Source organism: Musca vetustissima, unplaced genomic scaffold (genome assembly GCF_032173495.1).
Source record: "Musca vetustissima isolate MV318-11 ecotype Yass unplaced genomic scaffold, APGP_CSIRO_Mvet_v1 utg48603, whole genome shotgun sequence".
Taxonomy (NCBI): Eukaryota; Metazoa; Arthropoda; class Insecta; order Diptera; family Muscidae; genus Musca; species Musca vetustissima.
This window is the reverse complement of record NW_026886019.1, coordinates 9,631-72,921: the sequence shown is the minus strand read 5'-3', so window position 1 is coordinate 72,921 and position 63,291 is coordinate 9,631. Positions and strand designations below refer to the sequence as shown.

General features: G+C 33.7%; 3 protein-coding genes across 3 annotated transcripts; 1 reads left to right on the top strand and 2 right to left on the bottom strand.

Annotated features, from left to right (window-relative positions):
* Positions 1–3,013: 3,013 nt before the first annotated feature.
* On the bottom strand, positions 3,014–6,293 carry LOC133333466 (uncharacterized; the record flags this gene model as incomplete). The annotated part of the gene is made up of 5 exons (XM_061541784.1): positions 3,014–3,099; positions 3,187–3,316; positions 3,381–3,713; positions 3,773–3,964; positions 6,180–6,293. Coding segments are annotated over 5 exons (855 nt in total), but the record flags the coding sequence as incomplete, so codon positions are not given.
* A 294-nt stretch (positions 6,294–6,587) lies between these two features.
* Positions 6,588–36,827, top strand: LOC133333464 (peroxidase). The gene is made up of 9 exons (XM_061541782.1): positions 6,588–6,658; positions 6,802–6,884; positions 10,557–10,647; positions 30,685–31,073; positions 31,137–31,310; positions 35,234–36,164; positions 36,225–36,503; positions 36,564–36,660; positions 36,727–36,827. Exons 1-9 carry the CDS (start codon positions 6,588–6,590, stop codon positions 36,775–36,777), a joined length of 2,166 nt encoding a protein of 721 aa, XP_061397766.1. The 3' UTR covers positions 36,778–36,827.
* A 12,550-nt stretch (positions 36,828–49,377) lies between these two features.
* On the bottom strand, positions 49,378–58,666 carry LOC133333465 (eclosion hormone). Its single transcript, XM_061541783.1, has 3 exons — positions 58,638–58,666; positions 49,682–49,801; positions 49,378–49,606 (listed from the first exon to the last, which is right to left on the bottom strand). The coding sequence occupies exons 2-3, from the start codon at positions 49,791–49,793 to the stop codon at positions 49,422–49,424; spliced, it is 297 nt and encodes a 98-aa protein (XP_061397767.1). The 5' UTR covers positions 49,794–49,801; positions 58,638–58,666; the 3' UTR covers positions 49,378–49,421.
* Positions 58,667–63,291: the final 4,625 nt, after the last annotated feature.

The window sequence follows — 63,291 nt, the reverse complement described above, 5'->3', positions numbered from 1 at the left end:
TCAAAGCTGATTTTCTTAGTTTTGTTCATGGCGGTACCGAGGTGTTTAAAATCGTTCACTACATAGAACCTGTAGTTTTCAAGTTCCACAGTTGGTTCGAGTCAACTGGACGTCTTGCGCTTGATCTCGCCATTTCAAAAGGTGCCTGTTATCGATCGCAATGTTCGACCCATGTGTTGTTTGGTGTACAGAGTGTCATTTCTGTTCACATTTACATCTCGTATGACCTTTTCCAGCAGGATGTTGAACAGGTACCACGACAAACTGTCACCTTGTCTTAATCATCTTTCGTTATTAAAGGCTCCGAGAGGTCATTTCCGACTTTATCTGCTGACTTTATGCCAGTTAAAGTTACCCTTATTCCTCTATAGTTGGCACATTTCTTGTCTTGTCTCCTTTTTTGTGCACGGGACACAGGTTGTATTTTTTATAAAATCCACTCCTAGGCCTCTGATAGTTCTTAGCAATTGTTTTTATAATATCCACTCTTAGTCCTGAGGCGGTCTTTGACAATTTTTTCTGATTCTACTTATTTATTTTATAAACTCCTCACTTAGTCCTTAAATAATCCTTCATAAGGTATATCAAATATTCGGCTTATATTCTAAAATTTTCAAAGAAGAATTTGTTTAATCTTCAAGAAGGCAAAAAACCACCTCATAGGCCCTTCGGTAGCAAATAATAGCTGAAACCTTAAAAATATGGAAAATGGGTCTTCAACGTTATATAAAAGTTACACCGGCCGATCGTCAAAAAGCTCGTTTGTCTACAGAAGTTCTGCAAAAGATCTTTTGTGCATTTGTAATCAATAGCAGGTCTTCTGACTTCAGAAGACCTATCAAATGTCCTCTATCTATAGAAGACCTCTGGTAGGACTTCTATCCATCGAATACCAGTAGAGCGTCCCCTGTATATAGAATACTTGTAGAAAGTATTCTTAGATGACCTGTTCTAGGAATTTCGACCAGTGATAGGTTTTTAGACCACAGAAGACAAGTGTATAGGATCCTCTGTCTAACTATATTTTTTTATAAAATCCGCACACAGTCCTCTGATAGTGCTTAAAAATATATTTGTTTATAAAATCCACGCCTAGTTCTCTGTTGATACTTAACTTTTTGAAAGGTCTTTATAAAAAATATACCCTGTAGAGGGTATATTTTCTATAAAATCCGAACATAGCCCTGAAAATATATTATAAAATCCACTTTTAGTTCAATGTTGACCCTTAACTTTCTTTTGCGAAATCTTCGCTTAATCCTTTGATAGTTCTTAAGTTTTTTTTATAAAATCCACGTTTAGTTCTTAAATAATCCTGTCTTAATAAAACCCACGCTTAGTCACATGATAGTCCTAATTTGATACAAAATCCCCGATTATTTCTTTGATAAGTTTATAGAATCTGTGGAAGGTTTTCAATATAGGAGACCTTCTTATGTCTATATGGGGTCTGCAAAAAGGTCTGTTGTCCATAGAAGATAGAAGGCTTTCTAATCCTAGGGCACCTGTATAAATTTTTATGTATGTAATTGTCATATACAATGTATTCTGTATAAGGAAGTCTTCTATAATCAGAAGGTCTCCTGTCTGTAAAATACAATCTGATTTTCATCAATAAAAGACTTTTGCAAGATTCATCAAATGTTCGAAATCCAGAATTTTGGTTTTTATGATTATTAAAATAATACAAAACCAGTGAGCGGAGCAGTATAGTCGGACGGGGCCGACCATACGATACCCTACACAACTACCACGAACTCTAACTTTCTGAGGATGTTTATTCCGAGTCTGAGTAATATTTCGTGATATTTTCCCCCTCTTGTCCGATTAGAGGTTAACAACACCTCTTCCTTACTTTTTTCGAATATTCAGTACTGTCCTTCTAATTAATTGTCCAGATTACCTTCACGGTGGGTTGAGTTGTGATTTTCGGATTATACTCTACTCGAAAACACACAAAAAATTATGTTCTCCGTCCATTTCATCCCAAAATTTTAATCTGATCATCACCGAAAATTATAGGCGTTGTTCTTGACCATAACTGGAACTTCATGAACAATTTCAAAGCCATCAGCGCGATATTTCTCCCTCTAATGTGGTAATGGGTTACTAAATAATATCTGAATACGTAAGCACCTGTAAATATTTGACTGTAACTCCCACATCTGAGTAGATACATCACTATATTTGGTATCAATTTAAAGGCCAACCACTCCTCCTGGATATGCTATCAACTCCTGGGGTCTACATCCTCCAGGAGTAAATATATATGCCATAGAATACAAATTTTGTCATTTTTCACACAAAAGTCAGGGTCCATTTGACCCGCTAAATATTGACCGATCTTTATCAAAACATGCATGCTTATTCTCTGGCCCGATCCCCTTCTCCATGCAAAAATTCGCGGTGTTTGGGCCATAATTGCGGCCTCTGGAGGGACAAGAAAAACCGACAAAAGTTTAGTATTTGGTCCATTTCATCCCCTAAATATTAACCGATCTTTTCCAAAAACAATAGGGGTCTTCATTGGCCAGAACCCATCCTACATGCAAAATTTCGTGAAGATTGGTCCATAACTGTGGCCTGTATCGTGTTTACAAATTATAATGGACAGACGGACGGACGGACGGACGGACGGACGGACACACATGTCTAGATCGACTCAGCTAGTCGAGATATGACGATCGGTATACTTAAAGGTGGGTCTAGGACCAATATTTCGCGGCGTTACAAACATTTGGGGCTGCACAAAGCTATAATACCCTGACAACATAGTTGTGTAGGGTATAAAAATCTAAGCGCTCTCAAATTCCTTTTTACTAAATGAATTTGAAGTAAACCGCTCCTTTTTATTAAAACAACGACGAAAAACATATTCTGGGGTCAAAGATCGCCAACATGCAGAAATGTTTTCCTCTCCTTTTCTATACAAAAATAAAAAGAATAAAAGTACACGGTGTTGTTGTTAGTTTTATTATAAATCGTGTTTTAAGTTTGAAAGCAAATTTTAAATTTAATCATATTCCGCACCTATTGTGAGACTTATTTCACCTGGTTGCACAAATGTCTGATGATACCATTTGTTTGTATCCAAAACAACTAGAATGTAAAATAAGAAAAATAAAATTAAAAATTTAGAAAAAAATATTCAAATTGAATACAGAAGTAAAAAAATCGAAAACCTACTTATATCGCCTTTATTGACAATGGCATCAAAGGATTTGCATTTGAAGTAACATTCAGGTGGTGGTGCCAAAAGCCAACGTTTGCTGCCAGAGAGTTGGGCCTGCCACGAAGGTAAACGGACATTGTCGATCTGTAAGGAAGAATTCAAGAATTATAAATTATTATAACTTTTGGGGTTTTTATAGTTTTCCTACATGCATATGTGCTCCCAGCCCGGCTGGTCCAATAAAAAACCAATCCACATTATTATTTTCAGAGGTCTCTGGTAAAAAGTACGGTCTTCCATAGTGTCGCCGAAATTCTTCTGCCGTCTCGGGGTTACAATTACTCCAACCAAAATACCATGGTTTTTGTACATCACCTTGAACATCGTTGCTTTGGAAATATTCCACTCTACTCTCCGGCATATCTAGAGCTTCGAAAATATCACGAAATCCCGTTTTGTATGGCAAAAATTGGCAATCCAATATTTTTTCTTTGCGTTGAGCATTATTGTAGACATCGTGGAAATACCAGTAGTTGAATTTCTGGAACACATACAATGTAAATTTAATAAAAAAAGTGTAAACACCTTCTCCTTACATACCTCCAATGCTGTCCAATTTTTGGTGGCGTCCTCCACTATTACTGGTCTGGCAGAATATGCATATTTCTTTTCAAATTCCAGTGGTGTTATATTGGAGACCCTCTCCATTTTATCCACATTTTCACAGAAGGTACAACTTTCAGGGGGACGAAAGGCGTAACGCATTAGGGTTGGCATTTGAAAGGTACATCGCTGGAAATATTTTGAGGAACTCAAAAGTAAATAAAGTTCGATTTCTGAAATTTATCCATGTGGCATCTCTAATTTTGTTACAAATATTGGGTAATTAAGAGTTCTGATTGCGAAGTAAGTCGGAGTTGGAGTATATGAGTCGAATTTGACAATATGAGGTTCTTTGCCTGGAGAAGGCCTGAAGAATTTCGTCTGTCTATAGAAGACGTGTGATAGGTATTCTGCCCATAGAATATCTGTAGAAAGTTTACTGTCTTTGGAAGACTCGTAAAATTTATACTGTCTCTAGAGAATCTTTATATAGTCTATCTCTCTCTACAGATCTGTAGAAGGTCTTCTGTCTCTTGCGGACCTATAGGCATTATTCTGTCCAGAAAATACCTATAGGACATCGCCTGTCTTTAGAAGGCCTGTCAGAGGACCTTGGTCCATAAACGACCTTTGTTACTTCTTCGGTCTATAGAAGACCCGTACAACATATTCTGTCTTTTACATACCTGTAGGAGGTCCTTTGTCTAGGGAAGACCTGGAAAATTTCGTCTATCTGTAGATGACGTGTGACGAGTATTCCTCTGTCTATAGAATATCTTTTGTCTTTTGAAAACTCGTAGAATATATTCTGTCTATAGAAGATCAAAAAACAGCCTTCTGTCTTTAGCGGACCTATTGGAATTCGTCTATGTAGAAAAGGCCTGTGGTATGCCTTATATCTATAGATGACCTGTACGAGGTTTTATGTCTAGGAAAAGGCGCGGCTGTCTATGGGATCTTTTCAGAGGTTCATCTGCCTCTATGATACCTGGTTAAAGTATTCTGTCTATAGAAGTCCTTTAGAATTTGGAGGGCAGTGATATATCTTCTGTTCAGAGGTTCATCTGTCTCTATAATACTATAGAAGGCCTGTTCGAGGTCTTCTGTGTAGAGAAGTCATGGAGAAGTTCGTCTGTCTATTAAAGACCTTTGGTAGGTCTTCTGTTCATAGAAGATCTGTAAATCGTTCTGTAAAAGACATGTAGAAGGTATTTATTCTCATATGTAGTACAAAGACATGTACCTATAAAATACCTTGTATGCCTCTCGTCAGAAGATCTATAAAAGTAATATGTCGTCTGTCCTTAGAAAAAGCCTAGGTTTATTCATTTCTCTTCATTCTTTGGATGCATTCGACAAACGTTATTATAGCTTACTTGGCATATGGACTGATGTCTTATGAATTTCAGTTAACAGAAAAACTTCAGCCTGCCGATCACCACCAACGTCGTGTTTTTGCTGACTGTTTCTTTGAAATCCATGAAATTGATACGAAATTCCATCAAAAAATATATCTTGACTGACGAAGCCCATTTCCATCTCAAAGTCGAAAACTCTTCAGTCTCGACGAAAAAATCATCTTGATTGACGAAGGCCATATCACGTCGATGATGAAGCAAAAATGTAGAATCTGGGGCTCGTGCGGGATAATTTACTTGACATTATCGATAATCAGATTAAATCAACAATTACAGTGAATGGATTGGACGGAGCTAAGTGCCACACTGGCAAACAAACTATTGCTCTTTTACGGGGAAAGGTTCTGGACTATTTTTCTCTCCAATTAGTGATCACAATTGGCCGCCAAGATATTGCGACTTCTTCCTTTGGAGCCAAGTGAAGCTAAGGTCTACACCAGAAGCCCTGCCCCCTGCATCAAAATTACACCTCTTATTGGAACATACTGTAGAAAGCTAGAACAGTTCTCAGAATGCTTTCCCATAGACAGCCAGAAGATTTTTTTATATACTTCTAAAATTTCTTCTCAAGTACTGGCTGCAGGTCTTTTCATGGAAGGCCAGAGGGTGTTCTCCTTGACTAATAATCTTAATATTTTCTTTAAGAAGACCAAAAGGTCGTATTATATAAAACCAAAGGACGTCTTATAGGCGACCAAAAGGTCTTCTTTCATAAGATTGGGCATTTTTCTCAGAATGTCTTCTCAAAGAGTGGCTGCTGATCGTCTTCTAAAGGGAGAACACTTCTCAGTTTATAACAGAGTTGAGCATATGCTATTTCGAATCCCTTAGGATTTATTGGTTTCAGATGTTTTTTGTAAGTGGAAAAGTTTTAATATAATGTTTTTAGGTAGCATACAAAATTATCGAAATTTAGGGCGATTATAAGGTAGTCCATTTAAAGTCCTTATTTTCAATAATTCCACATTTAATCAAAATTTACTCACCTTCGATTGCAGCTCAGTAAAATAATAATTAACGGCATAAGTCAGCAAACTTGTCACAAACAAAAATTTCAGCCATTTTTCCTTTCGACTCGATGATTTTTTATTTTCCAGCAAAAATTTATTAATACTTTCGATTTTCAAAATATCAATATTTTCCGTATGACATTTGGCCACAATATCTTCCAATTTTTTCCGAGCACACTCCATAACAAAAAATCACAAATAAACTGCTACTTCACAACAGTTCTCAAAGAAATACAAAACAAGACTAACACCGTATAGCATATTGCACGGAGCTTAAAGGATTTTTATGTATAGACCACCATCGCCAACACCGCAACCACCACCATTGCCATTTTATTCACTTGAAATCCTTTCTATTGTTAATAATGCGTTTATCTGATCCTTATGTCGTTAGGCGGCAAATTGATTGCAAGCGAAAGTGAAATGTGCGTGGGTGTTGATAGACTGTGTCTGAAGTTGGTGTTTGGGGGCGGGAGGAGTCTGGTCACATGTGATAAAAGAAATAGAAGTATTTACTGCTGTTAAATGAAACAATAACCTAATAAAATGTATTGTAATCGATTTTCTAATTTTTTGTTTTATGTTCTTCTCTTTTTAGAAATCCTTATGGAAATGGCGACTCAACTTGTATAACATATGATGCTGTAAATGCTGCTTATTTGGATGCTCGCAAGAGAATACGTAAGTAAACATTATTTTTGTTTAAAGAAAATATTCAATTTTTATAACAAGAATTGTAAAACTCTTAAAGAAAATAAAACATTTTAATTGCATGTGGCTTGAAATATAAACAATAAATACCAAAGAAATTAAAACAAAATAAATAAAAAGCGTATAGGAACAAGTGAAAAATGTGATATAGCTCAAATTCGAACCCAATATTTTAGTTTTGTATCTTACTACTTTCCTTCAGGAGGTATCATAATATGGGGGAGATGCCTAATGCTGGCCGATATATTTCATCATCATCAGGTTTGAGTTTTTTATCACGATATCAAGAACCCCAAAATACCGAGAATTGGGGAGCACCCTTATATGGGAGCTGTGCCTAAAGGTGGACCGATAGAGACCATGACCTGCCTGCAGACCAAAGACAACTATGTGCAAAAAAAATATTCGTTTAGACGCTAGAGTGATTACAACAGACAGACGAACATGGCTAAGTCGTCATAGAATTTTACGCTGATCAAGATTATATACATTATTGGGTCGGAAATGATTATTTCCATGAGTTACAAACGGAAAAACAAAATTCATATACCCTCCATACTATGGTGTAGAACATGGTTCTCAGGAACGCATTATAGCAGGTCTGGATATTCTTCCACTGCGTATCTCTTACATTCGCAAACCACATTGGTGCCGCATAGACTACTATTGTTTTCTAAGAAGTCAACAGGCTTTCTTTGTCAGCGCCCCATGTGCTTCAGGCTAGAGACTTGAGGACATAGTTCCCACATATCACTTTATCACATAAAGCAGTGGGTTGCGCAGACGACTAGATGCGAACGTTAAACCCAGTATAGATTGTAGTTGGAATCAATTTTCCATCGACCATTATGTTCAGCGGAAGCTTCATTTCAGCCGTCAATGTGGTGAACAGTGTGGCTGTTGATTTTGTGGGGGATATATTCATATTCCTCAGATAAAAGACATTTTACAGAACCATCATCATCCACATAACGGTTGTTCCATAAGCCGAGCATAAAAAAAAGATTTCCTGGCTCGTCGGTCTTTTGTGCAGTTATTCCAATTTGAAAGACCATGTTCGGCAATGTTGTCTTCCACTTGATCTTTCCATATAATTCGTGGCCTTCTCCTTATGCATGAACCATCAGCTAGTTCGTTTTTATATACCATTTGAGCTGGCCATCTTCATCCAGCTTGAAATGTCTGACATGGTTCATTCGACGGCGATATTCCCCGTCAACGCAGATCGGTTCATAGATCTTTCGGAGAATTTTTCTCTCAAACAAGAGCTGCTTCAGATATATATAATAGCATGGGTAGTATCAGCGTCATGTAGAGTGTGAGTTTTGGTCTGGCGAGAGGTGGTATTATTTATGGCGGTACCAATATATAAAATCTTTAATATAAAAATATTTAAATACCTCGAAACTGTACTTCTCAAGTTCCACAGTTGGTCCCAGTCTACTGGACGTCAGTTTGACCTTCTCGGCGTTTACTGTCAGACCCACTTTGGTAGACTTCTTCTAAATTTGTTCAAAGGTCTATTACCGCTCACAATGTTCGACCCATTATATCGATCATCGGTGTATGCGAGTAATATGTGTTGTTTGGTGTACAGGGAGAGATGTCTGTTCACTTGTGCCTCTAGTATGACCTTTTCCAGCTGGATGTTAAACAGGTCACACGACAAACTGTCACCTTGTCTGAATCCTCGTTCGGTACCGAAGGGCTCCGAGAGGTCCTTTAAATACCTCTGAACAGATGTAGCTGTCAAATGCAGCTTTTTAGTCGACGAATAGGGGGAATATGTCGATGTGTTTTCGTGGGTCTTTTCCAGGATTCGCAGAGTGAAAATCTGATCAATGGTGGATTTGTTTGAAGTCACATTGGTATGGTATAATAATGTCATTGTCCATTGGTTTCAGTCATTCACACAGTACGCTGGATAGCACTTTATATACGAAGACAAGGAGAGGTATTTCTCTATAGTTGGCATATATCGTCTTGTCTCCTTTTTCTGTGCACGGGCCAGGATGCTGAGGTTCCAATTATTGGGCATGCACTCCTCTAGCCAAATTGTACTAATCAGCTGGTGCATTATCCTTACCAGCATCTGAACACCAGTCATGAATAGGTCGGCAATAAAATGTCACTTTTCCATTAAATTCATTAGGGAAGGAGAAACCATAACAGGACCCAAAAAGGGATTCTACATAATCTTTTTTTTTGTTTTTGGGTTAATAATTTCCTGCCGCAAAATGGCATACCCGTTTGGATCTTCCGATAGTTCAATTGCAAAAATCATAAAAATATCAGCATTCTTTTACACAGAAATACACTTCTTACCTTCAAATAAATGGGAAGGAGTAGCTACTATAACAGAACCCAAGGAGGAATTCTGCATAAATATATTACAGTTTATTAGTTTCCTATAGCAATCATGAGATTCCCATTATATCTTGCGGATTTGTTTCTTTCTTGTGAAAATCGTAAAAATGTCAGTGTCCCCTACAAAGAAATACACTCCCCTTACAATAAGTGGCAAGGAGTAGCTACTATAACAGAACCCAAAGGAAATTCTACATAAATGTGTAGAAGATTTACTATTGCAAACATAAACATAACAAAAACGTTTGTATCTTCAGATTTTCCTTTAATTGTGAAACTCAGAATCCGTACAAAGAAATACACTACCCTTACAACAAATAGAAAGGAGTAGCTGCTAATTCTAATTTGAAAAATTTTTGTGTAAATTTTAATAATTTGAATGCGTATTTGGAGCAAGTTATGTTCAGTTTTTAGTAGAGGAGACTGGGGCACAAACGGCAATCGCATTTTCGGCACTTAAAGTGAGTCACATAGACAGATAGTGCAATATTAATTCCTTAAAATGTTTTTGAGTTTGTCTTTAAAAATAATCCTTTAATAAGGTTCGAAATTACATATATAAGACCAAATATGCTTGTATTGACGAAAATGGGACAGAAAAACCTATTTCTGATGGAGTGTGCTACCTTGAGATGTCAACGTCCGCCGCTAGAAAATATAGCCCTAAAATCCAAACATTGTGTCGCGTATTAAAACCAAATAGAGCCTTTAGAGGGTCTGAATTTCAATCAGACTAATAGCGATGATAATTACCAGGCTATGACTATGGTGCCGAATGTGTCCCATTAAATGCCGGGTTGGAGCAGATCTTGACTTTTTTTACAAAACTGTAAAAATGTTTAAATAATACTAATTGTTTATATGTTTTAGGTACTAGTTTTTTAATTAAGTATCAGAGGACAAAAATCAGCCGTAAAGTTTTTATATATGTTGAATAATTACTGAGATATAGAGCTCTAAACAAAAAGGGCCGAATGAGCAACAGTCTCCCCTATGTAACATTTACTTGAGTAGTTGTCGAACTTTCTTATTTTGAAGTATAATAAATTTTACTATTATCAGCATATATAACTTATTGATATAGAAATAAAATGTAAATTTTTCCAGAATTTTAGTTTCCGAAATTTTGAGATTTCTTTCAAATTAATTTCTTCCCATTACATTAAGGTACATTGATCTTTTGAATTGACTTTCCCACATACTCAAAATTATATCAATTTATCATTAATCACAAACGATTAATTAATCTTTGTTTCAATTTCTTATCTCTTGCAGATGTTTCCCAGCCCAAAGGTGATTGGAAGGCTGAAGATATTGCCACCGTTGGTGAACTCTTATTGGATATTTCCATACAATTGGCCAGAACGTAAGTAGTGCAGAAAAATATATTTGCTATCATGTGGTGATTATGATGTTATATTAATCGTTTTTAAATTGGGTACATGGCAAACATATAAAAAACCAAATTTAATAGTTTACGTTCATTGAAAAGTTATTTAATCCGAAAAATGTTTCAACAAGAAATTTTTGCCAACCCACCACAAATGATTTTGTACTTAGTGCTAATAACGAAAATTGTTTTTGACTTTTTTGAAAGTTTCGGCAGAAATTCTTGTTTTAGGCCTCCACAGAAAACCAAAATGAATGCAATCAAGCTGTGTTCAAAGGTGTAATTTCGATACAATTATTTTTTGGAATAACTTTTTTTGTTTAGTTGTTTTTGGTGTTCAATATTAATTGATAATAGTGATTTTGTTGTTGTAGTTAACATATGTGTTATGTAAGCTGCAAGGCATACACTTGTTTGAATAAAATACCCCTAAACATATACGTATGATGCAATTTTAAATGATTGATGTATTCAAATTAGTTTAGCTGTAGAAAACCAGCTCCCACATCTAATACCCAAATGATTTTAGCAAGTATTGAAAAAAATAAGTCCAAAATTATTTAATTAACTTTTAATCAAAATTCCTCCACTGTGTATTTTGTTGTTTTTATTCCTTCAAAAATTAAACAGTGTTGCCTTAACATCATCTTGTTACCTATATTTTCATTTTTTGTCAATAAATGAGACATGAACTAAATATCAAGCCGTTGTGCTCATGTCTGCATTAATGAGACATTTATGAAAAAGACGAAGAGTATTAATGTCACGTTTAAATTGTTTGCTGAAGCGACAGTCTTCTTTTCAATTTTCGAACCAAAAATTACAATCCTCCATTTATTGTATCGATTTTCAAATCCAGTTAACTAAAGTCAAAAGCTATAGCACGTGACAATGGAATGGTAAAGTGAACTTCTTTGTAAAAATTGGAATACTATATGGTATATTATGAAAACCATACGAGGGGAGGATAGTAAAATATTGACTTGAGTCGGATAATTCAAAGACTCTAAAAAAATTTTACGTTATATTCTTTGAATAATCGCTATTCTTTTGATTTCATTAAGGATATTCCTTTAAAGGGACCCCCTTTCTCAAATTTAAATTTTTATGATTTTCAACCGGATGGCAAATGGGCGTGCATAGGTACTTGAAGACTCAAAGAACAACAACATTAATTGACATACTTAAAATTCCGTCTTTTGCCCAGCATGCCCAGCATGCTTTCAACGGCATTCGAAAAAGTACCTTTCTGACTCTATTATGAACATCGCACACACATTAACAAAATGGTTGGATTTTTGGAAAATACCCTATTTTCGACCATAAACCATGCTGGAAAATAGGGATGATCTCCATCGATTCGATTTATTCTAGATCATAAAAAAGCTCTCTACGCACTCTTCAACGTTTTAAAACGGTCAGCACGAAATGTACGCCTTTTAATGAGGTAATAATAGTTTGACCCTGGAAATATTTACATCACTATAATTGGAATCAATTTAAAGTTCAATCACTCCTCTCATGTATAATACCAATATGTTTGGTCTATGTTCATCTTCTACACCACAGAACGCAATTTTTTGGTGATTTTTTCGCATAAATGTCTTCGTCCATTTGAACCGCTATATATTGACCGATCTTCATGAAAACAGTCATGGTTATTATTTTTAGTCAGATTCCATTTCTTGTGCAAAATTTCGTGGTTTTTGGGTCACAATTATGGCCTAAAGAGCGACCAGAAAAACAAACAAAATTAAGTTTTTGGTAATTTTCAGCCCCTAAATATTAACCGATCATTACTGAAACATTGACTAGAACTGAATCTACATGCTACTTTGTGACGATTGATGCATCGTAGCGTGTTAACAAATTATACTAGACAGATATGACGGTATACTAAAATGGGTCTAGGACCAATATGTCGCGTTACAAACTACGGCACAATGGACGTCTTCGAACGATCTTTACGACCTTTGTCTCTGAGCAAGTGCCGGCCATAATTGAATTCATTAGATGGGATTTTCACAGTGCTACAAAATAGAGCTTCTTTGTCGTACAACGATTTATGTTCATCGATTCACTCTTGTTGCGATCGTAATGACAAATGTTTTGTTGGCAAATAGATTTTTTTCAATGCATTGTAAACAACACAAAACATGGCCCTATTTTAAATAGTACTGAGTACGTTAATGCTTGCAAAAAGTCTAACGTTCCGATGACAATAATTAGTTCTGGATACGCCAGAGGGGTCATAGAAGGACTCCAATGTGTTTATACACAGAAAAAATAATTCGTAATGGCGGAATTTCTGCATTTTATGAATGCAATACATAGAACTTTGGTTTCTTGTCAGCGAAAATGAAAAAACAACTTTGGAGTGTTCGTATCAACACTTGTTGTATATATGATAAATACAATATATCAAACTAACACTTGTTTGATATCGAAATAATTTGGAAATTCATATGCGAATTTTGTAACAGCAATGCAGAGGTCAGTAAGAGTGTCTAAAATAAAGAAACAATGGAATGTGGAACTAGTCACAATCGAGTGAGCGGTTGTTAACCACAGAAACAGTAGTCAAATAAACTGTTGCAAAGACAACAAACACAAAGTAAGGGGAGAGGTTGTGAACGATACCAAAACAAAACATAGCCGAACAATTAATGGTGGTTGTGTTTTTTTTAGAAGGAATACATTTGTCAAAGAGAGAGGGAAAGATGAGCACAAGAGAAAAATGCGCGCAAATAGTGATAAAATAGACCGAAGTAGGAACATAGTACTGATATTAATGAAAAGTTTACATTTTTGAAAAAACTAGCATCTCTCATGATTATAATAACTTTGCATTCAAAGCGATTTTGTATGTAGTAAATTTGATCAATATAGATGGAAATCGTTAATTTATATATTATGGGTATGAATATATGTGATACATTAATAATATTGGTTAAAAACGTGCTCAAAATGTCCAATGTATTGTATATTGATCTTATATATACGTGCACTAATAAATTTCGAATAAATTGTACATTATAAAAGATAAAACACATTAATAAAATTATATTCGCCGGATACAGATCCGGACCGCTAAATTTTTAAACTGAATTTTCACATAGGAGACACGATTGTTGTATCGGTTTAAACCTACCCATTAAACTTATATGAATATCATTTGATACCTATGAATATTGTTAATCACATGGACTCACACGTTAGCCACTTCTCATTATACCAAAAGTCTCCCCATCAGGAAATACTCTCAATTAGTTGTAAAATCGACTATGGAAATTATTAAGAAAAATTAAAAGTATTTTTCGCAATTTTTATTTATTATTAAATCCCCATAAATTTCTAAAATAATCCCCTCCGAAAATCGAATTTCCATTTAAAGTTCTTTTTCCTCAATTTACACTCCCACTTAAGTCAAACTAAAAAAAAAAACACAATTCAATAGGTTATTCCTACATAATTTATGACTTCCTGATGACAAATAACCAGTACTAACTAACTCGCCCACCCAGATCCAACATGCATCAAATAAAGCAATCCCACAAAAAAATAGTATTGGAAACCCAAAAAACATCAATGCCAAATTGATGGCGAACAACAAGTGTTGAAGTCAACAAATGAACTTACCAGCCAAAAGACCAAACTTTTCAGGCGGATGAACATAACTCTTCAAAAGGAACAAAAAACAATTTTTTTGTTGTGATTTACTAAAACCTCAAAAAAAAAAAAAAACATTCAAACAAAATGCATTTGATTTTGTGGAACCTTGTTTGTTGAGAGTCAACATCCTCCAATGACTTCCAAACTAACCAACATCGGCCAATGAAGAAGTAACAACAAATTAAATTTAGAGGAAAAAAATAAATGAAAATAACTAAAGACGAAAATATATAAATAAACAAATATTATGTAACAAATTTGTTGTTGCACTTCAGTCGCCACTTGCATTTAAACTTTTTAGCGTTGTTTTTTTCTTCTTCTTTTGCCGGGAATGTTGTCTCCGTTTTGTGAAGCGAAGCGGAATCTAACAAATGTCTGTGTGATTGAGATTAGAGTGCAGATGGAAGATGTGTTGTTGAAAAAGCACCGACGTTGTTGGATTTCGGGTTTTTGGCCGTTAGTTGTGGTTGCCGATTAAATGTATTTATTTTTGTTGAGAGGGGGGAGCGTTTTGTGAATCTTTGCTTATGTAGGTAAGTAAGTTGTTTACCAAAAAATTGGTTTTAGTTAAGTGTTTTAGCTATTTTTTGTTTATTTTATTGCAAATAACCTAGCAAACCAGAAGAGGATGAAACTGGTATTAACAAGACACATGCACGATGGGATCATTTTTGGAATGAAATGAGAACCTAAAAAATATATTTTAAAAATAGTACCTCTTCTATGCATAACAAAAACTATTAATAAGGTATCCTACCTTTAGAGGGCCTGTAGAGGATCTTCTGCCCATAAGAAATATAATTTGTTTTAATATTGGATATTCTGTATATAAAAGACCTAAGGACAATTGTCTATTTATAGATGACTGGCATAAGACCTCTAGAAGATCAGTAAAATATCTTAAATTGACAATAAAACACCTGTGTAAAATACCAGCTTTGATTAAACATCGAAATATTCACCTAAGACGTTTGTTTAAATAATTTGGATATTGGGCATTGACTCTATTCTGGTATTTTGAGTTCTCATTGCATTGGGTAACAGTTTCCTACCAAAATAAGGGAATACCTCCCAGTTATTGGTATTGGTACCTTGCTTAGAATACAAGTAAAAATTCTAAATATTGGAAAATCAATATTGAAACAAATGTAAACATTTCATTAATATCACAACTATTTTCGTACTTCTCTCTTCATTACCACAATTTGCGCTCATTTTTCCTCTCTATCTCTTTGATTAATATTTGTTATTTTTGCAAGCGTTTAGTTGACTACTGTTTCTATTGCTAACAACTGACGACTTTCCACTCACTACATTGCGACTAGTTTTGCATTTCATTGTTTCTTAATTGTAGACAGACTTACCGACACATTGTTGTTACAAAATTCGCATATGTATTTTCCAAATTATTTCGATATAAATGCTAAATAACCACAATAAATCAAACAAGTGTTGATACGAACAACAAGTTCAAGCGCAGAACATGAGAACATGTGAGCAAATAAGAAAAAAACGAGACATGACATAACGAAGAAGGAGAAAACAAAAAATCAAAATAGAAAAATGAAAACGACGAAGAATTTCTGTGCCATAAAAACCCGCCACCAAACAAACACACACTCCAAAGTTGTCCTTTTCTCTCTCTCTCCCTCTCTTAGACAAGAATTAAGTATTTACAGTTTTATGAATTGCATTCATAAAATGCAGAAATCCCGACAATTTCTGCACACTATTCATATATTGTACGTATTATTTTTTTCTGTGTCGAAGAAATTGTTCATGACCAAATCGCAAAGTGGCTGTTTTACAAATTATAACTTTGTGGTCTTAAACCGAGGCTGGACAGTTGGTTTGGGTCTTATCTTCCACGTGACTTCAAACGAAGCAGTCGTAAGGTACATCATCATAGAATCTGGGTGGCTAATTGCGATAACCGTTTCGAAAAAAAGGTTGTCGTCTAATAGAAGTCGTGTAAAAGGTCTTCTCACTTTAGGACACCTATGGACAACCTGAAGGTTTTTTTATTATTGATTATTATTTGTTGTCATTATTTGTATAAAAGTCCAACAGGAGGTCTTCTGAATATAGAAGGTCTGTAAACAATTGTTTGTCTATAGAACACCTTTATTTTTTGGAAGGTCATATAGAAGCTCTTCTGAATAAAAATTCCTTCAGATGATTATCTGTCTGTTGAAGGCCAGTATGAGGTTCTGGTGGTCTTCAGAAGATATTATTTTTATTAAAAAGCTTTGGAAGGTTGTTTGTCTTTTAAAGACCTGTAAAATGTCTTCCGTCTGTAAAAGGCTGTCAGTGGACGACCTATAGAAGTAGGATACCTTTTACAGAAGGCCTGTATAAAATTCTCCATCTACCGAATACCTGTAAAAGCTCTTCTCAGGATGTCTTCTGTTCATAGAAGAACTGTAAAATGTCTCCTTTCTATCAAAAACCTCTGGGAGACTTTCGGTTTATGACCTGTAGAATATCTATCTCTGTTGAAGACCTGCAGTACATCTGGAGGTCTTCAGAAGATATTCTTTTTTTTAAAAAGTTTTGGAAGGTTTTCTGTCTTTTAAAGACCTGTAAAATGTCTTCCGTCTGTAAAAGGCTGTCAGTGGACGACCTATAAAAGGTATCCTATCTACAGAAGGCCTGTATAAAAGTCTCCATCTACCGAATATTTGTAAAAGCTTTTCTGAGGACCTGAATGAGGTATTCTGTTCATAGAAAAAACTGTATAATGTATTCTTTCTATTAAAAACTTCTGGAAGATTTGTCGTTTATGACCTGTATAATATCTATCGACTTTAGAAGACCTGCAGCACATCTTCTGTCAATTTTTTCTGTAAAAGGTCAGTTGAATTTGTGTGTATAGAAAACATAAAGAAAGTAATTTAGGCCTATAGTAGGCCTTCTGAGTATATATAGGCAGAAGTTCTACTGACAATAGGAATCCTGAAGAATGTATTCTGTCTTTAAACGACCACTAGAAGACATTTTGTCTATTATATACTTGTGGAAGATTCTCTGTCGTATTAGGACGTGTAAATTATCATCTGCCTACAGCAAGCTTGTAGAGGATCTCTGCACTGTAGGTAATCAGTAGAAAGTCTTATAATTAAATTAGGCCTACACAAGATCACATGAAGGAGGTCTTCCGTCTACAGAAGATTTTTTGGTCTATAAATGGGAATTTTTTGCCTATAGAAGACCTTTAAAATTATCTTCTGCCTACAGAAGAATTGTATAAGGTGTGCACACTATAGAGTATCTTTGTAGGATGTCCTTCTGTCTATGGAAGACATCTAAAAAGTCTTCTATAAAATACATTTATAATCTAAACAAACCTGTAGAAGGCGGTCTGTCATAGAAAATCTTTTGCCTACAGAATATCTGTAGAAGGTTTTATAATAAAAACAGGACCCACAAACATTATCCTGTGTCTTATACACCTGTATACGGTTTTGTATCCATAGAAAACCTATGATAGGTCTTTTGTCTATGGGAGGCCTGTGGAAGGTATTTTCTGGATAGAAGGTCTGTGGAAGTTGTCTGTCTAAAGTAGGGCTTTAAAATTAGCGTTATCCACCTGTGTGACATATTCGATCTATACAGGTCCTGTAGATGTTATTTTCTCTATAGAAAATCTGAAGAAGGTCTTTTCCTTATGGATGAACAATAGTTCTCTCTGTAGAAGACCTGAAAAAGACCTAAGGCCTTGAAAGGTGGAAGATCATCCATAGAAGCCCTGAGGAAGATCTTCCATAGAAGACCTGTGGAAGCCCTATCGTCTTTTGTCCATAGAAGGCCTGTGGAACATCATTTGTCTATTGAGGGCCAGTATACGTCCTTGCCTCTATAGAACACCTTAAAAAAACGTCCACATTATAGTAAGGTATTGCGACTATAAAATCTCTTCAGAAAGACTTTATACAAAATGCTTTTATTATTTATGTCGTAAACATCCCACAGTGCACCATCCAATTCCAATAGCTAAACTCTTGATGTAAACAAACAAAAAATGTGCATCTTCATGAGGAGGATGAAGATGGTGGCGATGAGGAGGATGATGATGATGTTAATGATGGAGAATGGTTTTTGGGCAAACACGTAACAATTGACTAGTCTGGTTGGTTGGTAGGTTGGATGTTTGACTCTAACAGGAAGGTGGGCAGCCAGACAGACAGCCATGTAGGGTTAGTTGGCAATGGGTTAGCAGCTTCGATGGCATCCTTCTCAAAAACACTTTCACTAGGTAACCAGAGGAGCCAATGGATTAGCAATTCAATCAGAAATTATTATGGAGAAGAAAAAACAAAAACAACATAAATAAAATAAAATTACTTAAATCTAAAAATAATCCACTTAAACAAGAAAAAACATTACCCCACTCATTACATGTACGTTATTATTAAAGTGATTTCGATTTTGTTGGCTAACTTAGTATTTTTATTTATTTTATTTTCATTGCATGAATTATGGTAGCTTAAAACGACACTTCACACGATGCCACGAAAAAAATAAACGCTCAGTTTTTGTTGTAATTTATGTTTATATAATCGTCAAAATTTCCATTACGCTTAATGTAATTTTTTGTGTTTTTTGAAACCCCATAATGCTTTGGTGTTTATAACAAATCGTGTGAAACTTGCCAATGAAAGGTGGTAGAGGAGGGGAGTAAATTAAATTTTTTTTTATTTCTTTTTTCTGAAAACCAGCAGTAGCATTAACACCCCCACATGCCATGTAATGGTGTCTTGAAATTTGGCACAACTTTAGCACAACAACAAAAAAAAGAAAAAAAATTATTGATTAATTGAAGAAATATCTGCATCGACGATCACATATATTGCATATAAATAAATATCAATGTCAAGATTTTCATCGCTAATAAACATTTTGTGAAGTTTTTTTCTTTATTTTATTTGGGTATGTTCATGGCAAAGCTGCTGGGTTGCGTGTTTTGTTAAAATCAAGTAATTTGCATGCAAATTATTTTTTATTAGTTTTATATTTTTAAGTGGAAGGTATGACTTTGCAGAAACAAATATAATTCGAAGATATTAATAGGCGCGGCTGTTTTCTAGCAGTTTTCGAAGGGTCCACCATAGGCATGATTTTTTTAATGATACTTTTCTAAGGGTCCACTTTCTCTCTAACAAAGGCGTGGACTTTTAAATAATATTTTTTTCAAGACTTTAACAAAGGCGTTGATTTATTAAAAATGTTTTTCAAGACTCTGACCATAGCATGAATGTTATAATAGTCCCTAAAAATAGTCCCTGAAAAACTGATATTTAATCTACTTAAAAAATTATTTTAAAAAAAGCCCACGCCCATATTAGTCCCAGAAGAAATACTTAAAGAAAAATTCAGACCTATAATAGTCATGGATTTAGAATTCCATGCCCATTACAGTCCGTGAAAAAATATTCTTTACAAACCCACGCCGATAATAGTCCCTAAAAAAATTGCTTAAAAAATCCACACAATAATACTCCCAGGAAAAATATATTTTTTTAATTCCACGCCTATGGTGGTTCCTGAAAAAATATTATTTAAACCAGTAAGGAAAGTAGTAAAGTCGGACTGGGCCGACTATATGATACCCTTTGGGTATATTCAACATATGAAGGAAAATTGACATGAAATTGAACGAACTTAAATATGTGATCTTTATCTATATCTGAACCGACTAACATTAATCCCTGCACATGTCATTCTGCAACCTATTCTAAATTTTGTAAACCGATTTAAAGCAAACTTGACACACGCTTTTCGGTATGCTGCACTGTTTATAGTTTAATCTCTATCAGACACTCATTGATTATTTGGTGTACAATTAACATGAATAAGTCGAAATTATATATGGAAACTATGTATATCTATATCTGAACCGATTTCAAGGAAACTTGCCAGAGATTAATTTATATTAACTTCAGAACGAAGCTTAGCATCATTCTAGACTTAATTCAGTACCCTATACAAAAAATCGTGCAAATATAAAGATATATAAGGACTTTGGTGCACCAATTACCTTAAATCGGACGAAACTATATATGGGAGCGATATCTAAATCTAAACTGATTTTCACGAAACTTGGCACACATCATTCTAGATTTTATTCTGTAGGCTATACCTAATTTCGTGCAAATCGAAATATATATAGAAACTTTGGTGCACCATTTACATTAAATCGGACGAAACTATATCTGGGAGCTATATCTAAATCTGCACCGAAACTTAGCACACATCACTCTATATTTAAATTAGTAGGCTATACCAAATTTTGTGCAAATCGAATGATTTTCAGAGACTTTGATGCACTATTTACTTAAAATCGGGCGAAACTATATATGGGACCTATATCTAAATCTGAACCGATTTTCACTAAACACACATCACACATCATTCTAGACTTAATTCAGTAGGCTGTACCAAATTTCGTGCAAATCGACAGATATATAGGGTCTTTAGTGCACCATTTACCATAAATCGGACGAAAATATATATGGGAGCTATATCTCAATCTGAACCGATTTTTCCCAATTTCAATAGATTACGTCCTTGGGCCAAACAAATGAGCTGTGCCAAATTTCATCCAATTCGGATCATAAATGCGGCCAGCACTTTGTTTACAATTTAACACCAACAGACGGACAGACGGACATGCATAAATCGACTCAGAAAGTGAATCTATGCATATTCTCAAAAGGAACCATGGGCCTATCTCGATTATTTTTGCCTGACAAAGACATAATACCCTGTACCACAGTGTGGTGAAGGGTATAAAAAATTTAAATTTGAAAAAATATTGTTTAAAAAATCCACACAATAATAGTCCCAGGAAAAATAGTTTTTTTTTAATTAAATTTAAATTACAGGCCATTTAAATTGTTTATTTATTTATTTTGATTTGAAATTTTCCAACAAAAGGCGGCCCCCTTAGAACTTATTTGGGACAATTTCCTCGGTGTAACTCCTTGATATCTGTATTAAATAAATTATTTTTATTTTTGTATTTTAATACAATTTTTTGCAATAAAAAACTTACTTTGTTTCTTTTGGCATGCAGCAATTTGCAACAGACATGGATTAGCAAATGTTTCCGTAGTACCATCAACATATTGACCACATCTGGGATCTAAATTTCGTCCACATGGTCTAACACAACCACGTTGAGCATTGGCAAATGCCAATGACATAAAAATAGCAACGATCAGCAAAAACAATCTCATGTTTATATAATGAGGATCTAATAGAAACTAAATTTTTAAGATAACGGATGCATTGATTTTTATAGCTGAGATTTGGAGTGCTAATTTTTTTAAGTATTCAAAAATTCATGAGCATATTTATACCCTTTACCACACTGTGGTACAGTGTATTATGTCTTTGTGCATATGTTTGTAACAGGCAAAAGGAAACGAGATAGACACATGGTTCCTTTTGAGATTATGCATAGAATCACTTTCTGAGTCGATTTATGCATGTCCATCCGTCTGTCCGTCCGTCTGTCCATCTGTAGATGTTAAATTGTAAACAAAGTACAGGTCGCATTTATAATCCGATTTGGATGAAATTTGGCACAAGTCACTTATTTGGCCCAAGGACGAACCCTATTGAAATTGGGAAAAATCGGTTCAGATTTAGATATATCTCCCATATATATTTTTGTCCGATTTAAGGTAAATGGGGCACCAAAGTCCCTCTATATCTTTCGATTTGCATGAAATTTGGCACAGAGTACTGAATTAGGTCCAGAATGACGAGTGCCAAGTTTCGAGAAAATCGGTTCAGATTTAGATATAGCTCCCATATATAGTTTCGTCCGATTTAAGGTAAATGGGGCACCAAAGTCCCTCTATGTCTTTCGATTTGCATGAAATTTGGCACACAGTACTGAATTAGGTCCATAATGATGTGTGCCAAGTTTCGAGAAAATCGGTTCAGATTTAGATATAGCTCCCATATATAGTTTCGTCCGATTTAAGGTAAATGGGGCACCAAAGCCCCTCTATATCTTTCGATTTGCATGAAATTTGACACAGCTTACTGAATTGAGACTAGAATGATGTCTGCCAATTTTCATGAAAATCGGCCCAGATTTAGATATAGCTCCCACATATAGTTTCGTCAGATTTCATGTAAATGGTGCACCAAAGTCCCTATATATCTTTCCATTTGCACGAAATATGGCATGACGTATTGAATTGAGCGTAGAGCGATGCCTGCCAAGTTTCTTGAAAATCGGTTCTGATCTATATATATATATTTTCTTGTCCGATTTAATTTAAATAATGTGCCAAAGTTCTTATGTTGCATAGCGTACTGAATTTAGTCCAGAATTTTGTGTGCCAAATTTCGTAAAATTGGGTTGGGATTCAGATATAGCTCATATGAAGTAATTGACGCACCAAGAAACCAATATATGGCTGATAGGAACTAAACGTACCGAAATTAGTATAACTTAACCTGTGACAAGTTTCGTTGAAATCGTTTCATTTTTGGGTATAGCTTCTATATATACTTTCGTCTGATTTTAAGTAAATTGTACATCAAACTCCTCATGTTTGTCAGATTGACATCAAATTTTGCACAACGTACAACATTGAGCCTAGAAGAACGTAGTTACGTTTTCTAGAAGTACAGACATAGCCCAACGGATGACCTATTGATATTTGTTTGAAGACGATTTTCATACTTTTGTCCCAAACGAATGACATGTTTATGGATAGATCTAGTCCGATTCACATTCAGATAAATATCACATATTTTATTTCATCCAATTTCATGTTAATAATGCTATTTAATATACCCATAGTGGTGAAGGGTATCATATAGTCGGCCCCGTCCGACTTTACTACTTTCCTTACTGGTTTTATTTCTGTTCGATTTTTTTCTATTCTAAAGTAGTACTTGAACAGGTTGTGAAGTAATTAATAATTGGACAAGTTTGTTAGCTAGTTTAGATAAACATCGCTGAAGTACTTCTAATAAATTTACTAATTTCAATGGAAAACATTTAGAATTTATTTAAATAAATTGAAAAAAATGATGTCGTTAATTGAAATGGAAAGAGTTTTTGCTAATTATGGGATATTCTGTTTTTTCAGAATATCCCATAATTCAAGTGTCTATCAGAGTCGTGGATTTTTAAAGAATATTTTTTGAAACTACTGTCAGAGGCGTGGTTTTTTTTAAAGAATAATTTTTCAAACTACTATCAGAGGCGTGGATTTTTCTTTTAAAGAATATTTTTTCAAACGACTACCAGAGGCGTGGATTTTTTAGAAACCACACACCACACTGTGGTACAGGGTATTATGTCTTTGTGCATATGTTTTGTAACAGGCAAAAGGAAACGAGATAGACCCATGGTTCCTTTTGAGAATATGCATAGAATCACTTTCTGAGTCCATTTACGCATGTCCGTCCGTCCGTCTGTCCGTCCGTCCTTGTATTTTTGTGAACAAAGTACAGGTCGCATTTATGATCCGATTTGGATGAAATTTGGCATAGGTCACTATTTGGCCCAAGGACGAACCCTATTGAAATAGGGAAAAATCGGTTCAGATTTAGATATAGCTCCCATATATATTTTCGTCCGATTTAATGTAAATGGTGCACCGAAGTCCCTATATATCTTTCGATTTGGACGAAATTTGGCACAGCGTAATGAAATAGGCCTAGAATGATGTGTGCTGAGTTTCATGAAAATCGGTTCAGATTTAGATATAGCTCCCATATATATTTTCGTCCGATTTAATATAAATGATGCACCAAAGTCCCTATATATCTTTCGATTTGCACGAAATTTGGCACAGCGTAATGAAATAGGCCTAGAGTGATATCTGCCAAGTTTCGAGAAAATCGGTCCAGATTTAGATATAGCTCCCATATATAGTTTCGTCCGATTTTAAGTAAATGGTGCACCAAAGTCCCTGCAAATCGTTTGATTTGCACGAATATTGGTATAGAGTACTGAATTAAGTCTAGAAAGATGTGTGTTAAATTTCGTGAAAATCGTTTCAGATTTAGATATAGCTCTCATATATAGTTTCGTCCGATTTTAAGTGAATTGTTCACTACAGACCCTGAAAATCATTAGATTTGTAAGAATTTTGGCATAGCGTACTAAATTAAGTCTAGAAAGATGTGTGTTATATTTCGTGAAAATCGGTTCAGATTTAGATATAGCTCTCATACATATCTTCGTCCGATTTTATGTATATGTTGTACCAAAGTCCTTGTATATCCTTCGATTTGCACAAAATTTGGATTTATAAGTAAATGAAGAACTCAAAATGTGGCCGAATGCACAAAACATATTGAAATAAGTTTAACCTAACATGTGACAAGTTTCGATGAAATCGGTTTAGATTTCGATATTTTGCTTTAAATTTATTTACATAATATTGTTCCATTGTAAAAAGCAACTCTATATCTGACCAATATTTAGTATAGGTTGCAGAATGACATTCAAAAATGGTCCTTCATCTGACGAATATATCTAAAATGGTGAAGGGTATCATATAGTCGGCCCCGTCCGGCTTTACTACTTTCCTTACTGGTTTAATAATATTTTTCGGGGACTATTATAGGCGTGGTTTTTTTAAAGAATATTTTTTCAAAGACTATTATAGGCGTGGTTTTTTTAAAGAATATTTTTTCAAAGACTATTATAGGCGTGGTTTTTTTAAAGAATACTTTTCAGGTATTATTATAGGCTTGGATTTTTTAAAATTATATTTTCTTCGGGGATTATTATAGTGGAGTGGATTTTTTCAATAATATTTTTTGTCAGGGACTATTATAGGCATGGATTTTTTTCAGGGACTATTATAGGCATGGATTTTTTTCAGGGACTATTATAGGCATGGATTTTTTTCAGGGACTATTGTAGGCGTGGATTTTTTCAGGGACTATTATACGGCTGGATTTTTTAAATTATATTTTTCATTCAAGTGTATATTCATTGAATTCAAATAAAAATCGTTGCTTCACATATTTTTTTCAATTACTGTGAATTTTTATGACGAACTGATTATAGCAGATATTTCTTTTTATCACTGATAAGCAGCACAGTACATTTGTATCATCTTTCCCGATTTTACTTATTAACTAACATTACTCAATATCCACATTGTAGTAAATCAATACTTTCGATTTTTTTCTTTCAATATATTATTAAACAATTAAGCACTGCATTTAGTTTGTCCTTAATACATTTATTTATTAAATCATAATCCAAAAAATCGTGCTGATAATTTTCCAATCTAATATTCCACTGGACGATCGCATGGGCCCTTGTACAATTCAACGATGTCTGAAGAAAAAAGAATTGAAAAACATTTCAAAATTAATTAAATGAAATATAAATTTCAATATTTAAATAAAATTACCAACGCCTCTCTGGCAAGCTTGAATTTCCATTACACAGGGATTAGCGAAAGTTTGTTTGGTGCCATCGGGAAGTTTGCCACATCTGAAATCGAAATTTCTACCGCATGGTCTCATGCAGGGATCCTGGGCCGAAGCCAAAACAATAGTCATAACAACGGCAATGAGGATGGCGAGGAAACGCATTTTTAAGATTTTTGTTTTATTTTAGTTTCAAAACACAAATTGAAATGTTCTATATTTTAGAGAGTTGCCGGGTTTTATAGTGAAATTTTTGAAAATAAAACAACAATAAAAACAAAAGCGAAACTAAAAGATAAGACTGACCATACTTAAAACACAAATTGAATTTTGAGTATGTACTTGAAATGGAGAATGTGTTTCTACATAGCCACTAAACCATCTTCAAACAAAACTGATAACATTGAGAATGAGACAAGAAAAAATCCCACATTTCTTTACTTTCATAGTGACTAGCAGATTAAAGGGAAATTGACCTAGAGGTTTTGAAACAAAAAATAAAAAAAAAAATAATTTTTCAAGGTCGTATATTTTATTACACATTTGTTTACAAACATTCTGTGATTCCCCAGAAATCACACTAATTCTAATATTTTCCCAGATTTTGAAAGATAGTAGGGAGATTTTTTGTTAAAAAAATATTTTTATTTAGAATTTATTTCTTACAGGGGCCTCTATTTATTTGTGTTATGGCTAGAAAGAAAAAAATACAAATAAATATTTGTTTGTTTCAAGCATTTGTATACTCACGTCTACCAGTTCGACACGCTTCGAAAGCCATTCGGCACGAGTTGGCATAGGTTTTCCGTGTGCCATCAACATGTTGACCACATACATGTTTATATTCCACAGGACAATCAGGCACACAAACACTACCGTATGCCACAGCAATTAAAGCCAGGAATAAAACAACAACTTCCAAGAAACGCATTTTTGGCAACAACATATAGGGTTGTGTACTTTTGTTGCAAGACAAAGAATGACTATTTGTTTTTGCAAAAATAATATAGAACATTTGGAATTTTTTACGTAGTTATATACGAAATAATCTATGAATTTACGTGAGATTATTTTCAAATTTTTCGTAATAAAAATTTAGAATTTTTTGGGAAGCTTCTGATAAGAAATTCTAATAAAATGCCTTGAATTGTGTTCACACTGACCCATTGACCTTTCAATGAAATTTGATAATTGATGTAGGCTTCATCGAAAATCGCATGTGTGGGAAATTTTAATTACATAGAATAAGAATTAAATGATGTTTTGTTTAGAATATTATATCATGTAGTCCCATGCAGACATATGATTCCAATTTTTCCATAATTTAATTTTTGACAACATTCAGCTTTCAAAATTTAAATGAGAATAGCCTTCTTCGAAATCTACGCACAACATGGGTTCGGTGGAAAAGATTACCAAACTATTAATATTGTTTAATATTTTGAATCCCCTGCCTCTAAAATCTATAAATATAAGTTGTAATACCAATAACAATGAGAACAATGTGAATCGACAAATTAAGATATTTATTATATAGGCTGAATATTGTTATTAAAATATAAAAATAAATAAATAAAATAAAAAATATATGTTTGTCTGTACTAGGCACCTAGGCCCACCTTTTAGTATACCGATCATATCTCGACCAGCTGTCCGTCCGTCTATTACAATCGTTGTGGTACGGGTCCTGGCCAAAAAGGTCCCTATTGAAATTTCATTTCAAAAAAGGGGTCTGACCATAGAATATGAATGTCACGTCTGATTTGTGTGAACAATTACAAAGTCTGTATTCTACTCAGTATATATTCTCCTGAAGCTATGTCCTTCCGAAAAGTTGGTATTTGGTAGAGAAGTTGATAGTATCCAAGAGGAGTGGTTGGATAACATGGATAATAATTTAATTTTTCTATCTATACTGCTGTGGGAGGTGTGGGAGGTGTCTGGCTTGTGGCAGAACATTTGTTCCATAAACGCAGCATAAAACGGATTTCAGATGCATCGATCCCAGTTCTTCCAATTAGAAAGACCATGTTCCGAAATGCTGTCTTCCACATGTCCTTTCCATCGAATCAGTTGGCTCGTTTTATGTGCCTTTTGAGTTGGGCATCTTCATATACACCATCGACGCAGATCGGTTCATAGATCTCCCGGATAAATTTTCTCTCAAACACTCCAAGAACTGCCTCATCTGCTTGCGCAAGTAATCATGATTCAGATCCATATTACAGCACGGATAGTATCAGCGTCTTGTAGACTGTGAGTTTGGTCTGGAAAAAGATGGCCTTGTTTCTGAATTGCTTACTTAGACCATAGTAGCATCTATTCTCCTCCGTATTTCAAAACTGATGTCATTAGTTTTATTTATGGCGGTACCAAGGTACACAACATTTTTGACTAGCTCGAAGCTCTAATTCTCAAATTCCACAGTTGGTCCGAGTCTACTGGACGTCTTCTCGCCAATTTACTGCCAGACCTAATTTGGCAGACTCCTTCTCAATTTGTTCGACCCATATGATCGGCACCGTCCGACGCTACTGCTCCGCACACTGGTAAGGGAATGGACCAAAAACATTATTTTTGTTTATTCTGCGGGTCGCTCTAGAGCATACAATTACGACCCGAACATCACGAAATTCAAATTAAATGAAAACATTAGGCCATGGTCAGGGGGTGAAATGAAAGCCCTTGACAAAGTAAAATTCACCATAGGCCATAGATATGAGATACCTAAAGATATATGTATCCTTAGGTATTTTTTTCCACCAGCATACATTCTAACACTTTACCGTAAAAAGATTTAATTTCGTTGGATCCCGCACGAATTGAAAATCAACAAAAAAATTGTAGATTGGTGCAATGAAAGTTTGAAAAAAAAAATAATACCAAAGGTAACTTTTGGTCGCAAAAAGGTGGAATTGATTGTCGTACAGCCGTACAGAAAATCTAATAACCAACATCGGCCTCAACCCATGAGAACAACACAAAATATTTCAGGAGATAGCGCCACCTAGAGGCAAATGACAACACTAAATTAGCAAGGACCCAAACCACTGCAAACATTCAGGGAGACGTTCTTTCTAACCACCGAGAGATGTCAGTCTCATCACCTAGGACAGGCTACAGCAGACCAATTTGCAACTTTGCTGGTTGCACACCACGTGGTCGAGGGTAAGAAAAGTTCTACGACATTTTCCTTGTTGAAATCTGAGAATAGGAAAGTCGCCGGCAGTCAGTTATGGAGAATATGTTGGTTACGGAAGCAGTACGAATATAAATTCTATGTGGATATAAAGGTGGGAAACTTATTATAGGGAGGCGTTGTACATTGGATAGTGTAAAGGACTACAAAGCAATGGATCTCTGGCTCGAATTACAACTGAAGATGAACAATTATTTCAAAGTGGTTTTCGAATATTTGTAAAATGAGGTTTACATTCTCCTCCAGATTATGCCAATCCGAATTCTCCTGAAACTCTAATAACCAACCTCGTCCCCAACTATGAGTTTACCACAAAATATGGCAGGAGATAGCGCCAACCAGAGGAAAATGTCAACACTAAATTAGCAAGGGCCAAACCACTGCACTACATTTAGGAAGAGGCTGTTTCTAGGCAACGAGAGATGGTAGAGGAAAATGTCAATACTAAATTAATTTAAATTGTCTATGCAACAATAGATGTCAGCCTCATCACCTTGGACAGGCTACAGCATACCAATTAAATACTTAATTTGATATACAAAAAAAATAAAAAAAGGTCGACGACGTTTTTTCTTTGTGGCTGTGGGTCTCAGTTTCGAATCCCAGTGAAGGATGAACAAATATTTCAAAGTGGTTTCAAAATATGTGTAAAAGGAAACTTTCGTTCTCCTCCTGATGAAATGCATTCACAGCCATTGACATCTTATTACCCAAGCTCGACATCAACAAATGCAGGTAATACACTCAAGAATTGGAGGAGATAGCGCCACCCAGACGTAAATTACAACACTAAATTAGCAAGGACCAATACCATTGCACCACATTTAGGCTGACGTTGTTTCTAGGCAACGATAGATGGCAGCCTAATCACATAGGACAGTCTAAAGACCAATTAACTACTTAGATGGAATAGCAACAATGAACTCATAATCGAAACTGATCGACACTAACACAAGAAATTTAGTAAGATGGCAATGTTGTCTAAGTTGTGCATACCTACGCCTCATATTTGGTTTTCTTTTTGTAGCCTGTGGAAAATATTGGGCAAATTTTGCTTGCCATAAACGCTGTATTTACAAAGTGATTGCGCTTTAAATAAATCTGAATTAGTCCAACTAAAATTAATTGATTTCAAGTGTTTGCAAAGTGGATATAATGACCAAACATATTAAATAATTACCCAATTTAATTCTTCAAATCAATTTGGATTATTTCCTTAGAAATTCGCCAATACCAGTTTTGTTACACTAGCAAATGGTATTCGAATTATAGGCCTGTGTTTTTTTTTCTAAGCCCATAACTTGATCAGCCATATATGAATGGTATGCGATCAATTTGTATTTCATAAAAAAACTATCGCAATTCTTTACCAAATACGGCGGTTTTTTTGGTTTATATTTTAGAAGAATGATAAATAATTTTCCGAAGAAAAATATTGCAAGTAATTTTTTTACTGCTAATTGCAAACAAAAAATTTAAAAATTCAATATTTTTTGTAATAATAACATATTCATAAAATAATCTCGATATTTTTCCATTTATTTAATATATTTTTTATTGATTTTAAAATATATATTTTGAAATAAATTCGAAAAAAATGGTAGTTATCTCATGTCCATAAAACAGCAAACCATATCACAACTACTTATTTTGTTGTTGTTGTTTTTTACACCATTCACATGTACTTTAATAAAACCTCCGTTTTTTCTTCTTTACAGTTATGGCTTGTCATACGAGGAAATTGAAAAGGGTCTGCCCACCATTGACACCTCCAAGACACTGATCCGTGAAGTGTGTCCACCCTTCTTTTCCGGCGTCGAATGCCGTCCAGGTAAGTATAGACGTTTTGATGGTTTGTGCAACAACATTGAACATCCGACATGGGGTGCTGCCATGGCACCGTTCCAACGTTTAATCGGTCCCCTGTATGCCGATGGCATCAATGCTCCACGTATTTCGGTGACTGGACGTGATTTGCCCTATTCACGTGTTGTATCGCGCACCATGCATCCTGATGATGGTTATCATGATCATGCTGGCACTGTTATGGTCATTGCCTGGGGTCAATTTATGGATCACGATTTTACCTTAACTGGCACACCTTTGGGTAGGTAGACTTTCAAAAAGTTAACTCGGTTATATATTAACATATTATTTATTTGGAAATTAGATCCCATCAATCGCAATGATCCCGAGGAATGTTGTAAGCGTCCATTGCATTTGAAACATCCCTATTGTAATGAGATTCGTGTACCCGACGATGATTACTTCTATCGCCTGTTCAATGTTAAGTGCATTGATTTTGTTCGAGGCTTCCCTTCACCTAGACCTGGCTGCCGTTTGGGTAAGTTTTTTCATGGAAAATTTCATTGATTGCTTTAGTATATTTTTTTTATGTTTTGACCATGGTTCATTGAATCATTCTCTGCCATTCCATTGATCGATTTTGGCCAAGGGATTGCCGGCTATCGCAGTTCATTCAACAGTAGTTGCATAGTTGACGTTTTAATAGAATCATGTTCACGTTTAATCAACAATTTGCCACGCTATATGAGTGTTTATGTTGGTATTTCTACTTCTTTAGTCTCTCCCTCGAACCGAACCGCACCAAAAACAAAAGAAAAACGTTTAAATCACTTTTAGGTTCGACAGTTTGATGTGATTGACAGCAGCTTTTTATGCTGTAAAGCATAAAAATGTTCGGTTGGTTGGTTGCTTGACTGTCTGTCTGGTTGGTCTTGGAGTAGGCGTTGTTTTTAAGACCGTTTAAACGTGTATGACTGTCAACGCCCCAGAGCAAAGAGTTTTGATTTTTTGAGTTTTTCATAAAAACAAAATATTTTAATAGGATTTGACAGGGTGGGCTATTGGAAGGTCGCCTTTCGATATTTATGTGTCAAAACAATATGAGGCTAATTATTATGCAGAATATTTTGTAAATGTGTTTTGATTTGTATACATGAAGATGCAAATATTTTTAAAGTTAATAATGATTGATTGGAGTAATGGAAATAATGTTGAAGATTCAAATTAACACTCCGAACGTCAGGAATGAGTAATCAGTACAAGGACAAAGAAATAGTTAAGTGGCTGGAATTTTTAAAAATTATACTGAAATAAAATCACTACTGGAGAAATTGGAAATAAATAAGGATGATTGCATTTCAGGAAAAAATAAGTCCTCAATTAGTGAGCATAACAAATGGGACTCATCGATGTATTGTTTTCAGATGGGAACCTAGCACATCCGCCAAAATAGACAAAATTTTGTTTAAAATTAATTAGTTGGAATATCTAGTTCCCCTTCTAAAAAGGGACAGCATATTTCTTCTGGTACCTCAAAATTAAAACCAGTATGATATTCACAAGATATGTTCATTTGTACGATATCCTGTCGATATAACAGACATATCATGTTTGGAGGACCATTGACATAGAATCGGACGAGATTATATATTTAATCTGCATAGATATACGAACCAAGAGCTGCCTCATCTGCTTGCGTAAGTACCCATGCTTCAGATCCATATAACATCACGGGTAGTATCAGCGTCTTGTAGAGTGTGAGTTTGGTCTGGCGGGAGGTGGCCTTGTTTTTGAGTTGCTTACTTAGACCATATTAGCATCTGTTGGCCAACAACATATTTCTCCGAATTTCAAAAATTTTTATCATTAGTTTTATTTATTGCGGTACCAAAGTATATAAAATCTTTGACTATCTCGAAGCTGTAGTTCTCGTGTTCCACAGTTGGTCCGAGTCCACTGGCGCGTCGCCATTTACTGCCGTGCCCACTTTGACAGTCTCCTTCTCAATTTGTTCAAAGGTGGATGTTACCGTTCGCAATGTTCGAGTAACATGAGTTGTTTAGCGTATAGAGTGTCATTTCTGTTCACCTTTGACTCTCGTATAACTTTTTCTAGCAGCATTTTAAAAAGGTAAAACGACAAGCTGTCACCTTGTCTGAATCCTTGTTCTGTATTGAAGGGCACCGAGAGGTCCTTTCTGACTTTAACTGCTGACCTTGTGCCAGTTAAAATTATCCTGCATAGCCGTCGAACACAAACATGGATTTAAACATCTCTGAACGGATAGGGCTGTCGAATGCGGCTTTATAGCTGACGAATATGTGGGATGTGTAGATGTGTTTTTTGTGGTTTTTTTCCAGGATTTGGTGCAGAGTGAACATCTGGACAATGGTGGATTTGCCTAGTCTAAAGACGCATTAGTAATGTCCAATAATGTCATTGACCATTGGCTTCAGTCATTCACACAACACGCTGGATATCTCTTTATATACGATTGGAAGGAGGCTTATTCCTCTCTAGTGGGCACATTTCGTCTTGTCTCCGTTTGTACAGGTTGCTGAGGTTCCAGCTAGTTCATGCTGATGACCAACAACTGACAACCAGTCTTGAATAGTTCGGCTGGTAAGTCATCGGCATCAACCGCTTTATTATTCTTCAGCCGATTGGTTGCTATTCTGACCTCATCTTGGCTAGGTGGTATAAACTCTATGCGGCAACACTTATTGGTTCTGGTCGTTTCTTCCCCGTCATTATTTGATACCAGAAGCTTTACAAAATGCTCCTTTCTGATTCTCAACACGCTGTATGTATTTGTCACCAAGTTTCTTTCTTCATCTCTACAGGAGAATGTGCGTATACCAAAGCCTTCGGCTTTGGTATTTTACGGACTTCATTCTGATTTCTGTACATCTCGCTTACATTTTTTGTTTGTTCTTTTTTCTGAAAATCTCTCCTTTTCTCCCGATAGTTCTCCATAGCATTACGTGTTGCTACTGTCCGCAGTGTTGCCCTATATGCTGTCGAATGCCTTCGGCTTTGGTATTTTACGGAGTTCATTCTGATTTCTGTACATCTCGCTTACATTTTTTGTTTGTTCTTTTTTCTGAAAATCTCTCCTTTTCTCCCGATAGTTCTCCATAGCATTACGTGTTGCTACTGTCCGCAGTGTTGCCCTATATGCTGCGTTTTTCATACTAGTAGCATTACGACACTCCTGATCGTAACACTGAATTCTTGATGGTGATCTTTGGTGCCCAAGTGCCACTGTGATTCTATATTATTATCGGGGCAAGTGGTGCTTTCGTCAAGCAGTTTTTCGACGTCAAATTTCCTACATTAAGACGGGTGCGTACCTTGACTGCCGCAAGGTAATGGTCCGAATCGATATTCGCTCATCGGATCAATCGGACGTCTAAAACACTGGATGTATGCCTTCCGTCTATCACAACATGATCGATTTGATTTCTCGTTGTTCGATCGGGAAAATAAAAGTGGCCTTGTGTATATCGAGATGCTTTAATCTGATGCTGCTAACTACCATGTTTTTTGCTGCTGCGATGTCAATCAACTTCATGCCGTTGTCTAATGTTTCTTCATGGAGGCTGAATTTTCCGACGTTGGGGCCAAAGATATTTCCCCTTCCCCTTCTGTTTCTAGGCGCTCGTAAAATATGTCTTTGGTCTGTTCATCTTTATCTTCGGTCGGAGCATGGGCGCAAATAAGACTGATGTAGAAGAACTTCGCTTTTACGGATTATAGCAATTCGTTCATCTACTGGAGTGAATCTGGAGACGAGGTCTTTTATTCTGCTGTTAACCATAAATCCGCAGCCAAATTCACGTCTTGTTTCATGAAAGCTATAATATAGGGCGTAATCATCTGATTTACTTATGCCAGTCCCCTTCCATCGCATTTCCTGTAAGGCAATAATATCGGCTTTGTACGTCTTAAGTATATCCGCCAAAGCGAAGGGCAGATTCGCAGACAAGTTAGTGAGGAATTTATTTGCCACAAACAAATAGAGTATCCAACAACTGAAATGTTTTTTTAAAGGAAATTATTCCTCAGTTTATGAAAATCAGTTATTTTTTTTTATAAAAATAGAAGAATTAAAAAAAAAGTTTTGATATTATTATAGAAATATTTACTATTTGGTCATTGGTCTCTTCACATTTCCCATTTGTTATACCCCAATGTATAACACTTAAGGTTGTTGTATTCGCTATAGAGTATATAGACAGGGTGCCTCAATATATTTTGATTAATATTCTACTGAATTACCCTTTGTTGGATAATGTTATTGTTATACATTGGACAGTATCTTCACAAAATTTTCAAAATATTTATAATCATCGATTTTGAAAATTTTAAAAAAATTCAAATGACCTTGGTCAGAACCCAATTAACCCCTATAATTTTCCGTTATTTGAATGAAAAATATATTTTCTAATTTCGTTACAGGTTCCCGCCAACAATTCAATACTTTGACCGGTGTCATTGATGCCAATACCGTTTATGGTGTTAATGAGAAATTCGCCCGCAAGCTGCGTACCGGCTACGGTGGTCTCTTGCGTATGAACCCTGTCTTCCAGGAATATGGTCTGAAAGATTTGTTACCCTTGAAGTTGGATATTCCCGATGAAGGCTGCACACGCCCCAACAAGAGTATGTTCTGTTTTGAGGCTGGTGAAATTCGTGTCAATGAACAATTGGTATTGACCTGTATGCACACCCTGATGGCCAGAGAACATAATCGTATTGCTACCGGTTTGGCTCAAATCAATAAACATTGGGATGATGAGACACTGTTCCAGGAGGCAAGACGCATTAACATTGCCATTGTCCAGCATGTGACCTATAATGAATTCTTGCCAATTCTGTTGGGCAAAGAGGTTATGGAGAAATTCGGTTTGGTCTTGCAAAAGGATGGCTATTGGGATGGTTATGATCCAAAGGTTAATCCGGGTATTATTGATTCATTTGCTGGTGCTGCATTCCGTTTTGGTCATTCGCTGCTGCCCACCGCTGTGGAACGTTGGTCGAAGGCTCATAAATTTATTGCCTCCAAGAGATTGTCGGATTTGATTCGTCGCCCTTACGATTTGTATAGAGCTGGTGTTTTGGATGAATACTTTATGGGTTTGATGAATCAAGTGGCCCAGGCTATGGATGATTCGATTACGCAGGAGGTTACCAATCATTTGTTCAAGAAAGAAGGTGCTAGATTTGGTATGGATTTGGTGTCGTTCAATATGCAACGTGGTCGTGAATTTGGTATACCCGGCTATATGGAATTCCGTAAATTCTGCGGTCTACCCACCTCGAATACCTGGGATGAAATGTTTGGTTCTATGCCCAATGATACGATTTTGAGATATCAGAGTATATTTGAGTAAGTTGGGAAATGGGGGTTTTGTTTTTGGGAAATTATTTAATTTTTTATTAATTACAGACACCCTGCCGATATTGATTTGTGGTCTGGTGGTGTCTCTGAAAAATCTCTGCCCGGTTCTATGTTGGGTCCCACCTTTGCCTGTGTCATTGCCACCCAAATGAGCTATTTGAGACGTGGTGACCGCTTCTGGTATGAATTGCCCAATCAGCCATCATCATTCACACCCGAACAATTGCAAGAAATCCGCAAGGCCAAATTGTCGAGGTTGATTTGTGACAACACCGATCTGATAGATACAGTACAAATTTATCCCATGGTTTTGCCTGATCATGAAATGTAAGTTAATACGTTTTTTTAATTGGAATAAAATATTTTAATAACTATTACTTTCCTTAGTAATCCTCGTGTACCCTGCAAGAGTGGTGTCATACCCTCAATTGATTTGACCAAGTGGGCCGATTATGCTAGTCCTGATATAGCTTCACCAGTTTTTGTAAGTTCTCCGCTATGAACAGATCTCGAACATTTACTGATTTTCTTTCTTCGTTTACCCTTTCAGAACTACATCAATGAAATTCCCGATACTCTACTAAATTTCCGCAAAAAGTAAATAGCAAATGGTCAGGTTTTGTAATGCACCGCCCTGCATTTTTTTAATCTTCTCACCGACCTCAGTGAAATAACAACTTAGCTGTTCTCTATCTTCCCCCCAATCCCCAGCAAAATACTCAAGGATCATTTTACATTATTGTATTAAGATTTTCTTTTGTTCTTCATATTTTACTTTTCCCGCTCTTTTTCCTTTTATTTTCACATTTTATCAATCTATTCTAAGTCATTTTTTGTATGTCTCCTCCCATTTTCTATGATTTTGAAAGCGTCTTATTCTGCATGTGCTTTGCATTTAGTTTTCATGTCCAAATCGACTTTCTAATTTATTATAATTATTGTTCTTTATTTTGTTAATTATTTTTTCTCACATCCATGTTTATTTTGTTTTTTTTTCTTTATGACATTTTGTAACATCATAATATTTTTGTTTAATTTTTTTATATATCATTGTGTACATATTATTTTTAAATAGAAAAAATTTATTAAGTATTTTTCATTGCAATCATCCTCCTCCGTTTTATTTTTTTTTGTTTATTTTTTATATATAACAACAACAACAAAATATTATATACATTAAAAACAAATCAACTGCAAAAAATCATTTATATACATACATATATATTGCTCAGTAAGACAAAAATAAATTTAAATAAAAATAAAATAAAATAAATTAAAAAATAAAAGGAGTTTCATTTCAATATAACCATAATAACCAGTAAGGAAAGTAGTAAAGTCGGACTATATGATACCCTTCACCACTATGGGTATATTAAAAAGTGGCATTCTAATAGAAGGGCCATTTACATGAAATTGGATTAACTGTAATATGTGACCTTTATCTAAATGTGAACCGACTTAAATCAATCCATCCATAAACATGTCATTCGTTCGATACAATGGGACAAAATTATGTAAATCGATTTAAACCAAATAACAATCACAAACTTTAGTACGTTGTGCAAAATTGTGTGGGTTTTAAAATCGGACAATTTTCAGGAAACTGCATACACCATTCTAAACTCAATTCAGTACTTTATGTCAAATTTCGTGCAAAATCAAAAATTAAAATTAAATCGGGGGAAAATATATAAATCTGAACCGATTTTCACGAAACTTGACACACATAATTCTAGACTCAATTTAGTACGTTTTGCCAAATTTCGCACAAATCGAAAGATATAAAGGGACTTTGGTGACCCATTTACCTAAAATCGGACGAAAATATATATGGGAGCTATATATAAATCGTACCCGATTTTCTCGAAACTTTGCACACGTCATTCTTGATATAATTCAGGACTTTATGCCAAATTTCGTGCAAATCGAAAGATATACGACGAAAATATATAGGGGAGCTATATCTAAATCTGGACCGATTTTCACAAAACTTAGCACACATCATTCTAGACTTAATTTAGTACGCCGTGCCAAATTTCATGCAAATCGAAAAGTATATAGGGACTTTGGTGTACCATTTACATGAAATCGGACAAAACTATATATGGGAGCTATATCTAAGTCTGAACCGATTTTCACGAAACTTAGCACACATCATTCTGGACCTAATTCAATACTCTATGCCAAATTTCCTGCAAATCGAATGATATATTGGGACTTTGGTGCACCATTTACCTTAAATCGGACGAAGCTATATATGGGAGCTATATCTAAATCTGAACCGATTTTCTCGAAACTTGGCACACATAATTCTGGACTTAATTCAGTACTCTGTGCAAAATTTCCTGCAAATCGAAAGATATAGAGGGACTTCGGTGCCCCATATACCATAAATCGGACGAAAATATATATGGGAGCTATATCTAAATCTGAACCGATTTTTCCCAATTTCAATAGGGTTCGTCCTTGGGCCAAATAAGTGACTTGTCAAATTTCATCAAAATCGGATCCTAAATACGACCTGTACTTTGTTTACAATTTAACATCTACAGTCGGACGGACGGACATGCATAAATCGACTCAGAAAGTGATTCTATGCATATTCTCAAAAGGAACCATGTGTCTATCTCGATTCCTTTTGCCTGTTACAAACATATGCACAAAGATATAATACCCTGTACCACAGTGTGGTGAAGGGTATAAGAATGTTCACAAGGGTGTAGGTATTTAAAATTTTATTTGCAAGAACTAATAAAAGACATGCATTTTTTAATATTTTTCAAAGATTAAAATGTTATTATTTCAAGGATTATTTCTTAAAGCTTCGATTTTTGAGAATAACTTTTCAAGGACATGGCATAATTACAGAAGGTAATATTTATCGATCTCTAGTTATTCTAGCAATTTTTGGGTCATTCGCATTTATATTTTTTATACAATGCTGACTTTCCCAAATTTAGGTTTACAGTACGAACTGTTGCCAATTTAAATATATTTGATAGATTTTTAAAACTCTTTTCTTCTGAAAATGAGTCATCAGACTTGATTTATTGACACGAAGTAGTTTTTTTTTTTGTATATATTTGTTAATATCAACGGCATTTAACCCTTTGAGCCCCGAATATTTTTCCATAATCATAGAACAATTTTCTGTTCATAGATTTAATGCAACTGTCCTAAATAGTACATGAACAAAATTTGACATCGCTACATCCTTGCATTCGGGAGATACAGTAGATTCTTCCTGAAAAATAAAAGTTCAATATCAAGAAAACAGAATGCAAAATCGACGGAAAAATCATTTTAAATAATGTTCTATATTCTATTTTACACGAATCAAAAATAATTCTGATGGCAGAATTCTTAGAAATCGAATACGAAGCGATTGAAATAATTTGGAGTGTATACACAAATTAGTAATGTAAACATGTTTGCGTTCTTCTCTATATTGAAAAGCTCATAACTTTACCAATGAGTTGAATTTTGTAGATTTTTCTTTTCATACTTGTCGTCCATATTCAGGTCTTGACATATGAAATCCTAAGAATATCCGCTAATAGTATATGAAATATAGGTTTTAAAACATTTTGTTGCCTGTGGGCAACTTTGGGCCATAAAGGGTTAAGAATAAAAATTCTAAGGTGTCCTAATTACGTAACCCACTCAAATTTGACACTCAATCTCGCACGTAATCGCTCAAGCACAATACACATAAGCGCTTTGAATAAAAAAGTATTTAAACATATTCCAAACAAATCGAGTGTTATTCAAAACATGTCCCCCTTCAGGTGTGTGCTAATTAGGTGACCGGCACTGTATATTTATCCCTGAAGGACATAGAACCGAGAAGTTGATAATATATCCAAGTGGAGTGGTTGACCTTTAACTTGGTACCAATTTTATTGTCGTATGTACTCGGATGTGGGAGGGCGAAATTATAGCGCTGATAGCTTTGAAATTTTCCCTGAGGATCCAGGTATGGTCAAGGCAACGCCTATAATTTTCCGTGATGAATAGATAATAATTTTGGGATGAAGTGGACCGAAAACTTTTTTTTTTTTTTTTTGAGTCGATCTATACAACACAACCCACGGTGAAGGGAACCTGTACAAGCAATTAGAAGGGCTGTGCTGAATATTAGTAATATTTGTTGACATCTAGTCGGGCGAAATAATGCCTAAGCTCAGAATATAGGACCACAGAATGTTAGATTTTCGTGTAAGTTGTGTAGAGTATCATATGGTCCGCCCCGTCCGACTATACTGCTCCGCTCACTAGTTAAAAATAAGTTTTCAATGACCAACATGTTTAAAAATAAAAACCAAAAATAGGCGTATATTTTAAAACAAATCTTTAATGTTCAACGACAAATGTCTAAGGACGAACAATATGTGTAGAATTTTTAAACTAATTTTTTAAGGGTCAACAATAGGGATAGATTTTTTAACTTTTTTTCTAAGGACCAACAATAGACGTAGATTTTTAAAAATATTTTTTTTTAATCTAGAAGCTATTTTTGCTATAGTCGCATATTTTTAAATAAAAGACCATCTATAGCCGTACATTTTTAAGCAATATTGTTCACAGACTGTTCAATCTTCGATTAAAAAAGTCCTCCCCCAACCCCCCCTTCACGGTGTTAAAAAAATGTATTTAGTTTTTCGAATCTAGACAAATTTTTTATCATTTTAATCACCAAAAAAACAACAACAACCAAATTTTGCAAAATAATTTATCTTTTCTTTTAAATCTTCAATTATTTATGTGTAAAGTTATTAACGTCAACACGCATTGGTATTCATTTACCAGCCCAATGAAAATCTTGAAAATTTAGAATCGAGGTAGTCTCCTTAAAAAACAAATATTTTTTTTCAAGAATGTAAATAGCGGTAATTATAAGTGTGATCGTTTTTTTTAATTTTTAAATTAAATTTTCTTATGAAATATTTATTTTCTATTGACTTACCACATTAAGGAATGTTCTTTTACTTTAAGATTATGCAATTCTCCTTTTTTTAACACGTTTATATTTGCATGATCATCAATGAAAAAAATTACTCAGTTTTTAAATACACTTCATTCTCAGCAACACTTTATCATACTGAAATTACTCTTCAAGATTCCGTGCAATCATTACTTTCTTAATTTCAATTTGAATAATATTTTCTTCTATACAGATTTTTTTCTCTTGACGATTTTTTAAATTACTCTTCAAATTCTCTTTAACACATTTTCCTACCGCAATGACGAATCATACTTCTCTGTCGTGTAATAACTCCCGATTAATAACAACAACAACAATGCAATCGTAATAACTCTCTCACACGAACATATAAACAAAGGGACGACAACGGCATCAATGCAAAGCTAACCAAAACACAATTTGCAAAGAATTTCAAGCATAAACACTTTTATTTTAATAATATTTTGATAGCAACTAATGAATTGAACACTATTTAACATTTTTTATATGTTTTATTTAAATTTATCTTTAAATTTAAGCAAATACGTTTAACGAGCAAAATTCGCGACCGGCCGTTTAGAAAAGTGGTTGATAACTAAAGGAAGAGGCAATTAACAGAAACAGTGTTGCCTACATTTAAATGTAAACAAATCGCAAAAAGTCGTTGTAGAAATGTGAGATGCTGTTTATGGCAAATAGGAATATAAGTGTATTATCATCAATTCTCGAATTATTTAAAAACTGTACTGTCAATAGGCGTGGGTTTATTTAAATATAGTCTCAAAGACTGCCAATAATACTACATTAGGCAAAGATTTCTTTTTTAAATATTTTATCAAGGATTATGAATAAGCATGAACTGTAACGTGGAATTTGTTTCAAATATATTTTTATTAGCTATTAATAAGCGTGATTTTTAAAGAAAGCGTTTTCAATGGTTATAACACGCCTGGATTTGTTATAAATAATTTTTAAAGTAAAGTATGCCACCAAAGATTATATACATGATTTTTGTTTATTTGTTAATGCTTATTAAAGGTGTGGTTTTTAAAATATATATTACATGAGTATATTTAATGATTCAATGATTTCTATTTTTTTAAAATAATTTATGAAGGAGTATTGTTTTTAAAAAATATTTTTCAGTAATAATTATATTCGTATTTTTTTCAATGATTTTTAAAAGCGGGCATTTTTTAAAATAATTTAAAAATGTAGCAATTAACGTGGATTTTTAAAAATAATTTTTAATTTGTAAAAATATATATAATATGTGTGGATGTTTAACAAAATAGTTTTTTAATATACTTGAAAATTGCTTAATATTAAATTAATATATTATGGTGTTTTTAGAATATTTTTTTTTTTAATAAAATATATTTTTGAATTGACTTACCACATCTTGGAGGATTTTTTATCTTGAAGTTAATTCAGGGTTTCTTGATTTTTATGTTATTTATTTTGTGAGTAATAATAAAATGTTGATTAAGTGGTTACATATTTTTTTCTCCATCGATTTTGAAGCCGTGCATAGAAATTAATGGAAACATTTCACATTCTCTTTAACACTTTATCATACCGAAATTACCTTCCAACTTTCGTGTAATTCTTACTAAACATTAATGGATTTCTTTCTATTTTCGTATTTTTTCTTTATTTTTATTTTTTTGATAATTATTTTGAACAATATTTTTTTTTTTAAATATCTGAGTATTAAAGAAATTTTAATCTCGGTTAAATATATGTTCCACTCAGGGCTGTTATATTTGCCGATTTATCGGCATTTTGACGATTTTTCACTCTAAAAATGGAAAATGCCGATTTTCCGATTTTTGCCTCAGAATTGCCGATATTTCAACAATCGACACAAATAGTCTAACTTTTTAATTTAATACGGCGTTACCATACAATCATATAAAATTGGCAGCTTTAAATCATTATAACTATCGGCGACTCGCCGCAGCCGTTTTCAATGGCTTAGATATCTGCATTTTTTGTCAGCATTGTACTCTTTTTGGAAAAAAATTTCCGAAATTAAACGTGGGGACTCCAATTTAGCTTTTCCAGTTTTGTCTAAATTTGAACAAAGAATTATGGTTCTTCCACACTCCACAGCAAATGTGGAACGAATTTTTAGTCCGGTAAACCTTAACAAAACTAAAATTAGAAGCTCGGAATTCAAATTGTTTTAATATCAAAATTGATAATGATTTACTAAAAATGTGTAATAAAAATATGTACTAGTTTCTAAGCTATTTTTATGACCTTAATACCACACTGTGTTATACGTAAATCTGAAAGATCTCACTAGTGTACATAATAATTACTATATTTTAGAAAAATCTACATTTTTTGTAGAAAAATTAAACTTTTATGTTATTTTTTTTATACAGAATTGAATTTGTAATTATATGCTGCCGATTTTTTGCCGTTTTTTTAAAATACAAATGCCGATTTTTTTCTGAAAAATTTACGATTTTTCATGAAATTTAACTGGCTGCACTGGTTCCACTATTGACCATCCATTTTTCAATTACTCTGCACATTCTCTTTAACACATTATTATGCCGAAATCACTCTCCAAACATCATAGTCGTGTAATAACTCCCAATTAGCTCCAATAACAACAATGCAATAATAATAACTCTCTCACACGAACTCATAAGCAAAAAGAAGATGCAATAAAAAACAAAACACGCAATTTGCAAGGAATTTAAAGGAAAGCACTTTCTTATTATGAATATTTTGGTCCCAACTAATGACTGAAAAATTATTTAATACTTTTTGGACCTTTTTATTAAATTTTATCTTTAAACATAAGTATTAACGATTAACGAACTAAAATCGCGACCGGCCGGCTAAGAAATTGTTGATAACTGAAAGCAGAAGCAATTAACAGAAACAGTGCTGCTTATGTCCAAATGTAGAAAAATCGCTGATGTAGAAATGTGACGTGGAAATACGCCGAATCATATTGGAAAACTTGGGATAATATGACAAATTGGAGTAAACACTTCTAACAGTCAATTCTTTTCTAAATATTTCAAAAGTATTTCTTCTGGGAGCGGATTTCTTCTAAGAGTGGATTAAACCCTTTGTGGCCCAATGTTGCCTACAGACAACAAAATGTTGTAGAGTTTATATTTAATAGGTGGATACTAAATGTATATTTTTTTGGATTACATATGTTAAGATCTGATAATGGACGAAACATATCAAAAGAGCAATATAAAAAATTCAAATTTTTGATCAAGTTATATGCTTTTCAATACATAGATGAGTGCCAAAATATGTACAGTACCAATTTGTGTATACAGTCCAAATTATTTAAATCGCTTCGTATTCGAAATGTACGAAATGTACCCTCCTAATTGTTGTTAAGTCTTGTAAAAAAAACCTAAAGAATAATTAAAAGGGATTTCTCGTCGATATTGCATTTGCTTTTGTTGATATTGGACTTTTATTTTTCGGAAAGAAGGTACTTGTCACGGAAAAAATTCGGGGCTCGAAGGGTTAAATATTTTCTCAAGGATAAACATTGATTTTTTAAATAAGTATTGCATTAAAATTTCTTTCCATTTCGGCTGAATTTGTGTACTTTTTCATCCATTAACGAATCAACACGGAAATATGTGAACGAAAAACAAAAAGAACGATGAAAGAGAAAGATTCAAAAGAACTATGTAGGAGTCGGAATTATACGGAGCAAAGTATCTAGTTCCTTCTTAAAAAAAGAAACGAGAAAGATCGAACCGCTCCGTGAATAAGATTACCCAACTCTAGTTTTATTTGGTTGCTCGTAGAACAATATAAATTACCTTTTCCACATGGTTGTGATTTCTTTCGGCCGTGAACCAGAGCATTTAAGATCTAAGATGTCGCAAAGTGGACTTAGAAAATGTTACTCGTTAAATTTTACTACTACTACTTCTGTATTAAATACGAAATACTCAAAGACGTATATAAGTGAACAAAATCTAGCGTTGGGGTACAAATTACTTTAATTAAAATTTTATTTTATACATTTCAGGATTCCAACTCTATCACTTCACTCATAATTTAAATTGTACTAAATTTAGTACACTTAGTACAAATTTCTAAAACTTCCTACATATATCAATCTTACACCCCAAAAGTGATCATAAATCCAAGTTGCAGGATTCCAACTCTATCGGTTCACCCACAATTCAAATTGTTCCAAATTTAGTACACAGTAGTACGAATTTCCAAAACTGCCTACTTAATAGTAGTACCAATTTCCAGAACGTCCTACATACCCCAATCCTACACTTCCACAGTGATCTCTTCACCCACAATTTAAATTGTACCAAATTTAGTACACATTAGTACAAAATTTCTAAAACTTCATATATATCTCAATCTTACGCCTCAACAGTGATCCTGACTCCAAATTTCATGTTTCTAGCTCTATTGGTTCACCTAAAATTCAAATTGTACCAAATTTAGTACCCATAAGTATTAATTTCTTAAGCTGAATCCTGACCCCAATACTACGCCCCTACAGTGATCCTGACTCCAAATTTTATTGTTCCTATTCTAACAAATTTCCAAAACTACGTACATATCCCAATCCTACACTTCGACGGTTATGTTAATTTCAGGATTCCAGCTCGATATGTGAAATGAAATTTGTACCAAATATAGTACCATATAGTACTCTTCGTACACATGAGTACACGCTCCAACCATCTCCTTAAATATACCCTACATCCCAACCCTAATTCGCATTCCAAATTTCAAGTTTTTAGTTCTATCCATTCACATGCCAAATTTAGGATATTTTAGAACTTTTCGCATACTTATAGTTCGAATGTCCAAAAACCCTATTCTACACTCTATCAGTGACCCTCATTTAAAATTTAAGAGTTCTAGCTCTACCGGTTCGCCAAATACAAATGATAACATATTTAGTACCTTTCGTACCGTTCTAGTACGAATTTCCAAAAACCCAGCCATACTTGTCACTTTTGGACCAAGAGTGATCCAAAATGTCCAGATTCTAGCTTCAGCCGTTTCGTCTGGACGTTGATGAATCGTTAAGTCAGTCAGTATAGATAAATACTCAGAAATGCTAATGCCCTTCTGTATAAACGCGTTTTAACCATCCACTGTTTTCTCTGCATTGACAACACTGTTTTGTCTCTTTTCTTCTTTCTTCAGTTGTCAATCATTTTTAAAGCCGGCCGGTCGCGAATTATGTTCGTTGCATTAAAACATTAACATTTAATGAAATATTTAATTATATCGTTCCAAAAAGTGCAAATTGTTGAAATAACACAAAACAACAACAACATAATAGATAAATTTAAGTTTTTCCAATAAAATAAAGTCATTAAAAACAAGTGTATTTGCTTTATATTTTTTATTCTTGTTGTCCCTTTTGTTTTGTTATCTGTGCGACTCGTGTGTGTATGGGAGAGAATCCGAGCGGCATTGTTGTTTGTTTTGTTTGTCATCGGGAGTTATTGTACGGCTAAAAAGTGATCTCTGCTTCGTTCGGGTGATAAAACATTTAAGGACACAATTTACAACTATTGACAGAAAATTGCTGTGTAAAGTCGTTGTGTCGTGTAAATTAAAATTAGTTAATATTTTGCTATCACGAAAGAGATTAATGTTAAAGAATGTGAATGTAAATGTGATTTACCATCATTTATGCATATCAATTGTGGTCAAAAATTCTCTTAAAGAATTGTTAAGTGAAAATAAAAACAAGGATTCTTCTACGAAATTTAATTAATTTAATATTTTTTAAAACATAAATAACATCTCAGAAAGTGTAAAAAAATAATTTGTTCAAAAAATTGTGGACATTTTTTCTTTAATGTTTTTGTTTCAACGTCAATACATTTATAGAGAACGCATCAATGCTGGTGTGCATGGCTGCCCAACTTTGATTAGAAGTATGCAGAAACCGAAGCAGTGATTATGTGGGTAAGATTAAACTAATTAAATATACAAAATAGATTCATTAGTATAATGTAGTAGATGGTACGTGTTTAGTCGGTGTTGCTGCAGAATTAGGGATACGCAACGTAATATTTGTTTTAATATTTTATTTATGTACTTTAAATTAGGGGGTAATGAGGGTGTTAAGGCTTGATGATGGGTGCGGAATTTAATCACACGATAAAAGGGTGTGAGGAAAGCAGTGTTGCCAGCTTTGAGGATATTTGTTTTGAAATGGGGATTAGTTGTTGGGTTTGGTGATCTGGGGATTTTTAGGGGATTTAAAGTTCGATACAATTGTTAACTTGGTATATGATTTTGAGAAGAAAATAAAATTGCATTCTGAATCTTTATATCTAAAAATGAAATCGAAATATTTTAGGAATGCACATGTAAATTTTTATATTACTAACGATAAAACAACGCGACATGGTATATTGCAAAATGTATAAGCAGTGTTCACAACAAATTCAGCCAGGACTTTGCCAAGTTAAATCTACCCTACGCCACCCTAGGATGATTAGTGCACATTTAATTAAAATCGGGAGCTATATCTAAATCTGAACCGACTTTTACGAAACTTAGCACACATCATTCTAGACCTAATTCAGTACGGTACGCCAAATTTCGTGCAAATCGAAACATGTATAAGGACTTTGGTGCACCATTTACATTAAATGGGACGAAAATATATTTGGGAGCTAAATCTGAATCCGAACCAATTTTCAGGAAATATAACACACATCATTCTAGACCTAATTCAGTACGGTATGAAATTTCAAGTGAAAATCTCAACAATTCTTGAAGATATATCCGATGTATTGTGCTAACATCAAGTGACGGCAAGAGGGCTTCTCAAACTGTAAACGCATTTTTCTCCAAACAGCGTTTTTGCGAATGGCGGGCACGAAACTTAAAAACAAATAACCCAATCGATTTCAAATTTTGGGACGTTTCTCTGTGAGTATATAGCTATCGCATGAACTAGGATAAAGCCAATCGGTGAATATCTTCATTATTTTTTAACTTAGTTTGTGGTCAAAAATAGGTGATTTTCCAAAAATAATAATAATAAATAAAAAAAAAATCAAAGTTCTGCCATTTTGTTAATTATCATGTTATCATGCCCGCCATCAAAATTAAGGACTTTTCTTTGGTCATAAAAAACAACAACAAAAACACAAAAAAAATGTTTGTAAATTACAAACCTAAACAAGCATTGGTATTCAATTATCAGCCCATTTAAAATCTTAAAAATAAAAAATCGAGAATGGGGGGGTTCCCTTAAATCGGTCGAAAATATATATGGGAGCTATATCTAATTCTGAACCGATTATTTCCCAATTTCCATTGGGTTCGTCCTTGGACCAAATAAATGAAATGTGCTCTTAGTTTACAATTTAATATCAACAGACGGACAGACGGGCGGGCGGACATGCATAAATCGACTCAGAAAGTGATTCTATGCATATTCTCAAAAGGAACCATGGGTCTATCTTGATTCCTTTTGACTGTTACAAACATATGCACAAAGACATAATACCCTGTACCACAGTGTGGTGAAGGTTATAAATTCAAAAAAAAAAAAAAAAAAAAAAAAAACTTGCATCTATATAAGATTTCAAAACGTGCGACAGTTATGTATTTTGATATACGATACCTCGGATTAATGCTAGTGATGTACAATGAGATCTTCATATTGAAAACGCCATTGCAGAATGTGCTCCTGACTCCCCTATACCCATTTGCCCATTGAAAAAATTATAAATTTATTTTTCATTCATAATTTTTATTTTCTTGTTGAAAAAAATGTACATTTTTCACACACAAAAAATAAACTTATTAGAAATCTTATATTTTAATTACATTCACATACATATAAGCTATATTTGGCACATCAATTATGTCTATATAAGAAAAAAATCTTGTATGATTGGCTTAAAAACTAAAAAGCCTGAGGGTCTGCTAATATTTAAAAACAAAATAATAAATAAATGCATTAACGCGTTAAAGACACCAGACACAAGAAAACTAAAATATTAAATTACCACATTAAATTATAAATATACAAAAAAATCACAGCTGTAACAAAAGGTATGTAGGTGGGTTAGGCAAAAAATAACCAGAAAAAAAATATAAAAAAACCAAAATGGTTTTTTGTTGACCCTGACCTACTACAATACGCAGTATATTGTGGTATGGTCTTGGGAGGGGTTTTAGTAGCATTTGTTGGGTATCTCAGTTATCCTCATAATCGTTATATCAAATCAACATATCAACCTCTTCATAATGGGTAGGGGGTCTCTTCCAATCTAATCCAAAGCATTCAAGAATGGAGCAATTGAGGGGAAATCTTCACAGTCTGGAATAGCTTTGCCCTTGAATTTAAGGCATGACTCGGCACAGGTTTGACCTTGGAAATAGTCACCGAACATTTTCTTACATTGAGCACAGTTATTCAAACAGATTTGAATGTAATCAATGCCACCCATGGGATCTGCGGGAAAGGGACAAAGAATAAAGTTTAAAAGTGAGAAATTGTAGAATTTTTGTTGTTGTTGAGACTACTTACCAAACCTCTTGCCATAGTGGCCAATTGAAGGCATGGCCTGGCTAATTTCAATTACGGCAAAGCAAATGGCAACTACGGTGAAGATAACGGCAACGGATTTTGAAGAGAACATTTTGTAGGCTGGAAAGAGAAGGAGAAAACATATTTCGAATTATGTTTTTTTAAATATTCACTAAAATACAAATAAACACCTTTTTGCTTTTCTTTGAAATTAATAAAAATCTCTTCAATAATTTGATGTTCCATACAAGGAAAAAAATATTGTTTAAGGTTATAAAAACACGGTTTTAATGCTTTTACGGTAGCTGATTGTTTTGAAATAAAAACTTTTCAATATTAAACCAGGCTTTTGTATGGTTTTTATAACCATACGGAGTCGAAGTCGTTATGACCAACCAACCAACAGCAACTCTCTTTAGTAATCTCCATATTCTAGCACGCAAAAAAACGCGTCGCAAACTCTCCTGCCGGCATTTTTTTCTTTATAAGAAAGTTCGAAAAAAGTACCAAATCCAGTTAAACAAAAGCCAAGCCAAGGCAAGTTGAGCTTGAGCAGAATTGCCACTATGAATGTCTGTCTTTCTGTCGGTTTGTTGGTGGCTTATTAATTTCTCGTTTAACTTAATTATGTATTAATTAGTTGTTTTATTGGTTGTAATCTCAGTTCTCGGGTGTAGCTTTTGTAACAGGATTTTTTTTTAACATATTCGTATTTCTAATCTTTTTATTTTGAATATCATTATTGAATCGCGTGTCCACTGAATTCATTTACATTCTTATGTTAATTTTATTCTAGCAAAAACCTGATTTAGTACGCAGTCGAAAACAACATAATTCGCCAAATTCTAATGGTTAGTGGTACAAGGCTATTACATAATATTGGGTCAATAAAATCATATATCATTTTGTAATGATAATAAAAGTGTGAAAGTGTTAAATTATTTATATTTTATTCATTTTATAAAATATTTAACATATAAAAATCAAATTTTGTAAATTACAAGCCTATTCGATTTTTTTGAAAAGTGCCGAAAAATTGTTTATTTCTTCTGTGCTCAATTAGTTAAGTTCCCATTCAGTTAAGTTCCAATTCGACTACAGACGAAAAAGCTTTCTGCAAGATGGGTGCCGCATTTGTTAATAGTCGATCAAAAACGCATAAGAATGAACATTTCTCAAGCGTGTTTGGATCGTTTTAAGCGAAAACAGTTTTTATGCGTCGTTTCATAACAGAGACAAAAAAACAATCCAAACAATGGATTGAATCTGGAGGAAGTGCTCCAAAGAAGGCAAAAACAATTCAATCGGTTGGTAAGGTTATGGTAACGGCTTTTGGGACTTGAGTGGTATTTTATTGATAATTTTCCGCAAAAGGGTGAAACAATAAATTCAGAGAACTATTGGAACCTTTTGGATCAATTAAATTCGAAAAATTGGTATTAGTAACATATTTTTAGAGTTTTGTCAAAAAAGTCAGATGCCCTTACCCGGGGTAGTTTGGGTATATGATGGGGCATATCCGTCCCCCATAAAAATAGTCTTATATCTGTCTGGTTAGAATTTAGACGCTTTAGAGATAATCGCCCATGTGCTGCATTTCGATTTTGCTCGAATGTGAAACATTTTCCCAAATTTGGTGTGCTCCATTCAGAATTCCCAAAAAATATTGGGAATATAATTCGAGCACATATAGCCTTGTGGATTGAAAACGATATGAGATCGTACGTGTTTTTCTGAGCACGTACAAGTTGAAAAGTAATATTTAACGTGTTTTTACAATATATATTTAAAAAATACAGTATTTACATTCGTTTTTATAGTAAAATTAAAGAAAATAAAAAAGGTCTCCTTTTATCAAAAACAGCGCGTAACATTTTTGAGATCAATCTGGCAACTGAACCACCATATGATCAAAATATAAATAGAATCTATAAAAAATCTACTTTTAAGATTTCCAATAGTCCTTTTACTAATATTTTTGCAGATGTGTGTCATCAAAAATGTTTCTAAAGCGTAACCACTGTCTCCTAGAAGCCAACTATTTTGCATACCATTTCCTCTTTTGTTAATGCTGCCTAGCTGCACTCATATGCCAAATAAAAGCATCATGGCTGGATCCTGATCTGCAGCTGTCCACAGCTTGCACACACTTTGTCTTCCAGGACATTCATTACTCTCCACAATATTTTACACATTGTTGTGCGATCAACACTTATTTTTAAATCATTTGCCCACCAATAGCCAGAAATCTTAAGGTAGCTGCTAACTGCAGGCTTTCGGGAATGATACTCTTGTGTATGAAAGCCAGAGAGTTGGCTTAAAATGCCATAAATGCTTATTTTAACACGTTCCAGTATCGTTAGACTTTTTCTGGTAGAAACCAGGGCAATTAATAAGCCAGCAAATTGCAAATTCTAATGAAACATATGTTTTTTTTTATTGAACACATTTCGTAACATATTGAACACAGCTATGCTTTCGAGCCGCACTTTCGCTCGAAATTGATCACACCATTTTGAACAACATGGGAATTTAAAAAAGTATGGGAATTCAAAAACATGTTACATGTTTTGTTTTAATAAGCCACTCAATGTTCTACGTTTAAGGATATATATTCCATCGGCGGACCTTGAAGTCACAAGGTCACATAAACACCAGAAACGTATTTTTTAGAGTTGGGTAGTTCCGGAACGAACTAGTTCATTGGAACTATTCGGAGAAAGGAACGATCGGAACTAGTTCCAGCTCTTTAATTAATATTGTTCCTTTTTCTGATCTCGTTCGTTTTCTTATCCTTTTTTCTCGTTATTTTTTTTCTGATCTCGTTTTTTTGTTTGATACCGTCCCGTTATTCCCATATTCTTCATTCGTTCGTATTTAAAATTGTGTAAATAGTTTAATTTTATTATTATTATAATTTTTGTTTTAAATATTTTCATTTATTTATAAAAAAAGTATTTTGTGCTTATCGTCCTGCAGTTGAATTCTGTAGCTTCATTTCATTTTTTTTTTCATTTTTGCACAATTTTCAATTTATGCATTTATTAACAAATCACCACGGAACTATGTGGGCGAAAAAAAAACAAAGATATTCCATGTAGGAGTTGGAACTATAAAGAGCAAAGGAACTGTATGGATCAAAGGAACTATATGGAGCAAAGGAGCTATATATAGAAAAAACAAGAAAAAAAAGGAATGACGAAAGACAAAGGAACTATGTAGGAGTCGGAACTATATGGAGCAAAGGAACTGTATGGAGTAAAGGAACTATATGAAAAAAAAAAAACAAAAAGAACGATGAAAGAGAGAGAGAGAGATTCAAAGGAACTATTTGGAGCAAAAGAACAATAAAGAGCAAAGTAACTGTATGGAGTAAAGAAACTATAAAGAGCAAAGGAGAGGGACGAGAATGTTCGATCCGCTAAGTGAACTAGATTGCTTAACTATAGTATTTTCCCACGACAACTTCCACTGAGCTCTAAGTACCTGCGGATCTATATCCGAGCCTGAGTGGTATTACGCGAAATTTGCACACTTTTGAACGATTAGAGCTCAAAAGCTACTCTGTGGGATTTTTTTCCGAATAATGGTATCCGGAGTATAAATGTACTCCATAAGATTAAAATTTTGCTATTTTACACAAAAAAGTTTTCATTTATTTGACAGTTTATGATCAAGACATCCATTCGAATTAGTTGGTCAGATCGCAATCACCATGGAAAATTTGTGATGTTTTGATGATAACTGTGACGTTTAAAGTGACTAGAAAATCAGACAAAAATAAATTTTTCGTTCCATTTCATACCACAAATATCATCTTGACCATAACCGGAACCCCAAGCAAACTTTCATAGCCATCAGCGCTACATTACGCCCTCTAGTATGGTGATGGTGATACTAAATATTTACGTAGAACACTCTTACCCGAATGCATACAGCCATATAATTGGTATAAATTTAATGGTCAACATATCCTGTCTTCAGTAGTAAATATATACCCCATAGGATGCAAATTTTAATCACTTTTCACATCTGGATACATTTGATCCGCTATCGATCGTTATTAACCCTTTGAGCTATGTTTTTTCCGTAATCATAGAACAATTTCCTGTTCACAGATTTAATGCAACTATTCTATATAGGATATGAACAAAATTTGACATCGCTACATTCTTACATCCTTTGTGAAAAATAGAAATACAATGTCAAGAGTCTCAGCAAAAATTAAGAATGTTGGTGTACTGTTTAGGGCAGGATTCTCATTGGATGGAAAATGTTCATACCAAAAACTAGCAATATTTACATTAGTTTCGGGGTAGTAACCCTGAAACATACCATCCATTATTCAGCGGTTTTTGTGAACGTTTTTCAAACAAATTGGGTATATTTCAAATTTAAACAAGGTATGCACAGTTTTGTTGGAAACATAACATTTCCCCCGAAACCCCTAAATTTTAAAATTATTTCCCCTGATCTAATTATGACCAAATTTGAGGATGAACTATATCGCTATTTTTTCAACTGCACTTTTAAGTCGGAATAGAAGACAACAGGGTCTTTTATATCGAAGAGAGTACTTCAAGCTCTTATTTATGAATAGGAGACCACCGAGTTTTCTATTGGAATTAGTAGATCTCATATATTTTTTTATAAATATGTAGAAGTCCTCGACGTTAGTCCTTAGGGTATTCTGCATAGAACACCTATAGTGTTCTCCACCAAAAATAATCAATGCTTACATTTTTCAACCGAATTGGCTTTAATTTGGCATTCTGATCGAGTACAAAATTTAAGTACTTTTTTAAAATGATGAACTCTGCGCTTATGTTTCACTATTTCAGAAAACCAAAAGTTCCCAATTTTTGTAAGCATACTAGGCTTCGTTTATTTATAATTCGAATTATTCCTTTTGAAATTTAAATATAAATAATACACATAATTTAATTTCTAAATTCAGAATTTTAAGCGCCTGATTTTAATATTCCAATAATCAAATTACAATCGAAATGTGTTTTGTAGTAATCTGCTCAAAACATTTCATTTCAAATATACCGGTTTTCAAAATTTCTCACGTTTTGTATGCAAATTTTTTTATATTTTTTTTTGTAGTTTTTGTATTTATTACAGCGCCTATGATATTAAAAGAATTTAAATAATTTAGTGCAAAACAAAATCTTTTATAGTAAAAAAATTAAAATAATGTGGACAAGACTATTCTGCCGTATACAGATATTCGACACGCACCATGTAACTGGTTTCATTCAGCGCGTGTCATTTTAAGCCATAAACAAATGTGAACGGTATTCGATGAAAGGCGAACATGTGAATACCCTGTAGCAAAGATTAGTAATCAGGAATGTAAATAAAATTTAAAAAAAATTTTGATAATATTCAAAGAATGTTCGGCTTCTTCATTGATGGAAAATTCTATTCAAGAAATTAGTGGAACTGATATTGAATTAAAATCGAATGAATAATGAAAACGAAATGTGGTAGTAAAAGGGTTCTAATTTAAGAATTGAATATTGGAATTAAGAAATTTATATTTGAAAATTAATTTTAAATAAATTTTGACACAATAAACAACGATATTCGAAAAAGAAAAACTTTGAAGATTTGTACATAGTATTGTAAAGGTCTATATGAAAGAATGGATTTGGAACAAATAACAAAGAAGGTAAATTCTAATTTGTAAGTCGCTGTGAAAAATCTTGTCAAATCATCAGGGGTTTTTTATCACGTTCAGGTCTAAAACCATTAACCAAAAATGTGCTCATTATTATCGGAATAATTTTTCGAACCTGTGTTACAAACAGGACGACAAACTCGCAATACCTGTTATATATTTTTTAATTCAACTCAAAGCTACAGTGCATGTCTAGTGCGTTGCATTGACACAAAGAAACCGGTAGGTAGTTAGGTTGCTTGCCAGACATAAGAAGTGTTAAATTATGGCATGTCTTCTGCATTTCAATACAATGGAATACTTTCAGATAGGATCTCTTCGACAACAATGGTCGGACGCTTGAAGATCCGTTTCACTATTTTCCATGATTTTTTTTCGCCTCAATAATTAAAATAATATATATGCAATTACTAACCAATCAACCCAATAATTTAATGTCAACAAGCATCCACATACATTTATAAATATAGATATAGCTGTATGCTATGACGTAGTTTTGGTCAAGTTTAATTCTTTTGTATTCCTTGTAATATTTCCTGCCAGTTGAAACAAAGAATGTAGAAAATATTGTTTACATTTTAGTTAATAAACAATTTAATCAAATTTTCCTGTTGATTTGGGGGGATTTTTTTGGTTTCTGTTTACAAAATGGGGGATTTATCTTCAATGTTTATTTCTTTTTCCGTAAACATAAGAGATTTGTTGATGCAGAATTTATTTACATTAATATGAATTACTGGTTTTTAATTAATTTAATTGGAATTGTAAATATTTCTTTGTAATACAAAGTGGTAGTATAATTTGGATTATCCTTTATAGGTATGTGTGGCTCACTCAAGTGGTTAACTAAAATATATCTATGTAAATATATATCTATACTAATAAACCTGTGAGCGGAGCAGTATAGTCGGATGGGGCCGACCATACGATACCCTACACAACTAGCACAGAAATCTATCTGTCTGTGGATTTTTATTCTGAGCCTGGGTAATATTTCTTGCCCGATACAGCATTTCTTCCTTACACCGACATATTTTCCGAATATTACCAATATTCAGTACAACTCTTCTAATTACTTGTCCATATTCCCTTCACCGTGGGTTGTGTTATGATGTTCGGCTTATAGTCTATAGATGAATCGAAAAAAAACACAAAAAAAATAGTTTTCGGTCCACTTCATCCCAAAATTATTATCTGATTATCACCGACAATTATAGGCTGGAACCTCATGGAACATTTCAAAGCGCTATATTTCCGCCCTCTAGTGTGGTAAATATTACATAATATCTGAATACGTAAGCACCTGTAAATATTTTAGTGTAACTCTCACATCCGAGTACATACGACAATATAATTGCTTTCAATTTAAAGGCCAAACCCTCCTCTTGGATATACTATCGACTTCTCGGCTCTATGTCCTTCAAGAGTAAATATATACGCAATAGAATACAAAATTTTGTAATTTTTCACACAAAAGTCGGGGCCCATTTGACCCGCTAAATATTGACAGATCATTATCAAAGCAGCCATGCTTATTCTTTGGCCCAATCCCCTTCTCCATGTAAAAATTCGAGATTTTTGGGCCATAATTGCGGCCTTTGGAGCTGGAATCCTGAAATGTGCAGTTAGGATCACTGTTGGGGTATGTAGGAAGTTGGAAAATTCGTAACAATGTGAACTAAATGGTACTAAATTTGGTACAATTTGGATTGGATAGATCTGGAACACTAAAATTTGGAAATAAGTTTATTGTTGGAGTGTAGGATTGGGGGTATGGATGTAGTTTTTGGAAATTTACTAAATGGTACTATATTTGATACAATTTGGAATAGTAGAAATGTAGAGTAGAATGTAGAATAGAGGTATGTCGGTAGTTTTGTGAATTCAAACATATGTGTACTAAATTTGGTTCAATTTGAATTTTGAGAATTTGAGAGCTAGAATCCTGAAATTTGGACTTAGGTTTTCTGTTGGCGTGTAGAATTGGGATATGTAGCTAAATTTAGGAAATTTGTACTTATGTGTGCGAAAAGTACTAAATATGAAACAATTTGGATTTTGGTGAACCGATGTGCTTTAATACTAAATATTTGGAAATTAATATTAGAGTATGAGTATAGAATTGATGTATGTAAATAGTTTTGGAAATTCGTGTTGAGATATGGAAAGAGAACATAGGTAATAAATGATACTAAGATTTTAATTATGGTGGGTATTGGCTTTTAAATAATTTCCACATTCTACCAAACTACTCCGCTCAATGGTTTATGATATGATTGTATACATTTCTGATAAAAATGTTAGTAATATAGCCATTTGGCCAATGTATTCTCCAGACTTGATGCTCGCAGTTTTTTTCTCTGCCCAAAACTGAAGATAACAATGAAAGGAAAGCATTTTGAGGGAGTAAAAGAATAATCGAGGAATTCTTGGCTATACAAAAAATCATGTTTTAGAAGAGCATTGATAATTGAAAAAATCGACGGGATAAGTGTTTTATATCTGAGGGGGATTTTTTCAAAGGGTTCGTTTTTTGACAGACCTTGTAAATTTCTATCAAATTTGGATGTCAAGTTTACATTTTTCAAATGTCAAATTTAATTTCTGATACTGCTGGTATTAACACATTTGTATTTAGATGTTCATTCTACTGGCGGTTGTAACGTGAATCTAATTTAAAATTATATTGGCGAGGATACTAAATATCCAGAAGGATATAGTCACAATAGGACGTTTTTTGAGTTATGGCTCTATTGCAGATTAAATCGGATGAGGAATATGTTTGTAAAACGTATTCTTCCTTTATTTCGAGTCCTTTCTCGTCCTTATTTTCTTTAACCATAAACTGAAAAAAAGATGAGATTTTTTTGACCTTCAAATATTCTTCAAAAATGTCGCTTATACAATTGTAGATATGGTTTCATCGAGATTTTCCACTTTTAACTGGGTTTTCCTCATAAAACTGTATCGAAATTGGAAGGTTTTCTAAAGTTTCGATAGTATTTTTTAAATACAAAAATAAAAGTTGCAGTGTAATTTATGTGAATTTTATAGAATTTTTATATGAAAATATTTTATAGTTTTTTATTTATACACTACGCTTTTTTTTTAACACTTTGGAGTACACTTGAAGACGTTTCTCTAAAATTACTTGTATCTACTTATATAGTACGTGAGAAATTAAATTTTTATTATATTTGTTTGTCTTTTCTAGCAACTACAAACAATTCACTATTTTTTACACTTTTCTTTATTTTGTTTGTTACTCACTTGGTATTTTTGATTGATTTCAAAGAATTGTATTCGAACAAAATTGGTTAGACGTAAACAAGTGATTGTTTCGACTGTTAATTTGCGAATGATGTCTTCTCGATGGTTTGTTGCGGTTTATATACTTGCAAATTTGTACTTTGAAATTAGTGGGGGTCATCTCAAATTTCATTTGACAACTCCAATAACTGTGATTTCTCGAACGGAAGTTATCCTCTTAATAGTTTTACAAAGTGTTGTTCTTCCGAATTAAATTAGGATTTGTCTTATTCATTTTTTCTCTTTTGTTAAGTGAAATTATCCATAGGTGATGGTGTGCATCGGCGACATATGTGTAGTTGTGGATAATAGCTAGAGGCTAATTGAATGAATCAGGCTTAACTGTTTATGGGGATATTATTGAGTTTAACTGGTGTTGCTAATAAAGGGTTCATATTATTTCAACATATGATATTTAGATAGCTACAATCATAATGCTATTAAAAACTGATTTTGAAGGTTTTCTTTATGTTCATCTGTTATTGATTTGTGTGCAAAATTTTAAGTACTTAAGAAGATATTTGTTAATTTCAAATGTTTTTAATAATTGAACATATTACTTTTAAACCTTGTTATACTATACGCAAAAGTTGGATTGTACATTGATTCTTTCCATATGTTTGCAACACCTCCAAATATTTTTTTGGGGACCCCACAATGTATATATGCATATACGTCATTCCTGGTTGTTGAAGGTTGACATATATTATTGCCAAAAATTGTCTATATAGATCTATGTTCTGGCACATTCCGGGTCAGGTGATAAAAATTTTCAAGAACTGTTTCGGCAAGAATCAATAAAGTTTCTTCAACTAAGAAAAGAAAATGTGGTTCATGTTGAATTGCTTTAATTTGACATATCCAACTTTATCGAAACAATTTATTGCTATTTTCATATAGGTCCATATTTTGTCATACCAACATATAAGAGCCCAAGCCTCATTATCGGAATTTGAAATTTTTTTGCTAAGTTTGTCCAAACTGGTGAAACCCATATTCCTATAGAATAAAAACGTCTTCGCTGTTCCATGTTGAATGTCTTTAATTTGGTATTTCATTTTCTTAAAACAAAAACAATTTACTAAAAGGTCCATAACTGTGGCCCGAACAATATTTAATTAATTAACCTGTACTTAATTAAGTCTTAGGTTAAAAATAAAGCTTGAAAAAATCAATATTTATAAGAATAACTGCTATTTCTAGCTATATACTAAATTTGGTACCATTTATTACTTTTTTAGTTCTTATCTCTAATACTAATTCCACATTTCATGATTCGAGCTATATAGATTCACTCAAATCCAAAATTTACCATATTTAGTAGACATTAATATAAAATCCCATTTCTACCTACAATCTTACGGGAATCATCTTACAAAAATTTTATGATTCCAGTTTACCCAAATTCAAATTTAGTATCATTTAGTAAACAAACATACGACATTCCAAAACTACCTACATATCCCAACCCTACACTCCAACAGTAATATTAATTCTTATTTTCATGATTCCAGTTCGAATAAATAACTTAAATCTAAATTATATAAATTTAGTACCATTTAGTACATATAAGTACAAATTTCTATAACTACTTATATCATAACACCTATAGAAAGCGTGTTCCCAATTTCAGGAATTCAGCTCTATCGGTTCACCCAAAATTCAAATAGTACCAAATTTAGTAGCTTTTGTACACATTAGAGTAAATTTCCAAAACTACCTATATAATACATGAAATAGAAATCTTATTTCCCGATTTGAGGTTTCCATACCTATCGGTTCACCCACATCCAAACTGTATCAAATTTAGTAACATTTGGTAGAAAGTCCCCAAACTCTAAGTGATCCTAACTCCAAATTCCAGGATTCCAGCCTGGAATTTGGATTCGGTTCACCCAAATCCAAATTATATAGAATATAGTATAATTTTGTATTTTTCGTATACATAAGTACACGATTCCAGCTCAATCCTTCACTCCAAATTTAAATTGTACGAAATTTAGTGCCGATTAGTACTTTTCGTATACATGAGTACACACTTCCAAAACCACCTACTCATATCGATCCTATTACAAAGCCTTGATTCGTATTCCAAATTTCGAGTTTTAGCTCTACGAAAATGTAACAAATTTAGCACCTTTCGGATACTTATAGTTCGAATTTCCAAAACCCCTTGGTACATCTATCTTACACTCCATCAATGACCCTCAATCCACATTTCAGAGTACTTGTTCTAACGGTTAGCAAAATACCAATGGTACCATATTTATTATCATGCCGTTCTAATACGAACTTCCAAAAACCCATCCGTATTTGACAACTTTCGGACTAAGAGCCCACATTTCAAGATTCTTGATTCAGTCGTTTCATGTGGGCCTTCATGAATACTTAAGTCAATCAGTCATCACTTTACTGTTTTATATATATATATATATATAAAGATTTTGGAGACGGTCAAATATAGTTGACAAGAGGCACATAAGTAGTACAGGATATAATTTTAATTCAGGATATAATTTTAATTGTAATTTATGTAACTTGTTGTTTCTTTCTTTGCAGGTCCATGGTGACAATTGGTAAGTGCTGTAATTATAGTTATGGGTAATCACCCAGTTTTTAAGTCCAACATAAGTAAAGACGCAAACCCGCTTCTTATTTATTATACTAGTGTGTAAATTATCCGTTAGATGTCGGCGTAGATTTCTATTAGTAGAAAGAAAAATCTTAAAATATAAAATTAGTTTTAGTCCAATTAAAAAGTGCTGAAATTAATATTAGTATTCACAAAATTTTGGGGATTGTAATACAAATTTTAGGTAGTTTAGAGATTTTGCGCATTTTATTAAACTTTTTACAAAAAAAAAAAAAAAATGAATTTTGGTTTTCTATTTTATTCGAATACTAATTTCAGAAGTTAGTATTTTGCATGAATAATAGTTTTTTATAGCAATTAACATAAATATAGTTTTAATCAATAGTGCTCACTGATTTCGTCGTCCCTCCCTATTATCGATGGCATTTTTGTTCCTTATGGCGAGAAAGCATTTGACGAGTATATTCAGAACCCAGAAGGGAAAATTCAACATAGGTCAATTGTTGAGTTATGGCATGAACAATTTATTGTAAAATACATAAAGACACAGTTTTTATCTTTCTTTGTGCCTATTGCAGGTTATTTTTTATATGACATACACTCAGAAAATCGAATGAGGAATATTTTTGTAAAACATATATTGTTTCTATCTCGAGTCCCTATGGGTATTCTTCGTACTTAGATACTTTAAACGTAAATTATAAACCACAAGGAGAGTTTTTGATCTCCAAATCTTATACAAAAATTTCACTCATAAGATTATACAGGGTCATCAAAGAAGAAATCGATATTCGAAAGCTTTCATTGCTCATTTTCATTTCTACCCAATTGTTGGCAATGATCGGGGTCCTATCTATATTCATATGGGCGACATTTTGGTAGAGTATTTAGAGGCCAAATTTTTGTCTGGCCGTTTCTGGTCAATTGTTTCCTTCAAACGGGCTAGTTGTTCACAGTAGAGATCAGAATTTAGCGTTTGGCCATATGGAAGCAACTGAATAATCCCCTTCTTTCCGGCATTTGGTGGTAATGCATAGCAGAACCTTCATTGCCGTTAGTCCTGGTTTGGCCACCGTTTGAGGTGTTTCACCACACTTTGACCATGATCGTATGGAGCACAGGGTAATCGTATGTGATCCATTTCTCATCTCCAGCCACCATCCGTTTAAGAAATGGGTCTAGCTCATTCCGTTTGGCCACGGCTTCGGAGATGGAAATTCGATACTTCCTAAATTTTTCTGTTAATTGGTGTGGTAACCAAACATCGAGTTTCTTTTTGAATCCAGCTTTGTGTAAATGGATTGAAACAGTTTTATGGTCGATTTTTAGCTCCAGGGTGATGTTACGACTGCTAAAATGTCGGTCAACTTCGATCATTTCTCCGATTTTATCGGCATTTCTGCCGAAAAATTATACTAATAGAACCCAAAAAGCTAAATTTGTTATGTTGAACAACGAGAAAATAATCTTTAAAAAACCAAATATATATGGGAATCGTTGTCAATTAATACCAACATCCTGAAGCAATAACAATGTGTATGCAAAATTTCAAAGCTCTATCCTCAATATTGCGAATTATATTTTATTGTTCCATTGTTTGATAGACAGTTGTTTTTTACTTACTTTTTTACTTTAATCACATACTTTATTTAAACTCGTTTATTATTTTCCCTCACATGCAAAGTTCGGCAATTATTCCAACCATATGAAAAAAATGTTAATCCCAAATAAGAAAGTGAAAGTCATATCTACCACATCACACCTACATACTGACACACATATGTGTGTGTATGCATTTATATTTATCTCTCTGTGCTAATGGTAAAATTAATTTGTATGTCCTTCAACAATGACGTTAAATGTTCGCTAGAGAGCGGGAGAGACTTTCCACTGAAATTATGAATGCAATTAAAATAGCTATTTAATTAAAAATTAATTGTTACATTATTAAATTATTATCGAGCCGTATTCTTTTTTCACATATGGTGAAAAAATAATAAAAGGAGATTTATCAGTTCAATG

Bases quoted from the DNA above. Each gene is read 5' to 3' on its own strand.
- LOC133333464 (XM_061541782.1), top strand. From the start codon at position 6,588: ATGTCGTTAGGCGGCAAATTGATTGCAAGCGAAAGTGAAATGTGCGTG. The intron at 6,659-6,801 runs GTTGGTGTTTGG...TTCTCTTTTTAG, and splicing joins GTTGATAGACTGTGTCTGAA to AAATCCTTATGGAAATGGCG. The intron at 36,661-36,726 runs GTAAGTTCTCCG...TTACCCTTTCAG, and splicing joins ATATAGCTTCACCAGTTTTT to AACTACATCAATGAAATTCC.
- LOC133333465 (XM_061541783.1), bottom strand. From the start codon at position 49,793: ATGTTCTCTTCAAAATCCGTTGCCGTTATCTTCACCGTAGTTGCCATT. The intron at 49,607-49,681 runs GTAAGTAGTCTC...CCTTTCCCGCAG, and splicing joins CCACTATGGCAAGAGGTTTG to ATCCCATGGGTGGCATTGAT.